The following is a 72,089-nucleotide window of genomic DNA, read 5'->3' as shown; positions in this document are numbered from 1 at the left end:
CTTGGGGCAAGGACAAGGAGATCTTGCTTACTATCTACAAAGCAGTAAAGACCAAAACTCAATCAATCTTTGTCGGTTTTTGAAGCCAAATTATAAAGGGGAACGGCGTTGGAATAGCAAAGAGGCTCTGGCATTACTTTATAATTTGACATTTGGAAAGCGAAGAAAGCAAGCGACGATCTGATTCAGTTTTGGCCTTAAGCCATCCACGTTGTTAAGCGACAGCCAGTGAAAGGCGTTGCAAACCAACCAGAATAATGTCCTACAAACCGCCTCCAGATGATGTGTCCACATGTCGAATGTGGACCATCTGCATCAGGGGGCAAGGATGCGGTCATTGCAGCAACGTAACGTGTCGCTTACTCAACACATTCCATCCAACTACCAAGGGGCCCCAACAGTCATACGAAAACAGCCATATAATAAGCAACCACACTACCTTATTAACATTTTGGTCAAAGGAGAATTGTATTTCAGTGCCATGTTATAACCGTAATGGTTATTATACATACACCATTACTTCGTGGCATTGTTCCACAGTATCGCACGGCCGCAGCCTAACTAACAGTCCCCTAACAGCTACACCAATCATCAAGAAGTGCCGAGAGAAGTATGCGCAATATATAGGTCTACCCTGCAATCATTACTCATGACATGTATTGGGACAAAGGGGTAGAGGGGAAACGTTTTTTTTTTCGAAAAAAGGCAAATCGAAAACAGTATTATGAAGAGTATAGGGGATGCCAATTTGGTGGTATTCAGGCAACTTGTGATGATCGTTACAGATCTATGATCTGCAGTAATTTTTACCTCGAATCACTTAGCATCCCTGGGGAGTACTGAAGTCAGAATGACAGAGTGAAATGCCAAACTAATGGCTTTGGTGGAGATATGTAGGTGTAAATGTCATGTTAAGGCCGTTGATATAACATAGAAGCGATGACGACGATACTGCAGAACCAACCCCAAAAGATGACACAGCCTGAATGAGGTCAAGATAACTGAAAGCCGGTGGAAGAATAATAAGTTATCAGGAGTCTTCGAGTTATCAGCCGAACCGCGTAAGACCGCAAGCGATATTCTGACCATCACCTGATATCAGCTAGTTAGCACATAGTTACACTATGCAAGTACACATTGAGACTACAAAAACTCTAATAGGGTTTTGTCCTGTCAGATCCAGTTCGGATTTTATGGCCTCATCTAAACCGGACTAAAACTATAGTTTTTTGCATTTATCGGGCCTTTATCTTGGAAACGATTAGGTATTTGGTCCTTGGCAACATTGTAGTCCTAAACTAGTAGAACTTATCTTTTAAACAGGCCACATAAGAAAAACTCCATCTAAGGCATCAAAATCGATAAAATATAGAAAATTTTACATAATTGCTGAAATTCTGGTCAGTATCAGCTAAACTATTGAGAGTTGAACCAAGTAACCTTTTGTAAAAATCTTCCAAATAAAGTTCTCAGCAATTCTTTAGAACATTCTGAAACTCAAAAATGCTTACTTCATGTTGTTTCAGCGGTATTTTGCATCATATCTTTTACAACACGTATTTCAAAAACAGTTCACACCAAAAGTTTATTCTCGCATTTCGGATTTCACCACATTATTGACATATTTATTAAATCGTCGTTGAAAAATGTACTGAAAACAACGCCATTTTACAACAATGACATGTTCTGAAGAGTTGTGTATTGCATTCCAGCGAATATTTTCCAAAAAAAAACATTAAGAAAGATTAAGAAAGAAAAATTAACGGTTTTGGAGATATGATGCGAAATATATACAAATTATGGAAATTTTCGATATTTTATAAAATTTGAGGCAATAAAGTAGATTTTCTAGTTCATTATTTCTCCAAATATTTTATTCTTGCCTTATCTACAAATTTGCTTCAGAGGTCAGATGAATATTCACATAGGTTTCAAAGATATAGCCCAGAATTTCTTTAAAAAGTCAATATTTAACCATGTTTAGATGGGGCCATAAAATCCAAACTCGATCTGACACAACAAACCCCAACTAGGGTTTTATGTCGTTTTGGTCTGTACTTTCAAAAAATCCTCAGCTCAAATTGTTTGCAAAAGATTACCTTAAAAATGTTGCACAGTGTTATTGGAACGTGAATATTCTATCCACAAATAATATTGCTATCTTCTTCATTACTTCTTCTCCAGCTGCAAATCGGTCTGTTTTTTCTTTGCGTTCCTTTGGGGATACCAATCAAAGGCATCTCAACATAAGACGTGACATATCCACCTCCATTTCCTTTAACGGATTACTGTGCCAATTGGTTTGATATCATTCCTCCGATAAAGCTCCATGATTGATATATGTGTCGGATAAAGTGCAGAGATCTATTTACAAAAGATGTTGTTGTTGCTGTAACAGTGTTTGTTATTATGTATATATGTTCGTTCTTCTGTTCAATCTGGCTCTGGGTCTATCTCCAGTTCCAGGAAAGTGGCTGCTTCGATGGGATGTAACCATAGATCCACTGGAGTTAGATAAGTAGATTTGGCTGGGCAGTTGAAAAGGTGTTTTGTGTCGTGCAGGCCCATGCCACATACTGGGCAGATGTCTTGCACGGCGCGGTCGATTTCCGCCCAATAAGAATTTAGGCGACTGCAATATCCCGAGCGTAGTTGATCCAAAACTACTCTAGTTTGTCGTGGCAGCTGACGCTCCTCAGCTGCAATAGATGGGGGATGTATTTCGAGGACTTTATTCACACGATAATTGCTTAAGGCCCTGGCAACTGCATCCGTGTGAATACTATTTAAACCTGCTTGATACGCTTGTTGATCTAGGGGTTCTCTCTTCTGCATCTGTACCTCTACCTCTAGAGCATGGATACCCTTCCTGATCTGCCTGTATGTGCCGGGCCTACCCACAAGATGGTGATTGGGATGGCTCGCACGGTAACATCCAAGCAGGTACTGCAACGAAAGCATCTCATTGTGGTGCTTTACTGGAAGAATCATTGCCCCCTCATGTAGATGGTCCACTGAAGATTTGAGGAGGCTCCCTGTTGCATTTCTCAGGGCGGCATTCTCACAAGTTTGAATCTTTGTCCAATTCGTATCACATAATCTGGGGGACCAGACTGGCGCCGCATAGCCTACCACAGACCGACCTATCGCGTTATATGTGGTCAACAAGGTATCTTTAAATGCACCCCAAGTGCTGTCGACTAGGGACTTGAGGACCTTGTTCCTACTTTTCAGTTTGTCGCAGATAGCTGTGGCGTGCGCGCACGACGTGAAAGTAGTGTCGAATGTGACCCCTATAATTTTGGGGCAGTTTGTGGTCGGAATTCTGCTACCGTCGACTACGACATTCAATTCTCTTCCAAACTGCGCTGTCCATGTGGTGAACAGAGTGGCTGTTGATTTTGTGGCGGAAATCTTCATATTCCTCGAATTGAAAAAGGTGGTAAAATCGGTTAAATAGTTGTTCAGTCTCTCACAGATGTCATCAGGATAGGTACCCGACACCAGGATCGTGCAATCATCCGCGTACGTTACGATCTCGGGGCGGAATACAGGAGAGGTAGAGGTTAAAGAGTTCCGGAGATATCACCCCACCTTGGGAAACTCCCTGTTTCACTCTTTGGTTTGGACTTCTTGTTCCTGAATTCCACGTACGACTGGCGTCCACACATATAATTCAATGTTTCAAGCTTGGCCGGAGGGTTGTCTGCTCGATGTCCTCGAACAGCGTGGAGTGCTTGACAGTATCAAAGGCTTTTGATAAGTCAAGCGCCACCATCACTGTTCTATCGCACGGCCGTCTCAGGTTGAGTCCTTGACAAATATGTATGTGTGGTAATGGAATGTTCTGTAATGGGCCAACTAAGTAAAGTAATGGAGTGCAGAGCAGTTGTCGTGCTGTGCTTATTACGGAATCCATGCTGGTGATCGGCAACTTGATAGCTATTTCTGATACTGGGGAGGACTAAGGCCTCAAGGGTCTTTGCTACGGGCGACAAAAGCGAAATCGGGCTTCCGTAGTGGGACCACCCTGTCCATATTCCAGACTTCGGGAACAATGAGGGTGGATAGCGACAAGTTGAGAACTTTAGTGAGATACTCCACTCCCGGCTCATCCAGCTGCTTCAGCATTACCATGGAGATTCCATCAGGGACCCAACGCTTTGGATGTTTTAGCGTTCCTGATGGCATTGGCAACATCATCTATTGTAAACTGTAGTGGTTCCTCCTCGGCAGGAAGAGATCTGATGCGACGTAACACTCTTCTCTGCGCCTTGTCACTCTCGGGGTGCTCGATTGAAATAACTTGCGCACCTCTTCGGGTCAGTCAACGTAACGTCGCCAAACGTGACTGAGGTCATATCTTCCCTTCTTCCAGGGTTCGAGAGTGACATAACCGTTGCCCACAATTCACCTATACCGGCTCCAATGTTGCAACTCTTCAGATGATTTAAACACTTGTTCCGCTTATGCTCGCCGACCAGCCTGTTAACTTCCAGTGTCAGTTCCCTGACTCTGGGGTCATTGGGATTGGTTCGCGCTCATTTGCTAATCCCGTCGCCTCTGCTGGGAAGTTTGGTCTTACTTCGGGTATTCGACCAGCAGGGATATGGCGAGCGGCTGCAGCAGTGATGATGTCTCGGATGTCTCGGAACGTCCCGATCATCAGAAGGATTGGGCAGTTCTCTGAAGCGGTGATTGTTGAACTTTCTGAATCCCGGCCAATCAGCTTTCTTATGATTGACGAATGTGCGGCGTTCAGAGGTAATGAAATCGGGTGGTCTGCTAATGGAGACGATTATGGGGAGATGGTCTGATCCAAGGAAATGACGGGTTACCAGGTAACGTCATTTGTCAGACCAGGTGACACGATGGTTATGTCTGGCGAGCTGTGACACTCTCCTCTAATTCTGGTAGGGGCGTCCTCATTGACCGTGCAAAACGTAGAGCTGTCAATCTGCTCAGCCAGCGCTGTACCTCTCTGGTCGTTTCCGAGGGCCGAATGCCACATCTCATGATGCGTCCCCCAGTACCAGACGATTATGACCTTCCAAAAGCGGGCTAATGTTAGGCACGTAATCTGAGATACAGCTATTTCTCGGCGGGATGTATACGTTCAGCAACTCTATCTCGGCAGTTCCACACCTGACTGTTACCCCTATACATTCCATGTACGGGTCATTAGAGACAGGCTCAAGCGAGATAGGTCTGTATTGGACAGACTGGTGCAATAAGAAAGCTAACCCCCCACATCCACTTCTGGTGCGATTTTCCTTAGCACATTGTAACCATCACAATGTTGTAAGCTACAGTTGTTGTTGAGCTTGGTTTCTTGCACCGCAGCGACCTTGATGTTCTTCCAACTCATGAAATCTATTATTTCCTCGATCTTACCTCGGAGTCCATTGCAATTTAATTGCAAAAAGGATGCATTCTCTGGCATTGGGACAACAACGGCTGGTGTTAAAGGCTGCGTGTGCGGTTGTTGTCGAGGGGACTGCGGGGGAGTTTCATAGTCAGACGACGAGGGAGTTTCGTAATCCGACGACGACTCACTGGGGACTGTGTTCACGCAGCATGCAGCAACATAGTCCCTGTCGTAGTCCCTCACGTGGACAAGTCCAGAGCAACCCCTTAGATGCACCCACTCCTGACATCTATTGCATCTCACCGAAGGTTGGATGTGGGTGAAGATGCGGATGTGACAAACTGAGCACAGATATATTGGTCCTGGGTTTTTCTCCCTCACGGCACGGACCAAAAGAATTCGGAGCAGGCATTCCGGGATATGCTGCTCCCAAAACAGAAAAACGAAACAAATACAAACATATGTACACTGTGATGACAGCCTCTGGCCGGAACGATGATTTTGTGTTGTTCCGGGTCAATCCGGTACGAAAGAACCCGCTGCCGTGGGATTGAAAATCTTCTCTACAAGTGGTGTAGTAAGACACGCCGTTCGGACTCATCGGTAAACAGTATGAGAGAAGTCTCCTTGTTCCTTCGAGAATGTGGCACATGTGTATGTATGTCCAGCTCCTTCCTGTGCTCATTGAACGCAATTTAGGTTTTTTATCCACTCGTGTGTAGCAGCACTGACATAAAATTACTTTTGAATGTTCGTGACTTTGTCATTGTACATAGTTGATTGGACCTACAGATTTTATACCAATTGGCTAAAGCGACTTTAACTTCTCGAAGGCCTGTTGATAATATCATCACTCGTACTTCTACAATTATATCACAAGGCCTATTCTTAGTTCTTGTGAACTAGCTATCTGAATAATTAGCTTGCCAATATTCCTTACATATTTTTAAAATCAAAGGAACGTTTTTGAAAAATATCAATATAAGATTTAAAATACTTACGCAGCAGCATAAACGACTCTACTCCCATTATTTGTAAAGATTTCTACCTCCTTTTTTATTAACAAAACTTTTAGGAGAATATATTCATTGATAACTTCATTGTTTTTAACAAATTGGTGATTAGTTAGCATAAACATATATTTTATGGAATTTCCAAGCATTTTGCATACCCTTTGAACCCATTTACATTGTGTACATACTATGTAAATACACACATTTGTAGGCATTTATACCTCGACATTATACTTAGTGTACATTAACAAAAAGTATTACCTCAATCCGAAACGTTTATTACCCATTATTATGCTAAGGACATTTAAGCATGTAATCGCCTTTTTTACTAAATACCTATTACGTTATGCTCCTGCGGAATGATTTTATGCAAAAATGATGACTCTTAATCTCATTTGCCTTGAAATGTAATTTTTATTTAACTTTGACTTATAAACTTCCTAAAAATATCCTTTCCTTGTTGTTGCTTTCACTGCCGTCGTTTGATTTTCTCTTCTCATAAATGCAAAAGTCAAATATTTGCAATTTTCATTGGGGTTTTTGTTGTTTCACGGTTTGTTTATCATGGGAATATAAACATGTGGTTGATGTTGTTGCTGCCGCTACTGAAGATACCGCGCTACTGCTAAGCAACCCACCGACCAACCCCCTTCGATATTAATTTGAGTTCGTTACTCAGGTCTTGTTGATCCCCCAGAGAAATGTTGTGTGGAAATTGTGTTTCATTATTTTTCATTTGTTTGTTTTGTCGTTTGATTGTGTAAACAATCTGGCTAATGAGTCTTAAATAGATTTTATTTTTATGGGATTTTGACTTTGTCAGGCGGTTGTTTGGCAGCCAGTCGCAGTCGGCTTGTTGGTGTAACGAATTGCATAAATATTGCATGAAAGTGTAGCAATTCTCAGTGATTTAATAATCCGACCAAAGTGTGCACGTGTTCTGAAGTCAAAATGTTATGGCCCATAATTGGAAAGGTTGGAAAATGGAATGATGATGACACTAAGACGGGGTGATGGGAAAATTGTTTATTTTCATTTATGAATGTATTCATGTGCAATGGAACCCATAAAAATGTTGATAGTTAAAAATGATTTTTTAAATGGAAAGAAAGGATTTGCGATAGTAATAATGTATTTATGTAAGTTTATACCCACTTTCTACTCATATACAGTAAAACCTCGATAATTCGTAATCCAAGGGCCTGGCAATTTTATACGAATTATCGAGGATTTCGAATTAGGGAGGTTAAATTGGAAATGGTTTCAAGTGACCGACAGATTATACGAATTATCAAGATTTTCGATTTATCGAGGCTCGAATTATCGCGATTTTACTGTATGTATGTAATAGATAGTTTCCTCAGGGCAAAACTAATAATTAAACTTTTTAACATATACTTTAATTCGTGGATTTGTAAGCCTTCCTCTCATTTCTAATTTAACCACCCAGGGGTGACGCATGTCCTTCTTAATTATTAGAAAATGTTCATTAAAAAACAAACATACATGTGTATTATATTATAAATTGACCCAAAAAGGCTTTTTAATTTGTCAGTCAGTGATTAATTAATGGCTTAGTGACACTATTTTTTTGGCAGAAGTGTCACATTTATGTCAAGCTCTTACTTAGCATAGTACGTGAATTAATTAAATTTACATTAACATTCTATTTGTTATGGGCGGAGGAACATTTGAACAGTGTAGAAATTTGTTTAAATTAATGAGTCTGATGGCCCCCAAAAATATTCTTAAAAACCCACGCTTGTTTAGTCTGATGTTGCCTCAAAAAATATTCTTAAAAACCCACGCTTGTTTAGTCTGATGTTGCCTCAAAAAATATTCTTAAAAATCCACGCTTGTTTGGTCTGATGGTCCCTCAAAAAATAGTTTTTAAAAATGCACGCTTGTTTGGTCTGATGTTCCCTCAAAAAAATATTCTTAAAAATCCACGCTTGTTTTAGTCTGATGGTCCTTCAAAAAATATTCCTAAAAATCCACGCTTGTTTAGTCTGATGTTGCCTCAAAAAATATTCTTAAAAATCCACGCTTGTTTAGTCTGATGTTGCCTCAAAAAATATTCTTAAAAATCCACGCTTGTTTAGTCTGATGTTGCCTCAAAAAATATTCTTAAAAATCCACGCTTGTTTAGTCTGATGTTGCCTCAAAAAATATTCTTAAAAATCCACGCTTGTTTAGTCTGATGTTGCCTCAAAAAATATTCTTAAAAATCCACGCTTGTTTAGTCTGATGTTGCCTCAAAAAAATATTCTTAAAAATCCACGCTTGTTTTAGTCTGATGGTCCTTCAAAAAATATTCCTAAAAATCCACGCTTATTTAGCCTGATGTTGCCTCAAAAAATATTCTTAAAAATCCACGCTTGTTTAGTCTGATGTTGCCTCAAAAAATATTCTTAAAAATCCACGCTTGTTTAGTCTGATGTTGCCTCAAAAAATATTCTTAAAAATCCACGCTTGTTTAGTCTGATGTTGCCTCAAAAAATATTCTTAAAAATCCACGCTTGTTTAGTCTGATGTTGCCTCAAAAAATATTCTTAAAAATCCACGCTTGTTTTAGTCTGATGGTCCTTCAAAAAATATTCCTAAAAATCCACGTTTGTTTAGTCTGATGTTGCCTCAAAAAATATTCTTAAAAATCCACGCTTGTTTAGTCTGATGTTGCCTCAAAAAATATTCTTAAAAATCCACGCTTGTTTAGTCTGATGTTGCCTCAAAAAATATTCTTAAAAATCCACGCTTGTTTAGTCTGATGTTGCCTCAAAAAATATTCTTAAAAATCCACGCTTGTTTAGTCTGATGTTGCCTCAAAAAATATTCTTAAAAATCCACGCTTGTTTAGTCTGATGTTGCCTCAAAAAATATTCTTAAAAATCCACGCTTGTTTAGTCTGATGTTGCCTCAAAAAATATTCTTAAAAATCCACGCTTGTTTAGTCTGATGTTGCCTCAAAAAATATTCTTAAAAATCCACGCTTGTTTTAGTCTGATGGTCCTTCAAAAAATATTCCTAAAAATCCACGCTTATTTAGCCTGATGTTGCCTCAAAAAATATTCTTAAAAATCCACGCTTGTTTGGTCTGTTGTTGCCTCAAAAAATATTCTTAAAAATCCACGCTTGTTTGGTGTGATGGTCCCTCAAAAAATATTCCTAAAAATCCACGCTTGTTTGGTCTGATGTTCCCTCAAACAATATTCTTAAAAATCCACGCTTGTTTGGTCTGATGGTCCCTCAAAAAATATTCTTAAAAATCCTCGCTTGTTTGGTCTGATGGTCCCTCAAAAAATATACTTAAAAATCCACGCTTGTTTGGTCTGATGGTCCCTCAAAAAATATACTAAAAAATCCACACTTGTTTGGTCTGATGGTCCCTCAAAAAATATTCCTAAAAATCGACGCTTGTTTGGTCTGATGGTCCCTCAAAAAATATATTTAAAAATCCACGCTTGTTTGGTCTGATGGTCCCTCAAAAAATATTGTTAAAAATCCACGCTTGTTTGGTCTGATGTTCCCTCAAAAAATATTCTTAAAAATCCACGCTTGTTTGGTCTGATGTTCCCTCAAAAAATATTGTTAAAAATCTACGCTTATTTGGTCTGATGTTCCCTCAAAAAATATTGTTAAAAATCAATGAGGCAACAACAGACCAAACTGTTGTTGCCTCAAAAAATATTCTTAAAAATCCACGCTTGTTTGGTCTGTTGTTGCCTCAAAAAATATTCTTAAAAATCCACGCTTGTTTGGTCTGTTGTTGCCTCAAAAAATATTCTTAAAAATCCACGCTTGTTTGGTCTGTTGTTGCCTCAAAAAATATTCTTAAAAATCCACGCTTGTTTGGTCTGTTGTTGCCTCAAAAAATATTCTTAAAAATCCACGCTTGTTTGGTCTGTTGTTGCCTCAAAAAATATTCTTAAAAATCCACGCTTGTTTGGTCTGATGTTTCCTCAAAAAAATATTCTTAAAAATCCACGCTTGTTTGGTCTGATGTTTCCTCAAAAAATATTCTTAAAAATCCACGCTTGTTTGGTCTGATGTTTCCTCAAAAAAAATTCTTAAAAATCAACGCTTGTTTGGTCTGATGGTCCCTCAAAAAATATTCTTAAAAAATCCACGCTTGTTTGGTCTGATGGTCCCTCAAAAAATATTCTTAAAAAATCCACGCTTGTTTGGTCTGATGGTCCCTCAAAAAATATTCTTAAAAAATTAACGCTTGTTTGGTCTGGTGGTCCCTCAAAAAATATTCTTAAAAAATCCACGCTTATTTGGTCTGATGGTCCTTCAAAAAATATTCTTAAAAATCCACGCTTATTTGGTCTGATGGTGTCACAAAAATATTATTAAAAATCCACGCTTGTTTGGTCTGATGGTCACTCAACAAATATTCTTAAAAATCCACGCTTGTTTGGTCTGATGGTCCCTCAAAAAAATATTCTTAAAAAATCCACGCTTGTTTGGTCTGATGGTCCCTCAAAAAATATTCTTAAAAAATCCAAGCTTGTTTGGTCTGATGGTCCCTCAAAAAATATTCTTAAAAAATCCACGCTAGCTTGGTCTGATGGTCCCTCAAAAAATATTCTTAAAAAATCCACGCTTGTTTGGTCTGATGGTCCCTCAAAAAATATTCTTAAAAAATCCAAGCTTGTTTGGTCTGATGGTCCCTCAAAAAATATTCTTAAAAAATCCACGCTTGTTTGGTCTGATGGTCCCTCAAAAAATATTCTTAAAAAATCCAAGCTTGTTTGGTCTGATGGTCCCTCAAAAAATATTCTTAAAAAATCCACGCTTGTTTGGTCTGATGGTCTCTCAAAAAATATTCTTAAAAAATCCACGCTAGTTTGGTCTGATGGTCCCTCAAAAAATATTCTTAAAAATCCACGCTTGTTTGGTCTGATGTTCCCTCAAAAAATATTCTTAAAAATCCACGCTTGTTTGGTCTGATGGTCCCTCAAAAAATTATTCTTAAAACATCCACGCTTGTTTGGTCTGATGGTCCCTCAAAAAATATTCTTAAAAAATCCACGCTTGTTTGGTCTGATGGTCCCTCAAAAAATATTCATAAAAATCCACGCTTGTTTGGTCTGAAGGTCCCTCAAAAAATATTCTTAAAAATCCACGCTTGTTTGGTCTGATGGTCCCTCAAAAAATATAGTTAAAAATCCACGCTTGTTTGGTCTGAAGGTCCCTCAAAAAATATTCTTAAAAATCCACGCTTGTTTGGTCTGATGGTCCCTCAAAAAATATAGTTAAAAATCCACGCTTGTTTGGTCTGATGTTCCCTCAAAAAATATTCTTAAAAATCAACGCTTGTTTGGTCTGATGTTCCCTCAAAAAATATTCTTAAAAATCCACGCTTGTTTGGTCTGATGTTCCCTCAAAAAATATTCTTAAAAATCCACGCCTGTTTGGTCTGATGTTCCCTCAAAAAAATAGTTAAAAATCCACGCTTGTTTGGTCTGATGTTGCCTCAAAAAATATTCTTAAAACTCCACGCTTGTTTGGTCTGATGTTGCCTCAAAAAATATTCTTAAAAATCCACGCTTGTTGGGTCTGATGGTCCCTCAAAAATATATTTTGAAAATTCAAATATATTTTGAAAATATTCTTAAAAATCCACGCTTGTTTGGTCTGATGTTCCCTCAAAAAATATTCTTAAAAATCCACGCTTGTTTGGTCTGATGTTCCCTCAAAAAATATTCTTAAAAATCCACGCTTGTTTGGTCTGATGGTCCCTCAAAAAAATATTCTTAAAAAATCCACGCTTGTTTGGTCTGATGGTCCCTCAAAAAATATAGTTAAAAATCCACGCTTGTTTGGTCTGATGTTCCCTCAAAAAATATAGTTAAAAATCAACGCTTGTTTGGTCTGATGTTCCCTCAAAAAATATTCTTAAAAATCAACGCTTGTTTGGTCTGATGTTCCCTCAAAAAATATTCTTAAAAATCCACGCTTGTTTGGTCTGATGGTCCCTCAAAAAATATAGTTAAAAATCCACGCTTGTTTGGTCTGATGTTCCCTCAAAAAATATTCTTAAAAATCCACGCCTGTTTGGTCTGATGTTCCCTCAAAAAAAATAGTTAAAAATCCACGCTTGTTTGGTCTGATGTTGCCTCAAAAAATATTCTTAAAAATCCACGCTTGTTTAGTCTGATGTTGCCTCAAAAAATATTCTTAAAAATCCACGCTTGTTTGGTCTGATGTTGCCTCAAAAAATATTCTTAAAAATCCACGCTTGTTTAGTCTGATGTTGCCTCAAAAAATATTCTTAAAAATCCACGCTTGTTTGGTCGGATTTTCCCTCAAAAAATATTCTTAAATATCCACGCTTGTTTGGTCTGATGGTCTCTCAAAAAATATTCTTAAAAATCCACGCTTGTTTGGTCTGATGGTCTCTCAAAAAATATTCTTAAAAATCCACGCTTGTTCGGTCTGATGGTCTCTCAAAAAATATTCTTAAAAATCCACGCTTGTTCGGTCTGATGGTCTCTCAAAAAATATTCTTAAAAATCCACGCTTGTTTGGTCTGATGTTCCCTCAAAAAATATTCTTAAAAATCCACGCTTGTTTGGTCTGATGGTCCCTCAAAAAAATATTCTTAAAAAATCCACGCTTGTTTGGTCTGATGGTCCCTCAAAAAATATAGTTAAAAATCCACGCTTGTTTGGTCTGATGTTCCCTCAAAAAATATTCTTAAAAATCAACGCTTGTTTGGTCTGATGTTCCCTCAAAAAATATTCTTAAAAATCCACACTTGTTTGGTCTGATGGTCCCTCAAAAAATATAGTTAAAAATCCACGCTTGTTTGGTCTGATGTTCCCTCAAAAAATATAGTTAAAAATCCACGCTTGTTTGGTCTGATGTTCCCTCAAAAAATATTCTTAAAAATCCACGCTTGTTTGGTCTGATGGTCCCTCAAAAAATATACTTAAAAATCCACGCTTGTTTGGTCTGATGGTCCCTCAAAAAATATACTTAAAAAATCCACGCTTGTTTGGTCTGATGGTCCCTCAAAAAATATACTTAAAAAATCCACGCTTGTTTGGTCTGATGATCCCTCAAAAAATATACTTAAAAAATCCACGCTTGTTTGGTCTGATGGTCTCTCAAAAAATATACTTAAAAAATCCACGCTTGTTTGGTCTGATGGTCCCTCAAAAAATATTCTTAAAAATCCACGCTTTTTTGGTCTGATGTTCCGTAAAAAAATATTCTTAAAAATCCACGCTTGTTTAGTCTAATGGTCCCTCAAAAAATATATTTAAAAATCCACGCTTGTTTGGTCTGATGGTCCCTCAAAAATATATTTTGAAAATCCACGCTTGTTTGGTCTGATGGTCCCTCAAAAAATATATTTAAAAATCCACGCTTGTTTGGTGTGATGTTCCCTCAAAAAATATTCTTAAAAATCCACGCTTGTTTGGTCTGATGGTCTCTCAAAAAATATTCTTAAAAATCCACGCTTGTTTGGTCTGATGGTCTCTCAAAAAATATTCTTAAAAATCCACGCTTGTTTGGTCTGATGGTCTCTCAAAAAATATTCTTAAAAATCCACGCTTGTTTGGTCTGATGGTCCCTCAAAAAATATATTTAAAAATCCACGATTGTTTGGTGTGATGTTCCCTCAAAAATATATTTTGAAAATCCACGCTTGTTTGGTCTGATGGTCCCTCATAAAATATATTTAAAAATCCACGCTTGTTTGATGTGATGTTCCCTCAAAAAATATTCTTGAAAATCCACACTTGTTTGGTCTGATGTTCCCTCAAAAAATATTCTTAAAAATCCACGCTTGTTTGGTCTGATGTTCCCTCAAAAAATATTCTTAAAAATCCACGCTTGTTTGGTCTGATGGTCCCTCAAAAAATATATTTAAAAATCCACGCTTGTTTTGTGTGATGGTCCCTCAAAAAATATTCTTAAAAATCCCAGCCTTTTTGGTCTGATTGTCCCTAAAGCTATTAAATTAACAGCATAAAATAAGTTTTCTCTTCTGCGAAAAAGGGGTAAATTGTATATAGTGTTTGAAAAACCTTTAATCTTCCAGAAGAATTCAAAAGAACCATGGACATCCCAAACCAAATCACATCAACATTATTTATGTTTGGTTGAATATTTATGGATCTATGTGATAGGAAAACAAAAAAGCAAATAAAATATTCGAAATAAGCCTTGCAAGAAAGTAAAGGGATATAACAACAACAACAACAACAAGTGCATATGTTTTTACTTGTAATACCAAAGAAAATGGGGAATGAAGCTTGCCTTAAATGGATTTACTCTAATCGATGGATTGATAACACTTTTAAAGGGGGTGACTGTGCTTTATGTATACAACTTTATAAGGGGAAGTTATAGCTTTGCTGGAAAGTCAAAGTTGTAATGATTTAATGAAATGTCAAGATGTTGATGTTAATAATGATCGATGTTGTTACAGAACCGCATACAAATTAAATTTTAAAAGTTAGATAAATTGCAAATTTAAGCAGTTTTATCCAGATTTTTTTTTTCGAGACAGGGCATTGTTTGCTAAAGTGATTAAATTTGTTAATGGAAATTGTTCTCTTTATTAAAAATTTGTCAACGGAGGGTAATCTGTCGCAGATTTAAAAAAAATACTAATTGGATTTGCAAAACTGGGTGAGTGATGTCTTATCATGAATATGACCTTACCCCAAATTTCTTCATTGACTATAAGATTTTGTCGCTCGCTCAGTATTCTGGATAAGTGTAGAAACCAAATCCTCTGTTGTTGGAACGCGTTGTATTGTATCAGCATGTGTTTCGAAGCTACCCAATGTATTCCTCTTGCTAAACGGTGCTAATTCTGGCCTCGGTTAATAAACTGTACGGTTCGTAATCCACCTGATGCACTGTTACTGTTGTGAAAGAGCTTCGATACTTCGTGCCTTACATCCACTCAGTGAAACATACAGTAAAAAAGTATATATTCATTAATTTAAAATTTTCAACATATTATTTTATTCTTTAATTTATTGAATGTTTCGCTTTAACCATTATCATTACTACAGCATCTCTCTTGATGAAAATCCAATATACTTTTAAGTATTCATCATTAACGTCTTTACTTTATTGACACTGGAAAAAATAACCTTACAAATTATTCTCTTATCTGACCGACAGTTCTATCTACCTTTAATAAAATCAGAAAATCATTAAAGAATCACGTATAATGTAGGAGAGACACAGTGACGACGCCTTGAGATAGATGTATACACACACAACAGCGCTTCAATGATTGATTAAACTATTGAAAACCACTATTGTTCCATGGAGAAGAAATTTGTACGCATTAAAAAGCGTTATATTTTTCATTCTAGCCAATAAGACGTCAGTCACTTCATCGACGGGAGAATCTTTTGGAATTTCATCGGGCTTTCACATAAAATTAATATGAAATTTCACACCATACTGGGTGTGACGTTAATTTTTCGATTTTGGCTTCTTTCATTTGCACCATAAATCGTAAATTGTTAAAGCAACAATTTTAGGAACCATCCAATACGTAAACAACGTGTGTGTTCAGGGGCCAAGTGTGAAAAGAAACAACTCGATAGAAAGAAAGCATTTATCATCGTTTGTCGTCTCGAAACTTGCTAGACGTAATGTCTGCTAGATTAACATGTTTCTTTAAAAAACAAATACCTACATATATACTCGTATTAAAGTATTTAAAATCGTATCGAATTTAGTGTAATTTCATTATGACCGCTAGGAAAAAACCTATATTAACGATTTTTATTTAAATTAGCAAGAAAAAAGGTCATTTCCACAGAAAAAGAGCAAAACGGGAGTTTTGCTAAATCGAGATATAAATACAAATCCTAACTAATGCTTGGTTTACATTTACGAAATCCACTCGATTTCAACTGTCAAATCCATAGGTTATACGTCAAATGAAATCGAGATAAGATTTCATTTGACGTTTGAGCTATGGAATATGCAGTTGAAATCGAGTGGATTTCCTAAATGTAAACTTAGCATAATATGTCATTTGTACTGTGATTTCGATGTTGATTTCGCTGAAATCACGAAATGAGATGATTTCATTTTTGTATGCGAAATCATGATAAATTTTGCATGATTCCGCGCGACATCACGAATAGCCTACGAAATCACGAAACGACGCCGAATGTAAACCAAGCATAATAGTGAAATGTCAAACAGATGTTTTGATGTAGGCACATGGGAAAAATATTTTAATAACAGCTATTGGTATTCAATATTATCATATACTAAAAAAACTCGGAAGCAAAGAAATGTTTCACCGAATTAAGACCGTCAATCATGTACTCATTTGTAAAATGCTAATAACTATAATTTTCTATCTCTGTTCCTTTACGTGCAAGAATCTTCAAGTTTTACCACTTTTTACTCGAAAAGCGTTCCTTCGGACACCATACCATTCATATGGGAGCAGTTTACAACTTCTACTACTTTTGCCGGTTTTACCATTTTCAAAAGTAAAGGAACAGACCATCTATATCCTCAAATAAAAATATGCAATAATGCTTGGTTTACATTTACGAAATCCACTCGATTTCAACTGTCAATTCCATTGATTAAACGTCAAACGAAATCCAATGGATTTCAGATGAGTTTTCATTTGACGTATACGCAAAGGAATTGACAGTTAAAATCGAGTGGATTTCGTAATGTAAACCAAGCATAAGATCTTGCAATTTACCCCCAAAAATGCCCATTGAATATTGTTGAGATATTTGGTTTGGTCATACAACCGCGCCTTAAAATCAGCTATTCTTCATCTTTACACTCATTATAGCTATGTTCTTTTACGTGCAAGAATCTTCAAGTTTTACCACTTTTTACTCGAAAAGCGTTCCTTCGGACACCATACCATTCATATGGGAGCAGTTTACAACTTCTACTACTTTTGCCGGTTTTACCATTTTCAAAAGTAAAGGAACAGACCATATATATCCTCAAATAAAAATATGCAATAATGCTTGGTTTACATTTACGAAATCCACTCGATTTCAACTGTCAATTCTATTGATTAAACGTCAAACGAAATCCAATGGATTTCAGATGAGTTTTCATTTGACGTATACGCAAAGGAATTGACAGTTAAAATCGAGTGGATTTCGTAATGTAAACCAAGCATAAGATCTTGCAATTTACCCCCAAAAATGCCCATTGAATATTGTTGAGATATTTGGTTTGGTCATACAACCGTGCCTTAAAATCAGTTATTCTTCATCTTTACACTCATTATAGCTATGTTCTTTTACGTGCAAGAATCTTCAAGTTTTACCACTTTTTACTCGAAAAGCGTTCCTTCGGACACCATACCATTCATATGGGAGCAGTTTACAACTTCTACTTCTTTTGCCGGTTTTACCATTTTCAAAAGTAAAGGAACAGACCATATATATGGTTTATATTACGAAATCCACTCGATTTCAACTGTCAATTCTATTGATTAAACGTCAAACGAAATTCAATGGATTTCAGATGAGTTTTCATTTGACGTATACGCAAAGGAATTGACAGTTAAAATCGAGTGGATTTCGTAATGTAAACCAAGCATAAGATCTTGCAATTTACCCCCAAAAATGCCCATTGAATATTGTTGAGATATTTGGTTTGGTCATACAACCGCGCCTTAAAATCAGCTATTCTTCATCTTTACACTCATTATAGCTATGTTCCTTTACGTTCAAGAATCTTCAAGTTTTACAACTTTTTACTCGAAAAGCGTTCCTTTACTTCAGAAACCATACAATTCATATGGGAGCACGAACGACGATTTTTCTACGTTGTTCGATTAGAAATACGCTCTGAACGACGAATAAGTATGTCCCATCCCTAACAAATGATAGAATTTATCGGAAAAAAATAATTATGACATGTCTAAATTCAAAATTGAAAAATTTGTTGAAACACACATTTTTAGAAAAAAGGAAAAAGATGAATGAAAATGAATTAACTAAATATTTTATATAGATGCAGAAGGAGGATGGTTGTTTTTCCGTCTTAATTCCGCACACGTTTCTTGTCCATTAGTTCAAAATCGCGTAAATAATCAGAAACAAAAAGGAAACAAATAACTGAAAGTCTGTATACACATACATAGTTTTGACATGTCTCTCTCTCATTCATGAAAATAGAAAAATATATTGAAAACAAAATTATTCAGAATTTATGGAAAAAATGAATGAAATGTGTGTAGATAAATAAAGAAGATACATTTGAAGGAAAGTCTATTGCTTTTCATATTCATTTAATGTATGTGTTTTCGGTTCAAATTTTCGTGAAAACAAGGAAACAAAAATGAAGGAAATTTCGTTTATGTTTCTGTTAATTGCGAATGGTGTCGTGTCGAACGTGTCGAACGACGTACACGAATTAACCCGTTTCATTCGTGTACGTCGTTCGACAGGCGAACAACGTAATTGAAACGCTCGTGTGAACATGACATAAAACCAGAGATTAATGGGGTATATGTTAACTTTTGTCTCTAACTGTATATTTTTAATAGAAGCGAAATATTTGTTATTTATTTTTGTTAAAATTATGTTTTGACAGCAAATCATGGTAGAACAAATACAAGGTAAAGTTAATACTACAACAAATACAACTCGAACAACAACCACAAAGGAATTTGTTTTTGTTTGTAACGTTACTGCCAGTTGTATTTATAAACAAAACAAGGAAATGTATATAAATTATTGGAATTTAAAAAACTAATAATTTTTCACATTTGGTTGAATATTTTGGAAAACATGAATGAAAATTCGTTACATTTTCAATTTTTATGTTTCCACATCATTCCACTAAATGCATAAATTCTCGCAGAAAGTAGAATTCTTGCAGACAAGTTTGGGGTCGCTGGAAATTCATAGAAAAAGGAGAAGCTGTTTCAATGTTTTGTTTTAGAAATCAAAGAAGCACATGTTTATTAGGGCTTTATTTTTTTTAAATTTTAACAAAATACCTCACATATTAACAAATGTTGTATCGCCTCTACAAGCGGGGATTTACTGCGCGGCTTATCGTTGGAACTTGGAGGAGGTTACACATCATTGATATGAAAAAGTCTTTCTGGGAAATGGTTTTTTCCGAATGATATATTTTTTTCTCAAAAAATATATGTCCCTAATGTACATCAAAATAGAAATAAACGTATAAAATGTCATATGAAATTTGACACTAACGTTACAACCCAGTTCAGTCAGCTGTGTATTGCTGCTACCTTTTCTTATTCTACCATGACAGCAAATGAAGATATTAGTTGGTATTATTAGCTCTGTTCCAGAACTTAAAAGTTTTTACATTTTTTACGACTTTTACAAAATTTACCGTACACAAAAAGCTGTAAAATGTTCACTTCTCTTTAAAGAAAAATGGCGCTGAATGACGCTCTCTTGAAAGCTGGGTACACATTGTCAGTTTTGAATGACAGCTTTGTTAGTTTTGTTCCCGTACTTTTTAATAGTAAAACTCGTAAAAGAGAGAAAAATTGTTGCCACACAAAAGTTTTTTCAAAAAGTTCGGGAACGCAAAAATGGAAAAATTAATTGTCAAAATAAATTGTCAAAGAAAATATTGAATAATAGGTCGATCCAAAATTTTTTTCAGGAAACACATAAATACATTTTGAAAATCCTCTAAAATAGAACAAATTTGAATCAAAATGGAAATATAACGCATTCAGAACTCTCGTAGGTAATTTTTATTACACGTTTACGATGAAAACGAGTATTTTATGTTATCAAATTTTGAAGTTTCAAATTTCATGAGTAGACCCTATTACAGTTTGAAAACTAAATTTACAACAAAAAAACTAAGAATTCAGCTGGTTGTCACTTCTACCTTTAATAAATATGCCTTGCATGTTACTATTTTTTACACGCTCAAATCTCTCGAGTTAAAAGTTTTTAAAGAGAGCGTCATTCAGCGCCAATTTTGTTTAAAGAGAAGTGAACATTTTACTACTTTTTTGTGTACGGGAACGGGTTTTCGGGTAAAATGTGTAAAAGTCGTAAAAATTTTAAAAATTTTTAGTTCTGGAACAAAGCTGTTGTTGCTTGCTGGTGTGGTCGTTCGTTTTTGTCATTCATCATGCAACCACAAAATATTTTGTGGTTATTGAACAGTCAGCTGTTGGTTGTTTGTGAGTTTGATAGTGTGAACCAAAAAGCGTCATTCAAGGACAAAATTTGCAGTGTAAATATCAAACAAAAATTAAGAATTAGTGTGCTTTTATACATATCGGGATTTGCTATTGAAAATATCGATACAAGCGGTCATAACCAAAGAAACTTGACGAAACAGTGAATGGGATAACAATGAAAAAAGCAAATGGTTCTGTGGATGACGCCAAAACAAAAAGAAAAAAAAAACAATTTGTTCCAGCTTTTTTGACCATTTGAAAACCAACTGAATCTGTTAAAATTGCTCTGGGCCAACTCATAAACTTAGGAAAGTCCACACTTCTCGAGAAATAGGCCTCATTATACCCTCAGCCTTTAGGATAAAGAGGGTATATGCATTTGGATACGATGAAAATGTGCCTCATCGAAATACATAATGGTTTTAGACCCCAAGTATGTTTGGACGAAATGTGTTTCAGACAATTTGCAGTCGATTGAGCAATGTCCGTCTGTCTGTCCGTCATGGGAAAGTCCATACTTCTTGAGAAAACACCCGAAAGTTGTAAAAACCCCTATAACCTATATGTAGTGGCTGGAGAGCTCGAACCGAATACTGCGTTCGTCCACACTTTGGATATCGTAATATTCCTTCGAATATTAGATGAAATTCGATGGTAGTGCTTATAGGTCCACTGCTTCCGGTACCTCTCCCACAAATATTTGAAAATATTAGCTTATCTCACAAACGTAGCAACCGATTTGGTCCAAATTTTCGATCTCGAAATTTTTTGTCCAGGCTTAGGGCCCTATCGGTCCAATACCACTCATACAAATGTTCAACACATTTTTGTAGTTGAGGGTCTGTTCGAGGATCCTTTGGACATTTTTACTAAAGGTTTCCCTAGTGGCCCGATATTATGCTTTTCGTAGGCTAGTGTGGTACAAAAGCCCTATCTAATCCAATCCATATTTCTGCCGGTTCATACGCCCATACATTTCTTTTTGTTTGCAAAGAAGTATTTCAATCCACAAAGGCTGAGTGTATATCTCTGTCGGCAAAGCCGACCGATCCTTTTTCACTTGTTTAAATTGTTATCTGACATTCATATGCTGCTTATTTCTCGGGAATTATGTATGTACGTGTAATGTGGAAATGTGGTCTTCCTACCTTATGTGCCTCTAAAGGAAATTTAAGCCCATCGTGTCCCGGACCATCAGTATGGGCATAGGTTCGCAATGGTGTTTCAAATTGGCTGATACGTTCGAAAATTATCGAACGGATCAGCCCCTTTCCCATTTTAAAAAAGTAAAAATAAAGAAAAAAACTAATTTTATTTGTTGATTTTTATTAAATTTTAAATCAAAGTAATCTTCGTTTAAAAACAACAAAAAAAAATAAATCAATTAAATTTGTAATGGGGGTAGTGGTTATTTTGTTTTCGGCATTTTTGCCATGATACCTACTACCCCCACTTCCTTATTATTGAGAAAAGAGTAAAATCAATTCATTGCTTTATCCTCCTCTTCAGGGTTTCTGATTTCGGGCCCTGATGGTGGGAGGTTCGGGTTGTTGGTGGCGGGCTCGGTCCCGGACCCTTCTATTGGTTGGTGGTTAGGGTTGTTGGCGGCGGACCCTTGTATTGCTGTGGCGTTAGGGTTGTTGGTGCCTGTGCGTCTACCGCCTGTGCCTGTAAATGCACCCCTGCCTCTAGTAATGGGGCGTTGCAAATGAAATTCGCCAGTGATGGTGTTGTAAGTGGCGAAAATTCTGGCTTCCAACGCCGCTGCACGGCGGGCTCGCCGTGCCCGCAACCGGCGGTTTTTGCCTTCCCGGATAGTTTCTTCCTTGGAGGGTTTCTGGGGTTCCTGTAAGAAGAGAAAATTATTAAAAAACATATTTTTCCGGCGGCCTAAACTTAACCTAAAAATGTGAGTGACATAGAATGTGCTTAAGCGCCATTTTACTCACATGTTTTGATTAAGTTTATGCCCTAAATTTTTTTCCATATAGTCGCCCTTTCAGGTTACTACTGGAAAACAATTTATTTTTAGGCATTATAAAAAAAGTAATACTTACCATTTTTTTTTAATTTTAACACGTGCAGGAATGCAGATGACTGGAAAGTAGGAAAGTACAAAAGGAAGTGAATACATAAAATTTTAAAATGGCGGACTAAAATGGACGCGTCGATAAAAATGATCATTGATGATATCGGGAAACATTACTAAAAATTAGTACATAACTTTGCTGAAGACGCTAAATTATTTGGCAGGTATTGAGAAACACCATGAAAATTTCCTGCTCAAGAAAGTTTGCAGGGAAAGGATCAAAGTCGAGCGGGGCCGACTATATAATACCCTACAGCGCTGTGAATTATCGGAGCTAAATCCAAATTAGAACAGATTTCGATAGTCGCATTGTCCAAATTTCATCAAAATTATTCGTGCATCGAATACCTCAAACCGATCGAAAATATATATGAGATGGGAGCTACATTCAAATCTGAACCGATTTCTCACCATCACAAAGTCGGACATATATAGCGCGTTCGTGCACCAAATGGCTTACATCGGGCGAAAATATAAAATCTGAACCGATTTCTATATAATTTGGCACGCTTATTTCTAGGCCAAATCCCGTAAACGTTCCAAATTTGATTGCATTAAATTTATACCCTAGACAGACGGCAGATTTAATTTGCATTGAAAATGTCCTAATTTGAATTAATTGGTGAACATGACAGACGATAGTATCTGCATACCAAGCAGACCATTTCATAAAGCTTTACAAAAGTTCGCCATATCTTTTCACCACGATGAAGCAAAAATAAATTTAATTTATTCGCGATATTTTTGATTCTTTAAATAATTTTCGATAGAATTGGTATGTTTTTTTGTTCTGTTCAATAATTATTTTCAAAATCATGAGAAATTCAGTTATAGTTTTTTGAGGGGGTTTTCAGACTTAAACCACTATAACTTATTAATAACTTGTTCTAAAGATATTATTCACTACTTTAAAAGGAAGAAAGATTACTAGAAATCCGCTGTGAAAAAAAAGAAGATATGTCCGTTTAAATTTGAAAATGTTGGAAACCCAGATTTTCACTACTTTTTGTGTTATAAAAAAATAAAACGGAGTTACCCAATCGAAATAAAGGCATTTTCGTTGTCCATGGATCCCAACACGATAGAATTTTGCATCAGAACGCTTGAATAATTTTCTGGTCAAATTTTGTAGCACAATGTAATATATCGACATATTCCGAAAAGGCCAATACTGTCTGAAAAAGCGTTCCAATGCTTTTGCGATGTATTTGAGAGTTTTTAATTAATGTCTTGGCTACAATTTTTGTCTTTATGTTGAATCGAAAATCTCAATGGTTTGGCTGTTATATGCCAAAATATCCAAACAACGTCAATAAAAAACTTAAAGTCGAAATCGGGAGGCTCGATTTTCACGGTAGATATATGGTCCTGTGGACTTTTTCGCTCAGTTCAATCTCAGGAATCGGAAACGCGAAGGTCTCCTTAAGTTTTTTTTCCTTCCACACAAATCACCCCACCCTAATATGCATGAATTACAACAACTAAAGGCCTGGGAACATAAGCTGCCTCGTCTGCTTGCCTTGCTTTCCTGCTTCATTTCTGACATAATAAAAATAAAAGAATAAAGAAGGCCAAGCAAATTTCGAACTGGGTTGCTCTTTTCTTTTTTATTCTTTTATCAGAAGCAAGCAAGGCAAGCAGGCGAGGCAGCTTATGTACTTAGGCCTTAACAAATTTACAAAAACAACATTGTTATTATAGAAAATTAAATGCCAAACAAAATATTGAATAATAGGGTCGTTCTTAAAATTTTCTCATGAAAAACATAAATACATTTTGAAAATCCTCTAAAATAGAATAAATTTGAATCTTCTTCTTCTTCTTTATTTGCCTATTCGTTTTTCGAATTTTGGCGATCAATGCAATTATATACATACATATTACATCTGTTACATTATAAATTTCATTTTGGTGTTTATAAATTTCTTATTATCTCAGCAAATGACTCTCTGTTTCGGCTTTCGCTGAGAAGATTCCCAACATCTTGGATACCAGTCCACTCCTGTATGTTATTAATCCATATCATTTCTTTTCTTCCTCTAGTGGGTCTTCCTTCAATTTTTGTTCGGATTATATTTTGGAGTAGCTTATATTTGTTGTTTCTCATTATATGACCAAGATAAGCTGTTTTTCGTTTTTTTATTATATGGATTATTTCCTTTTCCTGGTGTAGCCTTTGCAGTACCTCACTGTTTGAAACAAACTGCGTCCATGGAATTTTCAATATTCTTCTGTATGTCCACATTTCAAAAGCTTCTAGTTTTTTAATATCTGTTGCCTTTAAGGTCCAAACTTCGACAGCGTATAACAGAACTGACCATACATATGTTTTCATGTATCGCAGCTTGGTTTTTATGTTTATATCATGGCTGGTAAAGATTTTCTTGTACTTGATGAATGCTTCCCTCGCCATTTCAATTCGGCATCTTATTTCGGATGAGTTATCCAGCTTGTCATTTATCACTGCACCGAGATATTTAAAGCTGTATACTCTCTCTACTGGTGTATCTTTTACTGTTAGTGTGAAAGGGGGACAGCGGTTTTCTTTGCTCACAATCATATATTTTGTTTTCTTAATATTGATTTTTAACCCATACAACTCGCTTTGTGCTACCAGCCTATTTAAGAGATATTGAAGGCCTGACATGCTGTCAGCTAAGATTGTTGTGTCGTCTGCATATCTTATATTGTTGATGAAAGCGCCATTTACAAATATTCCTTTCTGAACATCTTTAAATGATTCCTGAAATATTTTTTCGGAGTATACATTGAATAGTAAAGGTGACAATATACATCCTTGCCTGACACCTTTAGATATTATTATATCTTCAGTCATCTCTCCTTCAACATCAACCTGTGCGGTCTGTTGCCAATATAAACTTTTTATGCAGCGAATTTCCTTTTCTTTGATACCAATAGATGCAAGGATTTCTACAAGTTTATCGTGTTTGACTGTATCAAATGCTTTTTCATAGTCTATAAAGCAAATATAAACGTCTTTTTGAGCATTTTTACATTTTTGAAGAAGAACTTCAATTGAAAAAAGCGCCTCACGTGTTCCCATACCTTCTTTAAAGCCGAATTGAGAGAATCCCATAACATTTTCACATCTTTTATATATCCTGCCATGAATTATCTTGAGAAAAATTTTAAGGGTATGGCTCATAAGACTAATTAGTCTATAATCGTTGCATGCTTTTGGATGTCCTTTTTTAGGAATAGCTATGAACGTAGATTTTAGCCAGTCCTGTGGATATTTACCGGTTTCATATATGCAATTAAAAAGCCTTACAAGTATGTTGATATTATCGCCTTCAATCAGTTTAAGAATTTCGGATGGGATTTCATCTGGACCACATGCTTTCTTCATTTTTAAAGATTTAATAGCAGCTTCAGTTTCGTGTTTAGTTATCGGAGTTCCTACTTGTGGCTCGGGTTCCCTTATGTCGTAGTTTGATCTGTTTTCGTCTGTATAAAGAGAAGTTATGTAATTCTGCCATATAGCTTTTTTCTCCGTAATATCAAAAACAGCTTCATTGTTGCTGTTGTATAGAACTTTTGGCAGTGATTTACGATATATTCCCGCTGCTTCCTTAATTTTTTTGTGGAGATTAAAATCGTCATGAAGTTCTTGTAATCTTTCGATCTCCTGGCATTGTTTGTTAAGATTGTCATTTTTCGCTGCTCTGATTGCAGATTGTACTTCTTTATTTAATTCATGATATAATTCGTAGTTGGAATTCTTATATTTTCGACGTTCTTCCATTAGGCCCAGTATTTCTGTAGTCATCCATTCATTCTTCCGTTTTCTTGGATTGCTTCCTAAATTATTATCTGCTATTGATTTTAGCGATTGTTTTACCGACTTCCATATGCTTTCACTGTCCATTCCTTCAATTTTACTAAATTCTTGCCCTATGAGGGCTTTAATTTCTGTTTTTATTGATGGCTCATCAAGTTTCTCAACGTTCATTCTCTTACGTATTTTTTTCTTCATGTTTGTCCTTAGCTTTGTTTGTAGCTTTGTCATCAATAATACATGATCGGATGGGACGTCCGCTCCTGGATACGTAGAGGTTTTTGTTACAAAAGAAGAATAGCGTTTGTTAATTAATATATAATCGATTTGATTCCTCACTATGTGTGTTGGTCTATCCTGGGGTGACTTCCAAGTATACAGTCTTCTAGGGGGAAGGGAGAACATTGTGTTTGTAATTTTCATGTTATGTTCCTGGCAGAATTGGATCATTCTGCTGCCTCTTTCATTCCTCTCTCCTAGGCCATGTTTTCCCGTAATCCCGGGCACTATATCTTGGCCCACTTTAGCATTAAAGTCGCCTTGAACTATTGTTATTTCATGGTGTTTAGTCATGTTCATTAAGTATTTAATATCTTCGTAAAACTCTTCGACTTCTTCTTTGCTTTTATCAGCGGTAGGTGCATATACTTGTATAATATTAATTTTAAGTGGTCTTGCTTCCAATTGTATAAGCATTGTTCTATCAGATTTGGGAATAAAGCCTGATACACATTTTGCTATATGTTTTTTAACAATAACTCCAACGCCGTTTCTGTGATTTTTATTCATATTTCCTGAATAAAACATTTTAACATTTTCAGAGACAAAGTCTCCACTGTCAGGCCACCAGGTTTCGCAGACTCCTAAAATGTCGATTTTCAATTTATTCATTTCATTCACGGTATTAGCAAACTTTCCAGATTCATAAAGACTTCGCACGTTCCATGTACCAATTTGAATCAAAATGTAAATATAAAGCATTCAGAACTGTCGTGGGTCTCTTTTATTACTCGTTTAGGATGAAGAGAAGTATTTCATCGTTGCAAATTTGGATGTTTCAAATTTAATGAGTAGACCCTATTACATTTTGAAAACCAAATTTACAAAAAAAGTAAAAATCCAGCTGATTGTCACTTCTACCTTCTATAAATATGTCTTGAAATATTGTTTAAAATTATTAGAATGAAAACGGCCCAAAGTGGATTTGGGCAGCCCATCGGCCCAAAATTAAAAATTATTTTTTATTCGGCCCAAATTTGGGCCGAAATGCCCAAAACGGCAACACTGCTCATCTCTTCGAGTATGTACCGTCCGCAAAATATGCTGGCATGGCATCTGGCGGAATAAGTCTATGACTAATTTATGACGTATTTTCTCTATTTTAACCTAGACACAAACCTTAAGTGGAAACATTGTTATCGACCTTATGTACAAGCAATCTTTTGAACCCTATATGCACTGTCACGTTTTACTAAGGAGTAGTTTACACTATATGTAAATGTCATATGACATGAAATTTTCCATCGTTATATATTCGCTAATATTTGTAATATTGGAGATTTTCCTTACGCCATTTACTCTGTGCGTCCACACCAGCAAAAATGTAAAAAAACTACGTCTCCACATTGCCTCCCTGGGTAAATATGGAATGTTTTTATTTCGTGACATATGACATTGATAGATAGTGTAAACTACCTCTAACTAGGCGTTTACACCAGACAGTTTGTCTTCAAATACAACCCTGATTTACTAACACATACATTTGTCGTTTGTCTCCCAGCTGTCCATCATTTTTTCACAGACAGTAGGGAAGACAATTTTTTGACATTTTTGTAAAGATAAGTGAGATAATAATTGAAATGTGTTGAAAACAAAAGAACATTAACAAAAACAAAATATGTGAACGGAAAACAAAAAGAAATCGACGATTTTCATTCAAAATTTTTCAACTGTTTATGCAGTTGTAGGGACGCACACAGGCAAGTTGTGGGATTTTGACAATAAATACATGAAGTCAACTGTCCTGTCATTTGTAAACGCAGGCTAAGGCGGCCATCAGACCATCTGAAGTTGAAGTACATCTTTTTCTATGAATTCACTTATGAATTTTACAAGAGAGCGCGCAGCTAGGATACACTCCATTTTGCTTCCACAGCACACAGCTAGAATGCACTCCGTTTTCGATCCAAATCACAACTTTTTATGTAGTCTTTTGGATTGAATTTAAAGGCACTCTTCGGATTGTGTTTTTAATCAATCCAAAGATGCAGTAAAAATGCAAGCTATTGCGAAATATCCCAGAATAAATAAAATGCATTTATTATTTGTATAAAAAAGGAACACAAAGAACTTTATTAAATTCAATCACAATTGAGTGTACTTCCTCCGTTCTCCATTTAATCCAAGCGCAACTGATTTTGCTTCGTCATCCTAAAGGTTTTTTTAAGTTGCCTTCCCATCACTAGTTCAGCTTTCGACTCCAACTTCACTCCATTAAAATTTCCGTCTTGTAAATTGCCACGAAAATGTTCGCAACTTTAGTTTGTATTTTTTATTTTATAACAAATTCTTCGAAATATATTCACACTTGTTTCTCTTTTGAAGAAATTATGTCGGCAGCGACGGGTAGGGATCAACCAACTGTTTTTGTTTTGTAGGGATCTCTAAAGCAACTGCTTATAAAATGTATCGAACGGAGTGCATTTTTCATAACTCTGTTGGACTTCATCGAAAGATGTTGTGAAATCATAACTCCAATTGCACAACTTCCATTTTTTTTGCTGGGTACTTACCCTCAAACACAAAAACAAACTCTTCCCCTCAACTTCGAATTGAGTACTTGCATCAGCCCAGCTGATGTACTGCGAGCTGTCAAAAATGTTGTTGTAACTGAAAACACAAAATTAAGCTTCGTTCCCGTACTTTTAATAGTAAAACTCGTAAAAGAGAGAACTGTAAAAAAATTGTTCTCACACAAAAGTTTTTTGAAATAGTTCGGGAACGGAAAACTGGAAAGTACGTCAAAAAACTGAAACAAATATCAAAGTCGGCGTACCAGCCAATCAGACGCCGGCAACCAAGTTACTATTTTTTACACGCTCAAATTTGTCGAGTAAAATTTTTTTAAAGAGAGTGTAATTCAGCGCCATTTTTGTTTAAAGAGAAGTGAACATTTTACAACTTTTTTGTGTACGGGAACGGTAAAATATGTAAAAGTCGTAAAAATTTTAAAAACTTTTTAGTTCTGGAACAAAGCTTTAAAAAAACAAAAAATTAAACGAAAAATTGTGAATATTTGGTGGATATTTGTATTAATGCGTTTATTAATATCTGCCTAACAAGATTTTGCTGAAAAAATTGTGTGAATCGTTTAATTTTTGGAAAACATTTTTAACATTTCACAGTATTGAACTGGTTTTTGTTGTAGTTGTTGGCTGATGCATATACATGGTAATTGTGCAATGCTTACCCTAATAGCCCGTTTCCACGGTACGTCGTTCGTTCTCTATTCGTTGTTCGACCCATAACTACGAATAAATTAATTATTTCCCCACACAAAATTCTATGAACGAACGACAATTTTTCTACGTTGTTCGATTAGAAATACCCTCTAAACGACGAATAAGTATGTCCCATCCCTAACCAATGAGAGAATTTATCGAAAAAAATAATTATGACATGTCTAAATTCAAAATTGAAAAATTTGTTGAAAACACATTTTTAGAAAAAAGGAAAAAGATGAATGAAAATTAATTAACTAAACATTTTATATAGATGCAGAAGGAGGATGATTGTTTTTCCATCTTAATTCCGCACACATTTCTTGTTCATTAGTTCAAAATCGCGTAAATAATCAGAAACAAAAAGGAACCCAGCAAAATTTTATGGAAGTGGTTCCATGAGATGCCATGATTTCACTGGATCTTTTGCATTGGTTCAAATGAAGTCGTGAAAGATCCGATCTTTTCATCAGCATTTGAATCATTTTTACAGATCACTACAAAAAAAAACAAGTCGATTTGTACATCCCTACATGTAGCGACATCAAAACAAAAGAGTATACATTTCCAAAAATTTTGTTATGAAATTACAAGTTAAATGCAGGTTCACGAACTAGATATTCTTAAAGAATGCTGTTGGAGTCCATGTCGAAATCTGAACTGGTGATGAGAAGATAATAGAAAAGCTTTTGTAAGATGAAACAAAATCAGTGGCTGAGAGTGGACGAAGTAAACTCTGTTGCGGTGCAGCGGCGGTGTTTAGACTGCCACAGCTGGGACAGCCGGAAGTCAAGTTTCTCACTTAAATTTACAACCTGTCGCTTGTCAAACACATCGTTCCCGAAGTCTGGAAAATAGGTCAGCTACTGAAGCCCGAAAAGGATGCCAGCAAAGGTGAATCTTACAGGCCGATTTTGTCGCCCGTAGCAAGGACCCTTGAGGCTTTAGTTCTTCCACCATCAGAAATAACTTTCCAGTTGCCGATCAATAGCATAGGATCCATAAACAGCACAACAACTGCGCTGAAGGCCATCTCCATATTAGCCGAAGACTCACTCAGAGCAAGCTGTGCGATAGAACAGTGATAGTGACACTTGATTTAGCAAAGCCCTTTGATATTGTCAAGCACCCTCGTTGTTTGATGTCATCGAGCAGACTACGCACTGTCCAAGTTTGAAACGTTGGATAATAAATTTTAAGTGTGGATGACAGTAGTACGTAGAATTTAGGATCAAGAAGTCCAAGACCCGTAGAGTGAAGAAAACCTCTTCTGAATTCCAAACGCTGCAGACGGCATTGAGAACGTAACGTATGCGAATGATTGTACTATCTTGGCGTCAGGTGCCTTCCCTGACGACATTTGTGAAAGACTGAGGTCCTTTTTGTCTGATCTTACCAATTTTTTTCCACGCGAGGAATATGCAAATACCAGCCAATAAATCTACGGCCTCTCTGTTCACTACTCGGCCGCCCGAGTTGGGAACAATACAGTTGAATGTCATGGTCGATGATAGCAGAATTCAGACCACAGGCCCAGCCAGCCAGGGGGTCTTCATAAATAACTATAAGAGAAGTCTAACGTTACAAGAGAGAACCTCGATCAACAAGCCTTTCAACCAGGTTTAAGTAGCATTCACACGAATGCAGTCGCAGATGCAGTAAACAGTTATCGTGTGAATGCGGTCCTTGGAGAACATCCACCATCTATCGCAGCTGAGAAGCGCCAGCTGTCAGGACAAACCAGAGTAAATTTGGGTCAATACGCTCGGGATGGTGCAGCCGTCAAAATTCCTATAGGGCAAGTACTGATGACACCGTGGAAAACATCTGCCCAGCATACAGCACAGGCCCCCACGACACACTGCTCCTTTTCAATTGCCCTACCAATCCTGCTAAGAAACTTAAGTTTGCAGCTTTGTGGTTACAAACCATATAAATAGCGAAATAGCCACATTCTTACGACTGATAGACCAAGAGTCAGATTAAGCAGAAAAATGAGAATACAAACATATTAACTACTGTTACAACAACGAGAACAAACTGCAAATATAGATGTAAACTTTATGATGATAAATAAATTATAGTTATTTCATTAATTCCTTTGAATTAATAAAATAAAAAAATTAAAATCATTTTTCAATACAGCATTTTCCATTTTCCAAACAAGACGTGAAAATTACATGCAAAAGGGTTGGTGAAAATGACATGCCAAAGATTAGTGAAAATGCTATTCTTGGGAATTGGTTAAGATGACATGCCAAAGGATTGGTATAGATGCCATTCCAAAGAATTGTTGAAGATGCCATTCCATCGAGTTAGTAAAGATGACATGCTTAGGATCTGAAAATGAATTGCATCTTTTGGGGGTCACGCTCTTGTAAAAAGAATGAGTGAAGGTGCTGAAAAAATGACATTCCATTTCACTTGCACCCATTCTTGAATAGCATCCTTGGCATCGAAAATATGCTGGGGAAACAAATAACTGAAAGTCTGTATACACAAACATAGTTTTGACATGTCTCTCTCTCATTCATTTTGAAAATAGAAAAATATATTGAAAATACAAAATTATTCAGAATTTATGGAAAAAATTAATGATATGTGTGTAGATAAATAAAGAAGATACATTTGAAGGAAAGTCTATTGATTTTCATATTCATTTAATGTATGTGTTTTCGGTTCAAATTTTCGTGAAAACAAGGAAACAAAAATTAAGGAAATTTTGTTTATGTTTCTGTTAATTACGAATGGTGTAGTGGAAACGGGTTAATTCGTGTACGTCGTTCGACAGGCGAAGAACGTAATTGAAACGCTAGTGTGAACATGAAATAAAACCAGGGATTTATGGGGTATATATTAACTTTTGTCCCTAACTGTATATTTTTAATAGAGCGAATTATTTGTTATTTTTTTTTTTTTTTTTGTTAAAATTGTGGTTAAAGGTCGAAACCTATAACTCTGCGTGTTGCGTGTGCGTTCAAAAATACAAAAACAAAATACATGTATTTCAATTTGAAATACATGTATTTTGTTTTTTCAAACGCACACGCAACACGCAGAGTTATAGGTTTCGCCCTGACAGCAAATGAAGATATTAGTTGGTATTAGCTCTGTTCCTTTACCTGCAAGAATCTTCAAGTTTTACCACTTTTTACTCGAAAAGCGTTCCTTTACTTCAGACACCATACAATTCATATGAGTGCAGTTTACAACATATACTATTTTTGCCGGTTTTACTACTTTCAAAAGTAAAGGAACAGACCAATTATTAGCTCTGTTCCAGAACTAAAAAGTTTTTAATTTTTTTACGACTTTTTCAAATTTTACCCGAAAACCCGTTCACGTACACAAAAAGCTGTAAAATGTTCACTTCTCTTTAAACAAAAATGGCGCTGAATGACGCGCTCTTTAAAGCTGAGTACACTTTGTTAGTTTTGAATGACAGCTTTGTTGTCGCTTGCTAGTGGGGTCGTTCTTTTTGTCATTCATCATGCAACCACAAAATATTTTGTGGTTGTTGAACAGTCAGCTGTTGGTTGTTTGTGATTTTGATAGTGTGAACCATGGTACAATAAGAAAGGTAGATGCATCGGCGAATTGCTACAACAAAGCAACTTTTTTTGTAATGTAAACTGTCAAAATTTTCGCCAAATGGTCTCTTGTTGTCTCTTTTTATCGCTTGTGTTTGTCTATAAAGTGTAGACATACTATCTCTTACTTACCGAATCATATGGTTTTTTCATGGTACAATTAGAAAGGTAGATGCCTCAGCCCAGCTGATCGAATCTAAAAAGTCAAAAAACTAGGAATTCGCCATGAAAAATCAAAACAAAAAACCATATGATTCGGTAAGTAAGAGATAGTATGTCTACACTTTATAGACAAACACAAGCGATAAAAAGAGACAACAAGAGACCATTTGGCGAAAATTTTGACAGTTTACATTACAAAAAAAGTTGCTTTGTTGTAGCAATTCGCCGATGCATCTACCTTTCTTATTGTACCATGGGTTTTTTGTTTTGATTTTTCATGGCGAATTCCTAATTTTTTGACGTTTTAGATTCGATCAGCTGGGCTGAGGCATCTACCTTTCTAATTGTACCATGGTGTGAACCAAAAAGCGTCATTCAAGGACAAAATTTAAGCGTTGAAAGAGAAGAAAATGAGGGCTTTTATACCCAAAAATTATGTACAAACTTTCGGGGTGATTAGGGATGTTCCAACCTGTTACTCTGTAGAAGAGCTTTTAAGTGGTATAGTGGCTGATAGAAAGGTAGCATCAGTTACAAGATTCATGAGGAAGGATCCTAGTGTGGAGACGGGCTTCCGGGAGACAGAAACAATAAAGATTGGGTTTTATGGCAATGATCACCCGGCTTGGGTACTTTTCAATCATACGGTTTTAGTGGTGAAAACCTATTATCCTGCGGTGAGGCAGTGCTTCAACTGTGGTCGTCTTGGACACACCAAACTGGGATGCAGGTCGAATCCTAGGTGTCTAAAATGTGGGAAGACTGATTGTGCTAAAGACTGTGATGTTAAAGTATGCATATTATGCAATGGAAGTGGTCATACATGTGAGATGAAAGATAAGTGTCCAGTGTGGGCCAAAGAAATTGAAACGAATAAGATAATGACAAGAAAGAAGTTATCTAAGAAGGAAGTACAAGATATTTATAACAATCAAAATAGATATGATGTGTTATGGGATGAGACTAACTTCCCCTCCCTTCCATTAGTTGACAAAAAGAATTCGAGTGCAAAAAAGATCCAGGAGGAGAGAGCTGATGAGGATGTGAATGTGATATTGACTCCTTATACGTATAGATCTGTGGCTAAGAAGCCAAAACAACATATGTACACAAGGCTGGTGTACAGATGCAAGATCGAATGTTCCCTGAAGTTACTCCGTCGTCTCCGGTGCACATGAAGGAGAGCGAAAGAATATCGGAACTTGAAAGGGTAACGAAGGAGTTATTAAAGTTTATGACCGACTATTTTAAAAAGGAGGATAATAAAGTCGCTGAGGAAGCGATGAATCACTTCAAGAACAGAATTCAAAAATGTGTAGTCACAATGGAGTGCGAAGCTAGTCAAAACTCAACAAACAATAATGATGGATACAATCAAAATATTTCAATATAACATACAATCTCTAAAACATAATAAGAATTTCATTGAGTTCTTTTTAAACAAATACAACTACGATGTTGTAATACTGTCAGAAATTTATGCGGAAAACAAGAAATGCAATAATAAGATTATAAATTTTAACCTGCTACAAAAATTTAGACCAGATGTCTATGGAGGGGTAGCCATAGGATTAAGTAAAAGGATAAAATTTACAAGAATACCATATGATTCTGAGCATGATATTATTATAGTCAAAACCTTAAATCTGCAACGTAATCATGTTTTTGTTTCAACATATTTCCCACCATCTGTTACATTTAATGCTTTCAAGGATGAAATGTCAAGATTGATTTTCTTCTTAGAAAGGTTTGATCATGTTGTTATGTGTGGTGACTTCAACTCTCGCAATGAAAGATGGGGTGACCATATGACCTCCAGGAAAGGTAAAGAATTGGAGCTGTTAATCACTGAGGCAGGTCTGAGGTGCATGAATACAGGCAAAGCGACGTTCAAAAGGAATCGGGACTCCCAGGGATCTGTTCCTGACCTCACATTTGTAAGTAGCGGGAACGTTCGTAATTGGGACGTTCTGGAAGGACACTTCGGCGGCAGTAACCACAAACCAATAACGTTTGAGATTGAAGTTCGTAAAACTCGTTGTAGCAGCTTTCTACATAAATCAAAACTTCTGAAATCCCTGAATAATTTGGAGCTGGAGCCAGTTTGGTCTACAATTGAGAATTCTATGGCTGATGAAGTGAAGGCTGCCACCAGTAGGTTAAGAGGTAACAGATCTCCCAAATACTGGTGGAATAACACTTTAGAAATGGCATATAGGAAGCAGCTGGCTGCAGTTAAGAAGGCCAGAAAGTACCCTAATTATCAAAATCTTATGTTGGCAACACAGGAGGTAGAGGAGTGGAAGAAACTGGTGGAAAAAGCTAAAAGGGACAGTTTCTTGTCTAAAATTGAAGACATAAATGCGAACTCCAACACTCGAGAAGCCTGGAGGTTTGTAAACAATGTGCGCAACAGAAATATGGTCGAATTAAGAATGTGGAACAGTGAGAATGATAGCGATTACTTGCAATTTTTGAAAGAACAAGTTCCTGAGGACTCAGACCAACAGGACATGGTGTTCGAGGTGGATGATTTTTCGTGTGACCCAATTATCTTTGACTATGAGCACTTTGAACGTATCTTGGCCAGCAAAAGGAAGGGTTCGGCTGGTGGCCAGGACAGAATAACCTATGAGATGATTAAAGCTCTGCCGGGAATGTCGAAAAGGGCTCTTCTCACAGCTATGTACAATGCATTTTTGGATAATGATATTAAGGACAGTTGGAGGATAATCAAAATAGTCCCCATACCCAAGCCCAACAAAGACCTGAATGTGATCTCGAATTACAGACCAATCTCGCTCATCTCAGTGTTTGTGAAGTGTATCAACTTAATGTTGAAGGATATGCTAAATAAGTTTCTAGAAGAAAATAACATCTTGCCTAGCAGATCCTTTGCTTACAGAAAGGGTCTATCTACTTCCACGTGTCTAAATGAATTTTTACACAGAGTAGCCCTTCTGAAGGCGAACAATTATAAGGTTTTGGTTCTATCTCTGGACATCAATAATGCGTATAACTGTGTAAAGATTGATATACTGGCGAAATTGCTTCACGAATATGGAGTCAATGTACAGATGGCTAATTGGATGATAAATTTTCTTTCAAAACGGGTTTTGAAACTTGGAGACAGTGAGATAGTGGTGACAAATGGCATCCCTCAGGGAAGTTGTTTGTCGCCTATCCTCTTCAACATTTATACTGCCAAATTACATGAGTTGGAAGATAGCAGAACATTAGTCTTTCAATATGCTGACGACTTCTTGATTATGACGTTTGATAGAGATTTTGATGCGGCATTGGAGAACCTACAAAGGAAAGCCATAGCGTTTCAAAGAAAATGTGGTACATTGAATCTGGCTTTCAATCCTGGAAAGTCCAACACTATTTATTTCGCTAAAAACAGCATTAAGCAAATTGTGCTTAGTGTTAATTAGAGTTGTGCCAAAGGAACTATATGGAACTATCTAGTTCACTTCGCAGTTCCAATGGCCCACATTTTTTCTTTGAACAAACTGCGTATACTTACTATCACACGTTATATTTCATGATGTTGCTCATACGTTTTGGAACTAGTACAAGGAACTAGGAACTAGATTACCCAACTCTAGTGTTAATGGCCAGGAAATACAACAAGTCAAGAAAATGAAGTTCTTGGGCAGGATTGTGTCCAATTCCTTAACTGTTATAGCCCGTTTCCACGGTACGTCGTTCGTTATCTATTCGTTGTTCGACCCATAACTACGAATAAATTACTTATTTCCCCACACAAAATTCTATGAACGAACGACGATTTTTCTACGTTGTTCGATTAGAAATACTCTCTGAACGACGAATAGGTATGTCCCATCCCTAACAAATGAGAGAATTTATCGAAAAAATTAATTATGACATGTCTAAATTCAAAATTAAAAAATTTGTTGAAAACACAAAAATTTTTAGAAAAAAGGAAAAGGATGAATGGAAATTTATAAACTAAACATTTGATATAGATGCATAAGTAAGATGGTTGTGTTTCCTTCTTAATTCACACACATTTCTTGTCCATTAGTTCAAAATCGCGTAAAAATCAGAAACAAGAAGGAAACAAATAACTGAAAGTCTGTATAAACAAACATTGTTTTGACATGTCGCTCTCTCTTTAATTTTGAAAATAGAAACATATAAAAATATATTGAAAATACAAAATTATTCAGAATTTATGGAAAAAATGAAAGAAATGTGTGTAGTTAAATATAGAAGATACATTTGAAGGAAAGTCTATTGCTTTTCCTATTCATTTAATGTATATTTTATGTGTTTTCGGTTCAAATTTTCATGAAAACAAGAAAACAAAAATGAAGGAAATTTTGTTTATGTTTCTGTTAATTACGAATGGTGTCGTGGAAACGGGTTAATTCGTGTACGTCGTTCGACAGGCGAACAACGTAATTGAAACGCTCGTGTGAACATGACATTAGAGATCACTACTCCCATATAAACGAGACGGTAAAAAATAGGACCAATCTCCTTAAATGTTTGACGGCTATAAAAGGTGGCCTTCATCCGAGAGTTGCAATGAATGTGTATAAGTCAATTGTAAGATCAAAGGTGGACTATGGGAGAACTACGACGGCTAACTCACCTGAGTATGTCAACAAATCTATTGAGCGTCTCCAGAATGAAATGCTGAGAAGATCCCTGGGAGTTCCCAGATCGTCTCCCAATCATGCCATATATGTGCTTGCTGGTGAACTTCCTCCCAAATATAGAGCGAAGCTCCTTACAGCGAAAGAAATTATAAAGATCAAACTCAACAATGACCATGGCAGAATAAGAAGGTAATCTCATTTGAAAAAACCGTCCTTGAGCTGTCAAATACAACCATGCATCGAAACAACATAGATGTTGTTTTTGTTATTGTATGCCAATGACAACAATAACAACATATCGTGTTTACCTTCTTTTGAAATATTTGTGTACATAATTTTATGGAGCAGAAAAATATACATATAACAAAAATCGTCAAGAAAAGCAGTGTGCACAAAACAAACGGACACCGCGGTGAATGTGAATATACCAAAATTATGTGAAAATTCGGTAAAAGCAGATAGAAATATTGATTTTCTGTTTCCAGAAGTAATAATAATAATTATTCTACAAACATCCCAGAAGGGAGGGAAGGGAGTATTTTGTGAAATATAACGAAAAAATATCTAGATTGAATGTTTTTTATTGCTTTAGTGTTATTGCAGAGTTTAACCAATGGAAAACAACTGGTTTCCATATTTCCGGAAAATAATTCGCCCTGATATCGTCAACGAAAAAAGATCTACATTGAATGTTTTTGTATTGCTTTAGTGTTATTGCAGAGTTTAACCAATGAAAAACAACTGGTTTCCATATTTCCGAAAAATAATTCGCCCTGATATCGTCAACGAATCCACCAATAGATTGTCCCGCGACCAAAAGCCAGCATCTAATATATGCAACAACCAATTGATGCGCGTCCACATAATGCAGCAAACACGCTGGTAAGTAATTGGCTTGGAGCGATGATAAATGGGTTTATATTCGTATATTATATACATACATATGTGCTCCTTATTACAGGTCACCAAACCTCTGCCGAATCATGTTATACTGGTCGAGCTGTTTCGCGTATTCCCTGTGTCCGTGGGGCGGTACTCATCGTTCTGGTCCGGATGATTTTGATAACATGTGCCGTGGTGATCGCATATTCGTTTCTACAAAGACTTTCTGCCGTTGGTACCTCGAGGCCATTGCGAACCAACATTGATGGACTCTCTGCATTCTCTTTGGTCAATTCTGACGAAGTACAAAGACCAAGCAAGCTCTTGACTTCCACTGGTCCATGAAGATCTGGACCAGCGAACGTCGCCGTGCTACATTCTGAGCCCCTTGTCGTATACTACAATGATGAAGGTTTTCTTCGGTACCTGGAAAGTTTCCTCGGTATCCGTAACACACAAAAGAAAGTCTTTCATCGTCTTAATCCATTGTCCAACGTCAAACCATCCATCAAGTTACATCCTTATGCTAATGTTCTCCTCAGCTTTGCCAAGGCTGTCGCAAAGAAGAACAACGTTGAATTGGCTTTGTTGCTACCAAAGCTGCTGCCGCCCGAGATAAAATGCTACCGAAGGCACTAGAAGCTAGCAAGAACAAAACCGGTGCTGCACCAAGTAGAATTAAACTTTTCAAAAGATTATAAGTTGAATGTGTGGCGTGTTTTTAAAGTACTATTTTATATCTGCAAAATGTATGTATGAATAAAATATATAAAAAATATATAAAACCAAGTTATGCAGCCGTATCTCTTTACGGCATGTACTATATAGTAAAACAACATCCGGGTACGATTTCCATTTACAAAAATAAAACCTCTAAAATGTCCAAACTATTATAGGCCTATTTTTATTGTGGTACTAAAAATCAGGTTCATGTTCCTGAAGAAGTTTAAAAAAATTAAAAAGATCACATTATTGGAACACATCGGATCACTTCCGAGACGTCAGTTGCTTTGTATTCGTGTATGAAACTAGTGATTCTTAAATCGAGTCCCATACTAGTGTAATTTTATGAAATTGCAGTGGCGAATTCGATTTAAGAACGCCGAATACAAAGCAACTGACGTTTCTGATTTATCTCCTTCGAAGTCGTTATCCTCTGCAATAGAGTCTTCTGATTTTTTGTTAGAAGTTTTTCTATGCGACGATCTTTAGCTCTTCTATAAGAGGGCTCTTAGCAGTTCTATATGCCTGCGAATCTATAATACTGAAAAGCAATTAAAATGTATTTCATGGTGATCTATTTTAGAAGAAATGAGGATGAATATTGAAAGACAGATTAAATTTAAAAAGGTATTTTATAACGACGGTCAATCTTATTTTGAATTATGATGTGTGGAATTTGACGTATTACAGTGATTCACTATTCTAAATTTTGGTAACGACCCAACATGATCCATTAGTGACGGCAGGAACAACATCAACGCCAACCGTCAGGAACAACAACGTTGTCAATATTGCAAACAAAGTCAAAATTAATTGAAGACCAAGCGTTAGGACGGAGTGCCTGAAATTACATGTACACATTAGTGAATATTTTAATTCTACACCGAGAGGACTCAGCGATAGTTACACATATAGCCGTTGTTAGATACATGTACTTAAGCATATGCCCAACAAATGATATTTGCAGGTACAAAAAATCCCATCCGAGATACACCACACTGCATACATTAGCGACATTTCCACTGCACATTTGTCGCAACAATCCCTTGAACACTGGGAACATTTGAATTTTGCGAAAACCCATATGAGAATATAAGATATTTACACAATTATTTTGAAATTGACTTAATTTTCAAATTAAAATGTAACTGACACATATGTGTATGTTTGTTTACATACACATACGTACAAGGTGTGTCAAAATCGTTTTGTCAACGAAAGGACGGCAAAGCGAATACAACTCTGTGAGTTGTTAGCGTGAGGTTACCTTGTATCATTGTATCATGAACAATGACTATCTTTGTGATATAATTTCAGACAACCCCCTAGTAAAGTCGAGCTATAGTGTTGTATATCATGAGTTTGCAGACATCATACAGAGTATAAAGGTCTTACCCTACATCCGACAGTCTAGTTTGTGTATCAGAGTCAACCTATTGCCCTCAACGAAACAGAAAACCCCCAATGAAGTATTTTCAACTATATACAATTATGAAGTCAATTATTACAAGCATAACAATTATACAATTATGAAGTCAATTATTACAAGCATAACAATTTTGGTATTTTTGCGACGGATGCGTCGGTAAATGTCTCGACTACAGGATGCGGCATTTACAACGTTTTAAAAAGTCATCGTTTCCTCTTTAAGCTAAATTTCAAATCCTCGTCTATGTTCGGCGAGCTTTTCGCAATTCGAAAAGCGCTAGAAATTGCGACGGAGGACGGCTATGATAAATGTGTCGTGTTCACAGACAGCCTTGCGGCCTGTAAGGCTTTGGGCGCTGAGAATTCCGACAACTATCTAGTGGCGGAATGCCACAGGATTATAGAAAACTCGAAGTTTGAAAGGTGTCATGTGGTATGGACCCCTGGCCACAAAGGCATTAAAATCAATGAGGAAGTTGATTGGCTGGCTAAACAGGCAGCTGAGGTTGGGGCCCCAGTTGATGCCAGTCTCACACCTAAAGAAGCGTTGGCTATTATTGAAAATCGCATTAAATGTAGTTGGAATGATGAATTTACTTCCATTTCAGAATCTAAAGGACGCCACTTCTTTCAATGTACTAATAACGTTTTTGAGAAGCCATGGTTTTTGAAAGCCAACCTGTGCCCAAAAGATACCAAGCTGATGAATAGACTTTTGGTAGGACAGACTTATGATAAGGTCTTCCTACACCGAATTGGAGCAATTGTGTCTGAATTGTGTGAAATATGTGCGATACCGGAAAGCGCACACCATAGCATTTTCCAATGTCCTAAGTTTACAAATCATCGGTTAAACTATCCACAAATTTTTACCCAATACCATGAACACACCACTCTCCTCAAAACCAAGGATTTTAATTTATACACACTCCTCCTCGGATTCATTAACGAGGCAAAAATACATTTGTGATCTCCACTTCGAATTTTATTGTGATACTTCATCTGTGATATTAGATATAAGCATGCCTATTATACTGTAAAGAACGTTACTAATTAAATCTCTCCGATCCTTTTCCCCATTTTTGGCCCTATTCCTTTCTTTTTTCTCAACAGTTACGTTTAAATGCTGGATTGGAAAGATATTGGATTGTGTCCCTTCATCTATAGTGGTACACAACTCGTCGACCTTTATTAAGATCTGCTGTTTTACCCAGGAGTTAACTTGGGCATTATCGTTTTAGCCCGAAATACACTTAACGCACTTGGAGCTATCTCTCAACCAGGGTTTCGTGAGTTTTATAAAGTTTTTGTTTTATTCGTATATGGCGGAACGCCATAACAATTATACTATTTGTATTTTCGATGCATTTATATGTTTAATTTGCTGTATACATAGCAGCCGTCGAGATATTGCTGGTTTAATGAACCGGTGTGCTGTTTTGGATTCATTCTGAATACACCCTGGCTGCCTGAATCCCAGGATCGCCAACTTTCCTCCGAAGTAGAGGAGACTCGCTTTATAGTCCAAAAAAAAGGACAAAATTTGCAGTGTAAATATCAAACAAAAATTAAGAATTAGTGTGCTTTTATACATATCGGGATTTGCTATTGAAAATATCGATACAAGCGGTCATAACAAAAGAAACTTGACGAAACAGTGAATGGGATAACAATGAAAAAAGCAAATGGTCAAAGAAAAAAAGAAACCATTTGTGTATTTTGCTGATGGAAAAAATTTGCACAAAGCCTTCCGATGTCTAAATTAAAGGTGTTATATAAATAAATATGGCCGCTCCTTGAAACCCAACAAAACTGAAGCAATTGATATTTGCGAAACATCGTCATTCAAAACTGACAATAGCTCTGTTCCTTTACGTTCAAGAATCTTCAAGTTTTACCACTTTTTTCTCGAAAAGCGTTCCTTTACTTCAGACACAATACAATTCATATGGGAGCAGTTTACAACTTTTACTACTTTTGCCGGTTTTACCATTTTCAGAAGTAAAGGAACAGACCAAATGCGTACTCAGCTTAAAAACTTTTGATGCCGGCGTCTGATTGGCTGGTACGCCGACTTTGACACTTGTTCCAGCTTTTTTGACGCTTTTTCCACTTTTGCGTTCCCGAATTTTTTGAAAAAACTTTTGTTTGACGACAAATTTTCTCTTTTACGAGTTTTACTATTAAAAAGTACGGGAACAAGGTCATTGTATCACCTTCTTTCTTGCACCATTCATCTACCTTGATTGTCTGGAAAAATTGTAATTCATGTTCGAGAGTGTGTACATCATAACGCGCCAAAAACTGCTTTGTTTAAGAAAGCTGTCGAACATTTTATTTGCTACTTTTCGCGAGCACCACACAAGAAAAGATAAATAAGTTTATCAAAACCGAAAACAATTTGCGTTATACATACAGTAATATTTATAGACTTTTTCATTTTAATAACTTTGTTAAAATTAATTTTGTTTTTCCATTGGCACAGTTGGAAAAAAGGTATTTAGTGTAAATTTCATGTGTCTTGTATCACCCTGTGATTTCTATAAAACAATTTTTTGCTACTGCATCGATCTGTCTAACAAAAATACGCAAATTGAAAATAATTTATAATGCAACCGGTAAGTTGTGTAAATTCCTGGTAGGAAATAAATATTGAAAATATCTTTTTACAGACAATTGCATCATTCTTTCAAAAATCGTCTTCCAACAATGCAAGTAAATCAAAGGAAGCAGCCGATACAAAAGAGAAAGAGCCAAAAAAGAGGAAAGCTCGTGTAATATCCAGTGACGAGGATGAAGTACCACCATCTCCACATGTTTCAAAAACAAAGCATAGTAAAAAATCTAAGATAGAAAGCAATGGTTCCAGCACATCGCCCACCTCTCCAAAAAAATTAAAATTGGACAAATTAAAGACCAAGTCGCCAAAAAAGGATGCTGTTGTGAAGCCAGTAGACCCAATGTCATTGTTTGGTGGAGAGACAAAACGAATTGAGGCCAAGAAACCACAAAAACCCAAGGATAAGGCTTTACAAGAACTGGAAGATGATGACATCGATCAAAGTTTAATGGAAATCGATTTGGAAGAAAGTGTATTGGAAACCACAAAGGATACTATATCATCAGAAAAGCAAAAACACGAGGAAGTATCGAAGAAAGATAAATCTAAAGAGGAAAAACGCACTCCTACAAATGAAAAGATAAAAGAAAAAGAACGAACACCCACAGAGACCAAGAAGAGGGAGGAGAAAACACCAATAAGTAAAAAACATTCCTCGGGAGAAGATGATGATGAAAAACCAAAATCATCAAGGAAATCCAAGGTTGATTTAGACTCAAGTAAGATAAGTTCGAAATTGCTTACATATATATTCCACTATATTATTCTTATGTGCTGGATTTTTCAGGCATATTAACCGATGAAGAACGCCATGAACGCAAGCGTTTAACAGCAATATTATATCAAAAATATAAAAACCGTTCTTCTGTCCTTAACCCTGGATGCAAAGAAGTTCCTAAGGTTGGTATTTTAAAAATTATATAAAATTCCACAATATGTCATTCTACTAACTATATCCATTAATTCGCAGGGTAAACCAAATTGCTTGGCCGGTTTGACATTCCTTGTAACTGGCGTGTTGGAATCTCTTGAACGTGATGAAGCATGTTCAATTATAAAAGAGTATGGTGGCAAAGTAATGACCACAGTGGGTAAACGTTTAAATTACCTCATAGCTGGAGAAGATTCTGGTCCCAAAAAGCTTGCCCAAGCTGAAGAGTTTAATGTAAAAATCATTAGTGAAGATGATTTCCTCAATTTGATAAGAGAAAAATCCGGTATTAAAGTTGAAAATGGTAGCAATGAGGATACTGAAAAGCCTACCACCAGTCCTAAGCAAAAGAAAGATAAAGATGATAATAAAATTAAGAAGGAAAAGCAAGAAACGACTACAGAAAAGAAACACAAGATGGAAGAAATTAAAATTAAGAAGGAAAAATCAGAATCACCGCCGGAGAAGAAACCCAAAATTGAAGAATTAAACAACAATGTAACAAAAATCAAAAGAGAACTGCAAGATGGGACGCAGGAGAAAAAGCAAATTAAGGAAGAATTTCCCAGGCCACCACCTGTTACCGAAGATATGATGGCATGGGTTGATAAATATAAACCAACATCTGTTAAAGATATTATTGGTCAGCAAGGTCCGGCCAGTAATGTGGCAAAGTGAGATTGAGAGTTTACATAAATGATATATAAATCCAATAAGCCAATTTCTTTATAGGCTCACAAATTGGCTTTCTAAATGGTATGTTAATCATGATGGCAAAAAGAAATTGCAAAAACCTAATCCATGGGCCAAAAACGATGACGGTAGCTTCTACAAGGCGGCTTTGCTATCTGGGCCTCCTGGGATAGGTATTCATAATTATTTACTGTAACAATTCGAAAACTCAATCACAATAATATCTTTTAGGTAAGACCACCACAGCAACTTTGGTATGTAAGGAGCTCGGTTTTGATACTGTGGAATTTAATGCATCGGACACTCGAAGCAAGCGTCTGTTGAAGGAAGAAGTCTCTGAATTGCTATCGAATAAATCCCTTTATGGTTATTTTCATGGTAATGCACAGGCTGTTACAAAAAAACATGTTCTCATTATGGATGAAGTAGATGGTATGGCTGGTAATGAGGATCGCGGTGGTATTCAAGAACTAATTGGACTTATAAAGGAGTCCTCTGTTCCCATTATTTGTATGTGTAATGATCGCAATCATCAAAAGATGCGATCACTTGTTAACTATTGTTATGATCTACGTTTCAATCGACCACAATTGAAACAAATCAAAGGTCGTATTTTAAGTATTTGTGCCAAGGAGAATATCAAGTTGGACTCGACAAAATTGGATGAGATTATATCGGCCACCAATAACGATATTCGTCAATCTATTAATCACATATCATTACTTAGTGCGGGCAAGGAACTGAATTTATCATCGGATAAAAAGTCTTCCAAAGAAGAGGATAAAATTGCTCAAAAGGATTTGAAAATGGTAGAGTGGATAATCATAATTGTTGTATAATGACTTTTGATCGTATTAATCGTTCTAGGGTCCCTGGGATGTTGTTCGTAAAGTATTTTCGGCAGATGAACATAAGACAATGTCATTTTACGATAAATGTGATCTATTCTTCCATGATTACAGTTTGGCCCCACTGTTTGTTCAACAGAATTATTTAATAGTTAGTCCAGCAGGACCAAAGTAAGTATATTGTGCTTTCATAGTGGATAAATAATTAAGCATCGCAATGTTTTTCCAGATCAGAGGTCATACAAAAGATGGCCAATACAGCAGATTCCCTGAGTTTGGGTGACCTGGTGGATAAAAGAATCAGATCGAACTCTGCCTGGGCCTTGTTACCAACACAAGCCATTTTCAGCTCAGTTATGCCTGGAGAATACATGAGTGGTCACTTTACGGGACAAATCAACTTTCCCGGCTGGCTGGGAAAAAATTCTCGTTCTACCAAACGCAATCGTTTGGCACAGGAAATCCACGACCATACACGTATTAAAACCTCAGGCTCTCGTCTTTCAATTCGCTTAGATTATGCACCATTTTTATTAAACAAGATAGTTAAACCTTTGATAGACAAAGGTGTAGACGGTGTAGAAGAATCCTTGGAAACGTTGAAAGAATATCACTTGCTTCGAGAAGATATTGAAAGTTTAATTGAATTATCCACCTGGCCGGGTAAAAAAAGTCCAATGGATGCTGTAGATGGCAAGGTAAAGGCTGCCCTCACAAGAGCTTACAACAAAGAGGTCTTGGCATATTCGTACTCGGCAACAGCGGGTGTTAAGAAAAAGAGGGCCGAAGCCTCAGATGATTTTGATGCTTTGGGAGGCGGCATGGAAGAGGGCGAAGAAGGTACGGTAGCCCCTGTCGAATCTGAGGACGAAAATGATGATAACTTGGAAAATGACGGCTTAATAAAGGTGAGTACTCCTTCAATACCATATTTAATGGTAATTATTAAATCCATTTAACGATTATAGGCAAAGAAGAAAACTGCAGCCTCTACAAAAGCATCTACATCAAAGGCTTCAACATCCAAAAAGACGGCTAGTGCAAAGCCAAAGGCCCCGGCAAAATCAAAGAAATAGGCTATTTATTTTACAACTGCATGTTTAAATTTTTGTTGCATTTTGTGATTATTTTTGATTGAAATACATTTATGTACATTAAAACGTTTAAGAATATCTGTCTAAAGAATAAAGTTTTTATTTTTTCTTTATCAATGTCACAGTATGTGACATAAGATGGGTTGGTTAAGATAAGACTTACTGCCAGTATAAAATAATCGTTTCTTTATAGCTATTGGGACTCCGAAACACGCTTGGGTTTCTTTTCATCATTCTCCACTTCGTTGTCATCAGGCAACTGTATATTAACTGCGGCCAAAGCTTCCCGTATCCATTTCGGTACTGGCTCATTAACAAAATGTTTGCTCATAAAATCTTTAACGAACCCAGGAAATTGGTCTTGCTCAATGGCTTTGCGCATTGCGCGCATTAAACGTAACTGGAACGCCACATTGTGTACACTTAAAAGACTACACGACACACTTTCCATGGTCGCAATATGATGTAGATATGATCTAGTGTAGAGTTTGCAAGTACTACACTCACAATCTTCATCAATTGGTCTCATATCCAGAGCATACTTTTTGTTCTTTAGATTCAGTTGACCTTCCATGACCAAGGCACATCCAAATCGTGCAGTTCTTGTTGGAAATACGCAATCAAACATGTCAATACCAAGAGCGACACACACAACTAAATCTGCTGCAAAACCAACACCCATTAAATAGCGCGGTTTATCCTTGGGCAGGAGGTCAGTACATGTGTGAACGGTACGCCAGAACTCGTCTTTGCTTTCTCCGCCACTCAAACCACCAACAGCATAACCTCTTACTTTTCTTTCCATTAAACCATTTACGCATTTCTTGCGTAGTTCTGGATCCAAACCACCTAAAGGAGAACATTAGGATTAAAACATTAATTCACATCAATCATGTTATTCTACCCTACCTTGTACTATGGGAAATAAGCTTTGGTCATCATCTCTGGCATGAGCTTTAATACATCTATCCACCCATCTTATAGTACGATGCATTGCCTCCTTCACTCTAGGGCCAGTTGTTGTTGTCTTCACTACATCATCCAACTGCATCATGATATCAGCCCCAATAGCATTTTGTATCTCAATGGAATGTTCAGGCGTCAACATACATTCGCTGTTATCAAATGGCGAACGGAAATTAACACCTTCCTCTGTGATTTCGGCAAGTTGTAGAAGAGACACCATTTGAAAACCACCAGAATCTGTTAAAATTGCTCTGGGCCAACTCATAAATTTATGCAGCCCGCCAGCCTTCTTAAGCACGTCAATACCTGGCCTCAAACCCAAGTGATATGTATTGGACAACATAATTTGACAATTCAGATCAATTAGTTGGTCGGGAAGAATACTCTTCATCGTACCCTGTGTTCCAACCGGCATGAAAACAGGAGTGTTGACTTCACTGTGCCTTAAAACCATTAATCCTGCTCTCGCCTTCGAAGACGAACATTCTGCAATGACTTTGTACGTTAGAGGAGGAACTTTATTCGCCATATTAAATTGATAATAGCAATAACTGGAATTGTTTTTTTGTTTTAAGTTTAATAAATTTAGGAAGTTGTGGCAGTTGAATTTTTGCAAACGCCACTAGAAGCAAGGAGGGATTCGGGCGATTGCGATCAGCAACTTGAAACTGTCAAACAACACATGTTATGGGTACAATAATCAAGGTAGTTGTATCAGCCCACAATCATACATATGGGCGCATCAGCCCAGTCCAGCTGATGATAGCGCGACATGGTAGAACAAACAACTCTAGAGCCACACGTTGAAACTTTCATACGAAAATTTCACAGCTTTTGGGAGATAGCAGAAATTAAGGAGCTCCTTCACCTCCGCTCTCTCCCAAAAGCTGTCACGGCCTGGGTACTTAAGCTGCCTCGCTTGATTGCCTTGCTTTCCTGCTTCATTTCTGACATATTAAAAATAAAAGAAAAAAGAAGGCCGAGCAAATTTTGAACGGGGTTGCCCTATTTTCTTTTATTCTTTTATCAGAATCAAGCAGGCGAGGCAGCTTATTTACTAGGCGTTTACACACAGACAGTATTGGTAATACATTCATACTTTTCTCTATACGTATTTAAAAATTTATATATATATTTGTCTTGCCAATACTGGCATTTGTAAACGCAGGGTAAGACTATGTTTACATTTACGAAATCCACTCGATTTCAACTGTCAACTCCTTTGCGTATACGTCAAATGAAAACTCATCTGAAATCGAGTGGATTTCGTTTGACGTTTGAGCAATGAAATTGACAGTTGAAATCGAGTGGATTTCGTAAATGTAAACATAGTGTAACCTAGGCCTTCAAGAGTTTCATATGAAAGTTTCAACGTGTGGCTTTAGTCCCGGTCCACACTAGAGTGATTTCATTAAAAAATTGCATGAAATTATGCGTCTCTAGATCCACTTCTACTATGTTTACATTTACGAAATCCACTCGATTTCATCTGTCAATACCTTTGTGTATACGTCAAATGAAAACTCATCTGAAATCGATTGGATTTCATTTGACGTTTGAGCAATGTATGAATGAATAAATAAAAAATTAACAATTCACCGATGCATAAAAATTGAAAAAAAAAATGTAATCAGCTGTTAGCTGTGGCCTACCTTATACATTATTGTACCATGGTTACAAACAAAAACAAATTACTGTATCTACCTGAATTTACAGAAAGGAAATTTGCCTCAAATTTTTTTCGCCTCCGTTTATGAAATTTGACACTTGAAATCTATGTTTTTCTTTGAATTGTAGTTTCAAATTTCGTTGAATAATAGAGTCGGTCCAATTTTTTTTTTTTTTTAGGAAAACATTAAGACTATGTTTACATTTACGAAATCCACTCGATTTCATCTGTCAATTCCTTTGTGTATATGTCAAATGAAAACTCATCCGAAATCGATTGGATTTCATTTGACGTTTGAGCAATGGAATTAACAGTTGAAATCGAGTGGATTTCGTAAATGTAAACGTAGTATAATACATTTTGAAAATCCTCTAAAATAGAACAAATTTGAATCAAAATGTAAATTAAACCCTTCAGAACTCTCGTAGATAATTTGTATTAAACGTTTAGGATGAAAAATAGAACAAATTTGAATCAAAATGTAAATTAAACCCTTCAGAACTCTCGTAGATAATTTGTATTAAACGTTTAGGATGAAAAGCAGTATTTTATGGTAACAAATTTCGAAGTTTCAAATTTCATCAGTAGACCCTACTACCCTATAACATTTTGAAAACTAAATTTACAAAAAAGTAAGGGGTTGTTTACACTATATGTAAATGTCATATGACATGAAATTTTCCATCGTTATATATTCGCTAATATGTGTAATATTGGAGATTTTCCTTACGCCATTTACTCTGTGTGTCCACACCAGCAAAAATGTTAAAAAACTACGTCTCCAGATTGCTTTTTTTCTTTTATGGCCTATTATGTAAAGGTAGATGCATTGGTGAATTGTTATAACAAAAACTGCTTTAACACTATATCCTATCTTATATCTTAAAATTGAAAGCAAGGACAGCAAATTTTATTCGCGTGGCTAAATTAAATTATTGATTTTTTAATATGTAGTACTATTTGCGCAAGAACGATTTGTCAAATATTGATATTTGTTCTAAAAGTACGAGAACGGAAAAATTACAAATATTGAAAAATTCTAGCTAATATTGAAAAATTCTAGCTGAAATGGCGCCGTATCTGCAAATCACTATATTAAATCAGCTAAACTTCTCAATTAGAAAATGAGAGAATGACATTTTTGTTTTCAATGTCATAAGTTTTGGGTACAACTTTTGCTATTTTTGGAACAGTTTTCTAGCAATAATGTTCTGGAGCATAGCTGAAGTGAATTTTATTTTTTACTCTAATTGGTACTTTTAACATAAACAGTAAAGTTCTAAATTTCATGCTTTTGTAAAACCGACTAACTATGCAGATACATCTACCATTATTATTAGCTCTGTTCCTTTACGTTCAAGAATCTTCAAGTTTTACCACTTTTTACTCGGAAAGCGTTCCTTTACTACAGACACAATACAATTCATATTGGAGCATTTTACAACTTTTGCTACTTTTGCCGGTTTTACCATTTTCAAAAGTAAAGGAACAAGCCAATTGTTTCATGTCATTTGACGTTTTAAGCCATGGCTACAGGGTTGTATTTTTCAGCGATTTTCATACCTGGCCTACCTCTACTTTATTGTACCATGGAAACAGATGGCCTGTTCCCGTACTTTATAAAGTGGTAAAAGTCGTAAAAGTTGTAAAAGTCGTAAACGGTTTTCATATAAATTTTGTGTACGGGAACGCAAAATGTGTAAAAGTGGTAAAAATTGTAAAAAGTTTTTAGTTCTGGAACAGAGCTAGAATTGAGACCCATGACACATCGTACTGAACTAGTTCACTAGATTTACCCTGCGTTTACACATGACAAGACAGTTGAGTACATGTATTGATTGTCAAAAACCCAAAACTTGCCTGTGTGACGTAGGCGTCCAGCCAACTGCAAAAACAGTTGTAAAATTATGAATGGAAATCGTCGATTTCTTTTTGTTTTCCGTTCACATACAGTTTGTCAAGTAATTGTTTTCGAACCAAGAAAACTAAATTTTTTCTGTATTAATTTATGAAAAATGGCTGATAAATATGATAAAAATGTCGGGTTTTTTGCAAAATTTAGTTGGACGACTTATATAAGACAAGGTAAGAAGTATAAAGAAAAAATTAACCCACGTAGTCCAATAAAAATAACGAAAACCAATAACTAAATGTAATGCAAGTTGTCAAATAAATGTTTTCGAAATGTAATAGAGGTTCCAAAATACCCCATATTTTCGGTAAATACTGGAAAATCATGACATTTTATGGATTTTATTTTTAACAGGGATTAACTACTAAGAAATATCAACAATATTAGACATCGAATATCCGTACTATGGGGGTTACCATATGGGCCAAGGGAGTACCAGGTCATATTACATGTAAACAGGGTTCTATAGGTCTTAAACCGGGAATATCTGAAAACTAAAGCCCTGAGTACATAAGCTGCCTCGCCTGCTTATCTTGCTTGCTTCTGATAAAAGAATAAAAAAGAAAAGGGCAACCCAGTTCGAAATTTGCTCGGCCTTCTTTATTCTTTTATTTTTATTATGTCAGAAATGAAGCAGGAAAGCAAGGCAACCAGGCGAGGCAACTTATGTACGCAGGCCTTAAGACGTTTTATGAGTTTCTTTAGTTCACTAGGATGGATTGGCATCAACTAAAATAAATATTACCTTCAGAATGATTAAATCAGGAGGGTTGCCAGATCAACTAAAAAGGTACAACATTATTGGTCTGTTCCCGTACTACACATTTCTACACATTTTTACTCCGATAACCGATTTTTCCTTTATGTTATCGAAAAAAATAGTAAAAATGTGTAGAAATGTGCAGTACTGGAACAGACCATATATAAACAGTAAATCAGACCAACTAAATCCATAACCAGGGCTTAAGATTTGTTTATTTAACTCAAATTGAATTAACTAGGCGTTTACACCAGACAGTTTGTCTTCAAATACAACTCTGCTTTACTAACACATACATACATTTGTCGGCTGTCTTCCCGCTGTCCATCCGTTTTCACAGACAGCAGTGTTAACAAATTTTTGACATTTTTTGTTAAAATACGTGAGATGATAATTGAAATGTGTTGAAAACAAAAGAACATGAACAAAAACCAAATATATGAACGGAAAACAAAAAGAAATCGATGATTTTCATTCAAAATGTTACAACTGTTTTTGCAGTTGTCTGGGCGCCTACGTCACAGAGGCAAGTTTTGGGTTTTTGACAATCAATACATGAAGTCAACTGTCCTGTCTTTTGTAAAAGCAGGGTAAGGGATACGGCAATTCTCCAAAACAAACCAACATATGACATAAAAGTACAAAAATCGATTAGAAATACATATGCAAGATACTGCCAGTCTATACTGATTTTATAATAGACATCCGACTTCAACTGTTTAGAGCCATTCCAGAGTAATGCTTAGTTTACATTTGGCGTCGTTTCGTGATTTCGAAGGCGTTTCGTGATTTCGCGCGGAATCAAGCAAAATTTTTCATGATTTCCCATACAAAAATGAAATCATCTCCTTTCGTGATTTCAGCGAAATCAACATCGAAATCACAGTACACATGATATACAACCCTGCTTTTGCCTAAAAAAGTACCAAAAGTTGCAACACTTTTCACGTATCACAATAAACAAGGTAGATGGTCAATTGCTGCAACAAAAAATTTTAGTGTCAAAATTTGTAAACAATGTGAAAAAAATATTAAATTACTTTGTTACAATGCTTTTTTTTACTTGTGTTCCCGTTCTTTTTTAATGGTAATGTTAGAAAAAGAGCGAATTGTCAAAAATTGCTTCCCAATACAAATTTCTTAAAAAATACGGGAACGAAAAAATGACGGAAATTGCAAAAACTCCATCATAAACGTCAAAATCAACGTATCAGCTATCATATTAGATGCCAATGAACATGCTTGCTGCTAGTTTCTACTAGGCCAAAATTGTATGGCGAAAACAGGAGAAGAGGGTGTTATTCGGCGCTATTTTTGTTTAAAGATAAGTGCAAGTCTTGCTAGATTTCGGAGTACGGGAACGCATTTTTTAGCACTAAACGGGAAAACTACTGCAAGTACTAATATTGTGCAGGTTCTGAGCACAACTTTTACCTATCAAAATTTATTATAACGATGTCTCAACAATAAAATCATTTTTTTATTTTTTCATTTGTTAGTACTATACACAATTAATACGATATATAGATAATTTTACGATAAGTTTCCAAATAAAGTTGTAAAGTTCTATATTGTCGTATATTTTTGGTGATTAATTCAATTTACAACAACTTGTTTTGAAATTTCGTGTGCGATAAGCTGCGCATATGCATCTACCTTGATCATTGTGATATGTTTGAAATCAACAAAAAATAAATGTAAACATCGGGGTGTATTTCAGGATTTCGTGAAATCCAGTGGATTTTGGAGCGCAAGTGTAAACTTGGCATAATTCTCTAATTGTTTTGGCTTCCATGGTAACACTGAAGCATTATTTTCCCGTCAATATTAGTCTCCTACTGCGATATTTCCGATTGTTTCTTGAAATTAATAAATTGAAGTGAAACAACAAACTTCGGTGCCCTCTTTTAAGACACAGGTGGTCTCGTTTACTGTTTATATAATTTGGTACCTTTTTAGTTGATCTGGCAACCCTCCAATCCATCCTAGTGAACTAAAGAAACTCATAAAACGTCTTAGTTTTCAGATATTCCCGGTTTAACCCTGCGTTTACAAATGACAGGACAGTTGACTTCATGTATTGGTTGTCAAAATCCCAAAACTTGCCTTTGTGACGTAGGCGCCCAGACAACTGCAAAAACAGTTGTAAAATTATGAATGAAATCATCGAATTCCTTTTGTTTTCCGTTCACATATTTTGTTTTGTTCATGTTCTTTTGTTTTCAACACATTTCAATTATTATCTTACACATTTTTACAAAAATGTCAAAATTTTGTTAACCCGGTTGTCTGTGAAAGAATGATGGACAGCTGGTAGCCAAACGACAAATGTATGTATGTGTTAGTAAATCAGAGTTGTATTTGAAGACAAACTGTCTGGTGTAAACGCCTAGTAAGAATAAAATTCATAAATTGTCATGATTTTCAAGTATTTACCGAAAATATGGGGTATTTTGGAACCTCTATTACATTTCGAAAACATGTATTTGACAACTTGCATTACATGTAGTTATTGGTTTTCGTTATTTTTGTTGGACTACGTGGGTTATTTTTTTCTTTATTCATCCTGTCTTGTCTTAAACAAGTCGTTCAACTAATTTTTGCAAAAAGCCCGACATTTTTATCAAAATTATGAGTAATTTTTTCATAAATTAATACAGAAAAATGTCTGTTTTCTTGATTCGAAAACAATTACTTGACAAACTGTATTTTGTTTTTGTACAAATTCTTTTTTTTCAGCACATTTGAATTATCATCTCACTTCTTTTTCACAAAAATGTCAAAAACTTGTTAACCCAACTGTCTGTGAAAAAATGATGTACAGCTCGGAGACAAACGACAAATGTATGTATGTGTTAGTAAATCAGAGTTGTATTTGAAGACAAATTGTCTGGTGTAAACGCCTAGTTAACTTCCCAAATGTCAAATTATAAAGGAATACCAGAGCCTCCTACCTAAAGGAGAACGCAGGCGGATTTGCAAAGAGGCTTTGGCATTCCTTTATAATTTGATTGAGCTTGACAAACAGCTGATTGTCAATGCAGTTAATTTTATTGTGTGTTCTGTTCAGTCAAGAAAAAAATAAAATTTTCAATTCTATGCCCAATTATAGAGAGGGAGAAAGTTTTCTAGTATTTCTTTCGTAATTTATTTAATATAATATACAAACAAACTGTAATAAATACAATTAATGTTCGAATAACAGTAAAAACTATTTGCGTCGTATCGCTGAAATTGGCATTGAAAAGTTAAATAAAAATGTTTCGCAGTCGTTCTTGGTTTGGTGGAGGCTGGAATAAACCCAAGAACCGTCTATCATTGGATCACTTGAAATATTTATATAGTGTTTTGGAAAAGAACACAACAGTATCAGAAAATAATAGAGGCTTGTTGGTGGAATCTTTGCGAAGTATAGCTGAGATATTAATATGGGGAGATCAGCACGATTCTTCTGTATTCGAGTAAGTATCTAGTAAATTAACCATCGCCAAACAATAGAACAACAAAGTATGTAATACTTGCAGTTAGAAGAAACAGACATTCGTTCTAATTGCAATACTAAAAATATAAACTAATTCTTATCTCTAAACTTATTCGCATAGTTTCTTCTTGGAAAAGAATATGCTGTCCTACTTTCTTCATATTATGCGGCAGAAAAGTGGGGGATCCAGTTTTGTGTGTGTTCAGTTGTTGCAAACATTGAACATTCTGTTCGAAAACATTCGAAATGAAACTTCTTTGTGTAAGTAATCGTGTCTAAACTATTGCGATCTTCGACTGTAAATGAACGTTTCCATTTCTTACAGATTACCTTCTAAGTAATAATCATGTCAACTCGATTATTGTACACAAATTTGATTTCTCCGATGAGGATGTCATGGGATACTACATATTGTTCTTAAAAACATTAAGTTTAAAACTGAACACTCATACCATTCACTTCTTTTACAATGAGGTAATATTTTATTGGAGAATCTGGAACAAGTGTCGTTTAGGGTCACCTCTCGCATCGGTCCGAAATTTTTACCATAGGTAGCCCTTGGGACCCTGATTCCAACGATTAATAATTTTCGTACTTTAACACCTATAGGTTGTTTATGGGCACCTCTTGGATCGGGCTGAAATTTTTACCATAGGTAGTCCTTGGGACCCCTAACACAACGATATATATTTTTCCGGGGGGAAGTCAATACTTCCTGAGATATGGGTCTTGACATTTCGGAGATTTCGTACTTGTAACACCTTTAGGTTGATTATGGGCACCTCTCGGATCGGGCTGAAATTTTTACCATATCCCTGGGGACGCTGAACACAATCATATATAGTTTCCGGGAGGAAGTCCATACTTCCCGAGATATGGGTCTTGACTTTTTTACTTTTATCACCATTATTTTTAAAACCTATGCAATATGGGACTCGTTTTAAAGCTCACGAAGAGTACTTTCCAATGCCAATAATTAATAAGGGTAATTAGATTTTCTAATAATAATTTATTAAGCTATTATTGGGCTACACTATCAAAACTCTTTTAAATTAAAAGTGTTCTTAAGTAGACGGCCTTCGGCCGGGGATTTAAGATTTTCTCCTATGGACAGGGACAAAAATGGGCTATGTGATCAAAACTCTCATTTAAATTGAAAGTGTTCTTAAGTAGCCGGCTTTCGGCCGGGGATTTAAGACTTTCTCCTATGGACAGGGTCAAAAGTGGGCTACGCGATCAAAACTCTCTTTTAAATTGAAAGTGTTCTTAAGTAGCCGGCCTTCGGCCGGGGATTTAAGACTTTCTCCTATGGACAGGGACAAAAGTGGGCTACGCGATCAAAACTCTCTTTTAAATTGAAGGTGTTCTTAAGTAGCCGGCCTTCGGCAGGGGATTTAAGACTTTCTCCTATGGACAATGACAAAAGTGGGCTATGCAAACAAAACTTTCTTGTAAATTTAAAGTTTCCTAAGTAGCCGGCTTTGAACAGGAATTCAATACATGCTCCTATAAACAGGTGTAAAAATAGGTCGCGTGCATAAAAGTACTCTCCATAAACTTGAAAGCGATGCCCATATTGCCCACGTTAGAATTGTAAAATGTCAAGACCCATATCTAGGGAAGGATGGACTTCCCCCGGAAAATTATATATTGTTGTATTCAGGATGCCAAGGGCTATCTACTGTAAAAATTTCAGGCCGATCCGAGAGGTGCCCATAAACAACCTAAAGGTGTGAAAGTACGAAATTTTCGAAATGTCAAGACCCATATCTCGGGAAGTATGGACTTCCCCCGGAAAATTATATATCGTTCTATTCAGGATGCCAAGGGCTATCTAGTGTAAATTTCAGCCCGATCCGAGAGGTGCCCCTGAACGACATTTAAGCCGAGAAGCTTTATAGTTGTTTGCTAAAGGTGCCAATTTGGATTTCAGCATACAAACGATTTTCCTCTCTACACGGAAGCTATTAAATTTTTCAATCATCCGGAGAGTATGGTGCGTATTGCAGTTCGCACAATTTCCTTAAATGTCTACAAAGTACAAAATGCTAGTATGTTACGTTTTATTAGAGACAAGTAAGTTAAAATTTGGTGACAAGTGTTGAATTTTGTTTTAAAAATTGTTCCATTCGTTTGTCCAGAACGGCTGCTCCTTATTTTAGCAATTTGGTATGGTTTATTGGCAAACATATTTTGGAATTGGATAACTGTGTGCGAACAGATATAGAGTAAGTATTTAAAATATTGAACTTTTATTTTGAGACTAATGGTCTATACTTTTTCTTTCTATTAGTCACCAATCCAATCAAAAACTTTCAAATTTAGTTGCTGAACATTTGGACCATTTACACTATCTGAACGATATACTATTGTTGGAAATTAACGATTTAAATGCAGTACTAACAGAGCATTTGTTACACAAACTTTTTGTTCCGCTGTATATATTTTCACTAACACCGGCACCACCTCCTCCGTCTTTAGCCTTGGTTACCCAGAATTTAGCTGCTGTTTTAAATCGTAATGTTGATATTGACATTCAGGAGATGCAGAATCCTAGAGTATCATCAATAGTCGCATTATATCTATTGTCTTTGGTGTTTCTGGTGGTAACACATTCCCCTTTGGTCCATGCGTTGGCGTGGGTTATATTAAATGGTGATAATAGCGTTTTCAAAGAAGGTGCTGCATCTGTTCTGTATGAAGAGCATAGACAAGCCGTAGTTCCAAGTTTTGCTGAACCACGTGAAAGTTTGGAACAAGCCTTGGATACTGCAACTGCAGCAAATTTCTCCGGCTATTCTTATGGAGAAGAAACTACCGAAGATAGTTTGGTGATAGCGCCTAATAACGATGTATCAACGACAACCAATCACCAACCCGTTGAAGAAACCGAAATCCATAGCTCGACTGAAGCCTTGGAAAATGTTGTACCGACCTTGCCCAATGCTGTCAAATTGGCAAATATCACCGATGAAGAAAAGGAGAAATTACAACAATTGACATCTCCCACCACAGCGACAGTAATTCATCAAGCATTGAATAGACCATTCTTGGATACTGTATTATCAGCTTTAGACTGTACGGAGAACGATTATTTGGCATTATTGGCACTTTGTCTTATCTATGCAATGACTTTTAACAAAGGTTGTATATTTTATATAAATTAGGAAACCTTTATCATATTCATATTTCCTTTTCTAATCTTACTACTCATGCTGCTTTGCTAATTTCTAATACAACTTATTACCTTTGAGTAGATGGTATGTAAAATATCACCCATTTCCCGATCTATTCAATTGCTTAGTCTAAAACATCTCTGACATACCATTTTAAAGATTCAACAGAGTGAATATATGTGTTTCTAATGTTTTTTGAACATATAAAGCTAAAGCTACCTTGCCTATTAACTCTTTAAAAATGCAAATTGATAATTAGTGTAATATTCTTATAGGTGTTAAAAATGATTGGTTCCATCAGGTATTATCTAAATCGAATGGAACACTCAGTTATAAATCTGAGATTATTGAGCGCTTACTGAATATTATAACACTGTCGAATCAACCATGTAAGTTGCCGAGACTATTGTTTTGAATAGTACTAACGTTTCTTTTCCTTAAACATAGCGTGTCGCATTCGACTCATTACGATTGAAATAGCCCTGCATCTACTAGTGACCTTCACGAAACCCACAGAAGACTCACCTACCGCCACTTCCATAACAGAAGCACAACAGGATATACTGTTTGCCGCTCGCAATCAATCAATGTTTGTATTGAGAAATTTCTATAAATCCGAAGATATTTTTCTTGACCTCTTTGAAGATGAATACAATGAAATGCGCAAAACTAATTTAAATGTCGAATTCCTATGTATGGACTCTACAATATTATTACCACCAACGGGAACTCCATTAACGGGTATACCATTTACGAGGCGTCTTCCATGTGGAGAAGTAGAAAAGGCAAGAAGAGCCATACGAGTATTTTTCCTCTTACGCAAAACGTGCCAACAATTCTTAAACGAAAAAGAAACCATGCTGCCGTTAACGAATTCGGTTAATTTGGTTCAAATTGACAATGTTTTAGATCTGAGTAAGTATATGAAATTAAGAAGAAATTACCTTTGGATATTGTACCATTTTTATTTTTATAGACAACAGTGATTTGATAGCATGTACGGTAATTGCAAAGGATAATGTAAAGCAACGTAGATTCCTAGTTATTGACTCACTGCAGTTGATCCTAGTAGAACCCGATGCCAAACTCCTAGGTTGGGGTGTTGCAAAGTTTGTTGGATTTTTACAGGATGTTGAAGTTGTAGGGGACAAAGACGATAGCAGATGTCTGCACATAACAGTACATCGCGGCGGTGCCAGCCATAATCGTACTCCCTTAATATCTGCCAAATTTTTATTTGATGATCACATTCGATGCATGGCTGCAAAACAAAGATTGACAAAGGGTCGCAGTAAAGCCCGGCAAAAGAAAATGTATCAAATAGCACAGATGATCGAAATATCAGGTCAGGTTATAGATTCGCCTGTTTATGCTGTGGCAGGTTTGAGGTCTGCTAGTGGTCCAAGCAGTAGTAGCAGTTCAAGATCATCACGTGATCACAGGCCAATATTTTCAACAAATAATAGAGTGCCTGGTTTTGCCGCTGCTCTTCGGCGAGAAAATATTGCAGGAGGTGTTAGTCGTATCCAAATGGCTCAAAATCGTTCTATCGAAGGGTAATTTATTAAAAATACACTATTCAACTTTTTGAAAACATACGTTATTTATTTTCGCAGTATACGTAATGAAGGATCAGGACGATCTCGCAGACGCAGTCCTAATTCCAATGCCAGTGCAAATAATGGTGAGACAGTTTCCTCGCAACGTGAACACTCCCATTCTCCCATAGGTGCCAAAAGTTCTTCTCACTCCAGAGATAATTCATTACAGAGGACATCTCGAGAGGGTAGCCCTCTGACTCAAAGACCAAGGTATTAGAATTATCAACGTATAAGAATGATCCTGTCTAATAAGAGTAAATTTATTGCAGGTCTGAAGAAATACCCTTGGAAGATTTTCAACATTCACGCAACAACAGCCCCCACGGAAGAACACCTTCTTCATCATCAAATGCAGGTTCACGTTCAAACACACCATCAAGAGCATTGAACTTTGATCAAATTTCGATGCACAATGCCTCGCCACGAAGAGATAATGTAATGGCTAATCAAGCCAATGGTGTTTCGACCAGCAAAGACAACATATTACATACTCAAAAATCTTCAGAAGAAACTTCTTTCATAGCTACCGAAGATACAAACAACACTAATTGCACAGCTGGTTCTAGTGCTGCTAGACGTAAAGGAACCATAGAAACAGTATAATCTGGTTCAATTTCTAATACTTATATATTTTTGGTTTTTAAATTAGATTAACTATGAATAATTGTTGCACGGTAAATGGTGATTCGTTTTAATAGTTGATAATAGTTTATTTATACAAAATGTTTTATTTGACCGCACTTTCAAACATGTTGACTAAAACAATAGATTTATATACATATATATTTAATTGATTGTAAATAACAATATTTAGAATACAATTGTATGTTGTTTTAATACTAATAACCGAAACCAGCACTTGGATAATAGTGAAATATTTAAAATTAAAATAACAGTTAACAAACAAATGTTATTTATTTTAATACTTTTGGCCAGTACAGTAATTAACAGGTAGAAGCAAGTGCATGCTGATTTGATTTTGCCCATGGCACTATTACCCAGGTAGTGACATCGTAAAATTTTGAATATCTTATGTAAAAACTTTTTTATGTTGTTGGAGAAATTACTTTTCGTATTCGATCAGCTGGTGTGATACCACTACCTGGGTAATTTGTGCCATGATTTTGCCGTAATACTAGTGTCAAATTCCATACGACATTTTGTATTCATATTTCTATTTTGGGTGTACATTAGGGATATATATTTTTTGAGACAAAAACTACTATTTAAAAAACTATTTCCAACGAATATCTTCGATGGTAAAACAGAAAGACTTCTCTCATATTAATGACATGAAACCTGGTTTGAGTCCGAACGACCTGCCGCACATAGTAACACCTTATATTTTTAATAAATATAGCTGACATTTTGCTGAGGATTTTAACCATCTCCCAACTCTACACTGTGGTCTTGTATATTATGTACATATTTGGGTCATTTGTTTGTTATATGGAAAACTTGCGAGCTTTTGTGGAAACACAAACCAACATGTTTATACAGAAAAGTGCTTCCCTCTGACGTTTGTCTGAACATATATCTATCCATCCACAGGTCGCATTTTTTGACCGACTTTGCTCTCGAATACATTTTAATACGATGTGATTCAGCTTAAAACAAAAAATACCTAAATAGTTTCGAGGCTAAAAATTGTTTCGCGTTGGAGAGAATACGGTACAATATAGTAATATAAATAGTTTTGAAGCTAAAATTGTTTCGCGATGGAGAGAAGGCGGTACAATATCTTTATAAATAAAAATCAAATGTTGTTCGATCGATTTCGATAATTCTTTCTGTAAAATGTGCCCGACTTGGGTTTTTTGTGCAATGAAAATTTTACCACGCCCACTTTTTTCAATTTTTATCATTTCTACAAAAACTACTGAACCGATTTTCCTGAAATTGCCAGGGAATGTACAGGGATGGCCCTCGGTTATAATAGGCAACAAATTTAGTTGAATTTCGTAAGGGGCGGGGTACTTCCCCTATACCCTATTTCATTAAAAATGCTATATGTATATACACATTAGCTACAAAATTTAGTGTGCATCGGCTTGCAAATTGCATTGGTTGCGCCCCCGATCAAGAAAAACGATATATGTATTTACAAATTTTCTTTAATGGTGAGGTTCATCGGTCCACCAGGCATGAAAAACAAAAACATATAAGTCTCAATAAGCGGGAGAAATAGACTTATTTTTACCTTTTACAATTAGATTGCTTTATTATAAAGACGTGGAACGTGGACGATAATAAATCCTAAACAGCATCAATGGGCACAAAATTCGACAAAGTCCATACGAGAGAATAAAGGTTAGAGACAAAATCTCTTGATACATTTAAAATCCTCCTCGGTATGAGGATACCTATTTTTGAATTGTCAAGCATAAAGTTCATTTATAAATTTGTCAATAAAACTAATTACGGCGGGCCAGCAACGCGGACCGGGGTCTGATAGTAGTAATATAAATAATGTGTATGTATGTATTAGTATTTGTAAAATTGTAAAAAACTAATGTAAAAAACCATATGTTTCCTTTTTCATGAAATTTTTAGCGATCACAAACATTTTTGTAACAAAAATTCTTCTTGTTTACAATTAGAGGAATGGATTGGAGACATTAGACTTGCGTATAAATAGAAATTTCATTAATGATTTTCAAATTTATATAATAATTTCAAAGAAAAATTACAGGTATGTGATGAATTCCGAATCGATTTGGGATAAAAACGATTTGCCCAAAACGAGTGAATCGTATTTAGATGTGACGGAAACCGCATCGAATTTCAATTCTACGTTGTTTCAATTTCATTAAATTCCCCCAAACAAAAAACAGACTAGTGACCCCAAATCCTCAGATGAAAGCGGCATACAATTGTTTTGTTGTGGCGAAAGCAAAAACCGAAATAAATTTACTGAAGAATAAGATAAATGTGTGTTCTTATTTAAATGGGCCTATATGGAAGCTTGGTGAGGGAATTCTTGTGATATTACATGATGAGAACTACAAACAGTGCATAACAACATATTAAGCGGATGTTAAAAGTACATTTTTTGTTCTATGCTTTTTTATCAAAATATCAAAAATTTTCTCAACAAAATATGCCAAAAGTAGGGAAAATAAATCGAAATTTATCTATTCTCTAAACGAGCTTACATTTCAATCCTTTTCTCCTAAAAATCTCTCAAAATTCATTACATCGTTTATAAATCGACCACAAAAATATGACCGTTTTCAAAACGAGAAAAACAAACGATTATCGGATTGCATCACACCCTTTTTTGATCAAATTTCCATAGAACACAATGGAATATGAAACCGATATCGAAAACAATTCGAGATCGAAAAATGTACATGCATCACACCTACAATCGTTTTCGACTCGTTTTGAAATCGAAATCGATTTTCATCACATACCTGTTAGTTTTGGAATTGAAATAATGTATTGACACTTTTTATGTTTTGTTTACAAATACCATTGACACTAGTATTACTTACAACAACAAATTTCTATGTGGTTGTTGTATCGATTGTTGTACAACAACGCTTGCTTCTACCTGTTAATTATTGTAGGTCTGTTCGATAACCCAAAAGTTTGTACAAATTTGTACAAACTTTTACAAAATGCTGTTCGATAACAAATGCTGTTCGATAACAAACTTGGTCAATAAAAGAGAAGTAGCTGCAAATACTTGCAAATACTTTTTACTTGCGAAGTCATCGAACATAACATTTACAAAATGCTGTTCGATAACAAATGCTTGGTTTACATTTGCGAAATCCACTCGATTTCAACTGTCAAACTGTTAACGTCAACTGTTAAACGTCAAATGAAATCCAGATGAGATTTCATTTGTCGTTTGAGCTATGGAATTGACAGTTGAAATCGAGTGGATTTCGTAAATGTAAACTTAGCAAAACTTGTAAAGTAAAAGAGAGCGAATTTGGAGACAAGTGTGAGAGAATTTGGAGAGTTATGTTTACACGTTTTTGCAAGTAATTTTTTCTTGTAAGAATTTGCAAGGTTTATCAGCTGATTTAAATTCGAATGTTTTGTGGCGGACTTCTTGGCAAAAACATAAACAAATGTTTGATTTTTAAAACAATTAGAAACAAAAAAGGAAGAAATTATGAAATAATTTATGGAAAACGATAATGTAAATAAAATCACTTAAGCTTTGTTCCAGAACTAAAAAGTTTTTACAATTTTTACGACTGATTGGCTGATACGACGACTTTGACATTTGTTCCAGTTTTTTTGACGTATTTTCCATTTTTCCGTTCCCGAACTATTTCAAAAAACTGTTGTGTAAGAAAACATTTTTTTATTTTGTAGTTTGTGGTGACAATTTTTGTATTTTATTATTTATGTGTTGGCAAATTGCTGTTCGATAACAATCTGCAAATATTTGGCTTCGAGAGAGTAAAATTAGTTGAGAGAGGTTACTGAGAACTTGCTGAGTACTTGCAAATACTTTTCACTTGTTATCGTACTCACCATGGTGGAATAAGGAGGTGTTACATCAAATCACGTCAAACGTCAAATTTTCTCACAATAATGCATTACTGCGAATTGCTTGTTTACATTTTGTATGTGATTATATTCACAATAACGCATTTTGACAAATGGTATGAAGATCAGCTGTTTTTGGCGTTACACCTTATTATTCCACCATGGTACACACCTTATAGCTGTGTTCCAGAACGTTCCCGTACACAAAAAAGTTTTAAAATGTTCACTTCTCTTTAAACAAAAATGGCGCTAATGACGCTCTCTTTAAAAACTTTTTACACGACAAATTTGGGCGAGTAAAAAAATAGTAACATGGTTGCCGGCGTCTGATTGGCTGATACGCCGACTTTGACATTTGTTCCAGTTTTTTTGACGTATTTTCCATTTTTCCTTTCCCGAACTTTTTGAAAAAACTGTGACAACAATTTTTCTCTCTTTCACGAGTTTTACTATTAAAAAGTACGGGAACGAAGCTTATATGTTTATGAACTAAAAATGGAGAAGTACTAGTTCCCATAGTTCCATCTAGTGACAAATTTATTTGAATCAATTTATCGTTCGCAAGTGACATAACTAACGTCTTGTATAGTTTTGTTTTTAAGTAGTGTATATCTTTAATAATGTCCGCGAAAAAGTACACAGATTTAGTTAAATTAGGCACCCAATATGCCAGAAGAATGAATTATTTGTCCAATCGTATATTTGGAGAAGTGGCACGCACAACAAATGAAAAATCCATGAAGGTTTGTTCATTTGGATCCTCTCATTTCACTAATGTTTTGTTTACAATGTGCTCTTGTTATGTATCTAGGTTGTGCGAATGTTCAGCGAAGAGCCGGTGGACAAACGTGACTACGTCGTAAATTGGTATCCTCGTCATGTTGAGACACACGTATTAATGATGAACCTCCGAGACTATGGTCTGTTCAGAGACGAACATCAAGATTTCAAAGAAGAAATGAAACGTATGCGCAAACTGAGAGGAAAGGCACCACCTAAGAAGGGCGAGGGAAAACGTTCAAAGAAATAGAATGCATTTCAATTATTTTGTTAATTTTTATTGGAAATCAATAGCTTAGCTAGTCCCTCAAATACAATGTTATCACCTTGTTTACATTCATAAGTAACCGTGGAAATTTTACGTTCGTTTTGCATTTGAATTAGAAATTGGCATTCGACATTTATGCGACATGCTTTGGGAAATTTAAAATTCTGTTCCAAAACAATTGTTCCAGCTGGATAGTGGGTGCCAATGAGACCGGCTATTACAGCATTTAGAAATGCTCCATGCACCATACGATTTTCCGGCGGAATGCTGGAGCTATGCAGTGGATTATAGTCACCAGTTAATTGTGAAAAATTGTCTAGATCTTGCTGCGAGAATGTCTTAACTAATCTCAATTCCCTTGATGGCTTTGTACTAAGGCATCTGTTGAGAAACCATTTACTTTGTTGTTGGCTCTTCAATAAATTCATAACGCCTACAAAAATCCGATAAAAGCAACCCTGATATATTGCTAAGCCTTTTGTTACTTTTGAACTGGGAATTTATCTGTTGAATACGTTTTATTGTATCACCTGAGAGTATATCTTTCTTTTCGACTTGTTGACTTCCCAATAGCTGATATATTAATGTACAGCAGTTTAAGAGAATTTCAATGTTCTGTGTATTAATAAATAATTGTTTAATGCTTTTAAAGTTGTTGGGTTGCCCTAGAAACGAAGATATTTCACGATCTGAAACGATAAAATGATATTAAATCTTTTAAATAAATGTCGGGCACACAATATGCATACCCAAAATGATGTTACACAAGCCAGCGATGCCATGCAATTTTAGTGTATCGTTATTGCTTTCCAATAGCTCAATGAAAACCTTTACCGCTTCCTTCTTTTTCAAATATTCCCAGTTGATGGGATCGTATGCAAAATTGGCAAGATTTGCTGTAACTTGCTCTTGTGCTTCTGTAAAATCAAAGTATTATGTACATAAATGCAAAGGGAACTACTTAAGTGTTGTTTACACTAGCAATCAATGTCATATGACCCGAAATAATAAAATCCCTATCTACCCACACAGACAATGTGGATACGTTATTTCACTGTTGTTTTTCTGGTGTGGACGCAAAAAGTAAGGCATAAGGAAAATCCCATAACTTTAAAACGCAAAATTATGAATGAGAAGTTCAAATAAAAGTTGACAACACTGTTGCTATCTGTAAATTTTACGACACTTTTTATTGGGTCATAAGTTGAATATACGGACTGGATTCGGATCGATGACAAAAAACTTTGATTTAAAGGAAAATTTTGTTCGCTTTAGCTGTTCCTGTCCATAGGAGAAAGTCCTAAATCCCCGGCCGAAGGCCGGCTATACATATATAAAAAATAGATATAAACTAAACTTATGGTCAAAACCAAGGGAATTTCGAACTTTCGGAGCCTATATCTCAGGACTTCCTGCCCATGATATAAACAAATATTGGCGTAATCAGCACTTCAAGCCCTACCTGTGGTAAAAATTTCAGATCGATCCGAATCCAGTCCAAACATTCAACCTTCCGTCGGTATCACATTGATGGCTAGTGCAAACTACATCTTACTGAGCATCATACCTACATTTGTGGTGGTGTAGTATTCCTCAACCAGATGTTCTATAAATTCTTCACGATTGATTCCAGGACTTGGAGTTTTTCTTTTTAGTTTTTTATGAGAACTAAACATAATTTGGTGGGTCCTTCGCCGACAGTTTCATCTGTCATCAGGTACCTCAAAAAATGTGAAGCAATTATTCACTGTCACTCAATTATGTAGATAATTGAATTCCCTATAGAATGTCAAAATAATTTTAAATTTATATTAAAATTTAATAATTAAATGTTAAGATCGGGGTCTAAAACAGAAACCGCTTGCTTTCCTGATTCTCACCATTTCTCTAGAGCGGAAGTTCAATTGAACGATTCAATTAAACGAGCACATGAACTAGCGTTGTACTTTGTTGTTTATTTACGCTGCGTTTGCACATGACAGGACAGTTGAGTTCATGCATTTGGTCTGTTCCTTTACTTTTTAAAATGGTAAAACCGGCAAAAGTAGTAAAAGTTGTAAACTGCTCCCGTATGAATTGTATGGTGTCAGAAGTAAAGGAACGCTTTTCGAGTAAAAAGTGGTAAAACTTGAAGATTCTTTCACGTAATGCCGGGCATACACTATGGGCATGCACGACAGCATTTGTAATAGTATTAGTAAATTTTGAAGTTTTTGTCAATGTATTTGGGAGTAGTTTTGGCAGGATTGAAATCAAAATAGTTTTGATTTTGTAAATGAACACCTTTCAATCCGATGAATTTTGTTTATTTTCCAAGTAACCAACAAATAATTTTTGAAAACAACAAATATTATTTGTGAGGAAATTAAAAATTTGGCAAACTTCAACCCAAAATCGAGTTCTGGAGGAAAATTCATTAGTTTTGCAATATGGATTGAAGGAATGCCACACACTATTCAATCACACACTTACACAAGGGTTCATCGGTTGCTGTCCTGCATGCCCATAGTGTATGCCCGGCATAAAGGAACAGAGCTATTAGCTCTGTTCCAGAACTAAAAATTTTTTACAATTTTTACCATTTTTACACATTTTGCGTTCCCGTACACAAAATTTATATGAAAATCGTTTACGACTTTTACAAGTTTTACGACTTTTACCACTTTATAAAGTACGGGAACAGGCCAAATGATTGTCAAAAACCCAAAACTTGCCTGTGTGACGTTAACTGCAAACACAGTTGTAAGATTTTGAATGAAAATCGTCGATTTATTTTTGTGTTGCGTTCACATATTTTGTTATTGTTCATATTATATTGTTTTCAACACATTTCAATTATCATCTCCCTTCTTCTTACAACAATGTCAAAAATTTGTTAACCCTACTGTCTGTAAAAAAAATGTTGGACAGCTAGGAGACAAACGACAAATGTATATATGTGTTAGTCCCGGTCCACACAAGAGTGATTTCATTGAAAAAATTGCATGAAATTATGCGTCTCAAGATCGACTTCCATAGTAGAGTAAAATCATAAAATTGCTGTAGTGGGGAATTCGATTTAAGAACGCCTAATTTCATGGTTTTTTTAATGAAATTCATGCTAGTGTGGACCGGGACTTAGGAAATCAAAATTGTATTTGAAGACAAATTGTCTGGTGTAAACGCCTAGTTATCAATGCATTTTTGGAATTTACTGTGGATTGCACCCCGCCAAAAAGATTGCATTCATGCATTTTAATCACAAGTACAAGTGCCATGGGAGAACATTGTAATTGGATCCGCCGCTCGCTTTATTCGCGTTCAAAAATGCAGTGAAATACATGTATGTTTTTTTGACAATATTAGTGTTGCCACACATATTTACTTCGTCTTTTTATGATGTGTGTTCGTTTACTCAAAATTTGTACAAATTGTTACTGGATGTTGTTCGTTTACTCTACAGTACAATGCAAAAGACCTTAGCCGATTACAAGAAGTTACTGAACTTGTACAAATTTGTACGAATTGTTGAGTAAACGAAAACACCTATGATGTTGTCAATATTTGCAATGTAAATATTGCAAGTCAGCAATCAGCCTTTATATTTTAAGTTTGACCAGCTGACTTTTAATCAGCTGTTCAATCTAAACAACTTGAAATGTTAACATTTTTGACGAAGAAAATTTCATGTTTTACTGACTTGTGTACAGTCTGTCTGCAAATACAACTCTGATTTACTAACACATATGGTCTGTTCCTTTACTTCTGAAAATGGTAAAACCGGCAAAAGTAGTAAAAGTTGAAAACTGCTCCCATATGAATTGTATTGTGTCTGAAGTAAAGGAACGCTTTTCGTGTAAAACGTTGTAAAACTTGAAGATTCTTGAACGTAAAGGAACAGGGCTATACATACATTTGTCGGCTCTCTCCCAGCTGTCCATCACTTTTTCACAGACACCCGGGTTAACAAATTTTTTACATTTTTGTAAAATCAAGTGAGATAACAATTGAAATGTGTCGAGAACAAAAGAACAGGAACAAAAACCAAATATGTAAATGGAAAACAAAAAGAAATCGACGATTTTCATTAATAATTTTACAACTGTTTTTGCAGTTGTCTGGACGCCTACGTCACACAGGCAAGTTATTGGTTTTTTTGACAACCAATACATGAACTCAACTGTCCTGTGTAAACGCAGGGTTATATAGGTAAAATAGGGCACACAGCTAGGATGCACTCCATTTTCGATCCAAATCTCAGCTTTTGATGTAGCGTTTGAATTTATAGCTCATTTAGACTAGCCATAAATCCTCGACTGGATTTAATAAATCCAGTACAAATCTCATTGCATTTAGATATACATTTTGGAGGATTTAAATGGCAGTCAGCTGATTTTTGTTCATAGCACAATTATCAAGGAGGATTTAAATGACAGTCAGCTGATTTTTGTTCATAGCACAATTACCAAGGTTGATGCATCAGCCCATCTGAACGAATGTGAAACGTCAAAAGAATTTTTTGTAAATTGAATTCGTGTCAAAAAACATACGTCAAATTAAAAATTTATTGTTTAATACTGAGAATGTTAGCACATTATGCTACTAATGTTAACTAAAGAGCAAATAAAGAATTATTTTATCGCAGTTTGCCCATGTAAAATAAATAAACGAATTATTTTATCGTTTAGACATCATAAATATTAGTCTTGGTTGATTAAAATCAACTTTGTACATCAAAACAAATTTAATTTTTCCGCCTTGTTTACAAATTTTTACATTTTAAATTATTTTTAGTGTAGCAATTCACCGATGCATCTTGTGCCAGCTTGCAACTTTTTGTATTTTTTAGCATGGTATAAATAGAAAGGTATAACAGAGCTCACATCTGATTTCAATTTTTTTTCTGAGTGTGACCGACTTTTGTCAATGTGAAGTTTATATTTTGTGTGTGTATGTGTTTGTTTTGAAAAATATTAAAAATGTTTTCAAAATAGATTCAAAATGAATTGCAATGAAATCGTTAATTACAGAGCCGTAGTAAAATATATTTATCAAACTTAATTTAAAAATAAGTTTTTGGCCGTGTTTCGATGTATATGTGAAAACAAATATTTATGATTCATTCATTTTCGCGCTGTTTTAACGAATTGGATAAAATGACAAAAAATATCAAACAAACAAAGGCAACCTGTTGCATATGCCAGTATAACAATTCTGACAGGAAGCGGGCATACGTGTAGGGTTGAATTTCTATCGTTTTTTCGAACCTGTTCTACCTTCCTTATTGTACCATGTTTTTTAGCAACATGTTGCAAAAAACAGAGTTGTATACGAGGATTTATGCCAGATTTAAAACAAATCCACTCAATAGGAGGATTTATTTTTGTATGGGAATTCTGGAAGATTTTGGCTGGATTTAGCAAATAAAACCTGATAATGCGCTAAAT

At 35.8% G+C, this 72,089-nt stretch overlaps 6 protein-coding genes across 7 annotated transcripts; 3 read left to right on the top strand and 3 right to left on the bottom strand.

Moving 5' to 3' along the window:
- Positions 1–22,028: 22,028 nt before the first annotated feature.
- Positions 22,029–27,132, bottom strand: LOC141391484 (uncharacterized). The gene is made up of 2 exons (XM_073964363.1): positions 25,930–27,132; positions 22,029–22,394 (listed from the first exon to the last, which is right to left on the bottom strand). Exons 1-2 carry the CDS (start codon positions 27,130–27,132, stop codon positions 22,029–22,031), a joined length of 1,569 nt encoding a protein of 522 aa, XP_073820464.1.
- A 16,690-nt stretch (positions 27,133–43,822) lies between these two features.
- Gnf1 (germ line transcription factor 1) lies at positions 43,823–47,633 on the top strand. Its single transcript, XM_073965213.1, has 9 exons — positions 43,823–43,970; positions 44,025–44,691; positions 44,760–44,872; positions 44,943–45,577; positions 45,636–45,769; positions 45,828–46,405; positions 46,464–46,615; positions 46,674–47,352; positions 47,413–47,633. The coding sequence occupies exons 1-9, from the start codon at positions 43,962–43,964 to the stop codon at positions 47,518–47,520; spliced, it is 3,075 nt and encodes a 1,024-aa protein (XP_073821314.1). The 5' UTR covers positions 43,823–43,961; the 3' UTR covers positions 47,521–47,633.
- On the bottom strand, positions 47,525–49,201 carry Tgt (tRNA-guanine transglycosylase). Its single transcript, XM_073965219.1, has 2 exons — positions 48,448–49,201; positions 47,525–48,387 (listed from the first exon to the last, which is right to left on the bottom strand). Exons 1-2 carry the CDS (start codon positions 49,031–49,033, stop codon positions 47,732–47,734), a joined length of 1,242 nt encoding a protein of 413 aa, XP_073821320.1. The 5' UTR covers positions 49,034–49,201; the 3' UTR covers positions 47,525–47,731.
- A 6,603-nt stretch (positions 49,202–55,804) lies between these two features.
- On the top strand, positions 55,805–62,011 carry ema (C-type lectin domain containing ema). 2 transcript variants are annotated; one of them, XM_073965132.1, is made up of 11 exons: positions 55,805–56,306; positions 56,448–56,587; positions 56,652–56,800; positions 58,260–58,402; positions 58,468–58,554; positions 58,620–59,470; positions 59,778–59,891; positions 59,950–60,417; positions 60,479–61,058; positions 61,119–61,313; positions 61,373–62,011. In XM_073965132.1, exons 1-11 carry the CDS (start codon positions 56,104–56,106, stop codon positions 61,704–61,706), a joined length of 3,264 nt encoding a protein of 1,087 aa, XP_073821233.1. In that variant the 5' UTR covers positions 55,805–56,103; the 3' UTR covers positions 61,707–62,011. The 2 variants fall into 2 exon arrangements, with proteins under 2 accessions (XP_073821233.1, XP_073821225.1); XM_073965124.1 differs by having other exon boundaries at positions 55,848–56,306; positions 58,620–59,473.
- Positions 62,012–66,152: 4,141 nt separating this feature from the next.
- mRpS33 (mitochondrial ribosomal protein S33) lies at positions 66,153–66,738 on the top strand. The gene is made up of 2 exons (XM_073963252.1): positions 66,153–66,358; positions 66,427–66,738. Exons 1-2 carry the CDS (start codon positions 66,236–66,238, stop codon positions 66,643–66,645), a joined length of 342 nt encoding a protein of 113 aa, XP_073819353.1. The 5' UTR covers positions 66,153–66,235; the 3' UTR covers positions 66,646–66,738.
- Positions 66,652–68,578, bottom strand: LOC141390336 (armadillo repeat-containing protein 7). The gene is given in 4 exon segments (XM_073963253.1): positions 66,652–67,078; positions 67,080–67,352; positions 67,413–67,580; positions 68,231–68,578. Coding segments are annotated over 4 exon segments (963 nt in total). The 5' UTR covers positions 68,340–68,578; the 3' UTR covers positions 66,652–66,665.
- Between the last annotated feature and the right edge of the window lie 3,511 nt (positions 68,579–72,089).

This window comes from Musca autumnalis, unplaced genomic scaffold (assembly GCF_047663935.1).
Source record: "Musca autumnalis isolate F117 unplaced genomic scaffold, ASM4766393v1 scaffold_1, whole genome shotgun sequence".
Lineage (NCBI taxonomy): Eukaryota > Metazoa > Arthropoda > Insecta > Diptera > Muscidae > Musca > Musca autumnalis.
Note: the sequence above shows the minus strand (reverse complement) of the source record. Positions and strands in the feature narration are given on the sequence as shown.

Bases quoted from the DNA above. Each gene is read 5' to 3' on its own strand.
- LOC141391484 (XM_073964363.1), bottom strand. From the start codon at position 27,132: ATGCTTATACAATTGGAAGCAAGACCACTTAAAATTAATATTATACAA. The intron at 22,395-25,929 runs GTAAGGCTTTTT...CTCTTCTTACAG, and splicing joins GCGATAATATCAACATACTT to GAACCCCAGAAACCCTCCAA.
- Gnf1 (XM_073965213.1), top strand. The intron at 45,578-45,635 runs GTGAGATTGAGA...ATTTCTTTATAG, and splicing joins CCGGCCAGTAATGTGGCAAA to GCTCACAAATTGGCTTTCTA. The intron at 46,616-46,673 runs GTAAGTATATTG...ATGTTTTTCCAG, and splicing joins GTTAGTCCAGCAGGACCAAA to ATCAGAGGTCATACAAAAGA.
- Tgt (XM_073965219.1), bottom strand. From the start codon at position 49,033: ATGGCGAATAAAGTTCCTCCTCTAACGTACAAAGTCATTGCAGAATGT. The intron at 48,388-48,447 runs GTAGGGTAGAAT...GTTCTCCTTTAG, and splicing joins CTTATTTCCCATAGTACAAG to GTGGTTTGGATCCAGAACTA.
- ema (XM_073965124.1), top strand. From the start codon at position 56,104: ATGTTTCGCAGTCGTTCTTGGTTTGGTGGAGGCTGGAATAAACCCAAG. The intron at 56,588-56,651 runs GTAAGTAATCGT...CATTTCTTACAG, and splicing joins TCGAAATGAAACTTCTTTGT to ATTACCTTCTAAGTAATAAT. The intron at 59,892-59,949 runs GTAAGTTGCCGA...CCTTAAACATAG, and splicing joins AACACTGTCGAATCAACCAT to CGTGTCGCATTCGACTCATT.
- mRpS33 (XM_073963252.1), top strand. From the start codon at position 66,236: ATGTCCGCGAAAAAGTACACAGATTTAGTTAAATTAGGCACCCAATAT. The intron at 66,359-66,426 runs GTTTGTTCATTT...TTATGTATCTAG, and splicing joins CAAATGAAAAATCCATGAAG to GTTGTGCGAATGTTCAGCGA.